Source organism: Sminthopsis crassicaudata, chromosome 1, assembly GCF_048593235.1.
Source record: "Sminthopsis crassicaudata isolate SCR6 chromosome 1, ASM4859323v1, whole genome shotgun sequence".
NCBI lineage: Eukaryota > Metazoa > Chordata > Mammalia > Dasyuromorphia > Dasyuridae > Sminthopsis > Sminthopsis crassicaudata.
In genome coordinates this window covers 83,840,302-83,912,390 of record NC_133617.1, presented here as the reverse complement: position 1 = coordinate 83,912,390, position 72,089 = coordinate 83,840,302, and the positions used below count along the sequence as shown (strand labels likewise).

General features: G+C 39.9%; 1 protein-coding gene across 2 annotated transcripts; it reads right to left on the bottom strand.

Moving 5' to 3' along the window:
* Positions 1 to 19,641: 19,641 nt before the first annotated feature.
* Positions 19,642 to 59,098, bottom strand: GPR20 (G protein-coupled receptor 20). 2 transcript variants are annotated; one of them, XM_074264661.1, is made up of 2 exons: positions 58,518 to 59,098; positions 19,642 to 21,599 (listed from the first exon to the last, which is right to left on the bottom strand). In XM_074264661.1, exon 2 carries the CDS (start codon positions 21,582 to 21,584, stop codon positions 20,532 to 20,534), a length of 1,053 nt encoding a protein of 350 aa, XP_074120762.1. In that variant the 5' UTR covers positions 21,585 to 21,599; positions 58,518 to 59,098; the 3' UTR covers positions 19,642 to 20,531. The 2 variants fall into 2 exon arrangements, with proteins under 2 accessions (XP_074120762.1, XP_074120760.1); XM_074264659.1 differs by having other exon boundaries at positions 58,514 to 58,691.
* Positions 59,099 to 72,089: the final 12,991 nt, after the last annotated feature.

Genomic DNA, 72,089 nt, shown 5'->3' with positions numbered 1-72,089 from the left:
AAACATTCAAACTCTGTGGCAGAGAGTGCAACTCTAACGTCTTGGTCATGTTGTTCGAATGTCCAAAACTATTTACTGAGAACTCATACGGTAGTCAGAAGAAGCAATACAATGGCACTCCCAAGATCCCTCTGAAAAACTTTGTAATGAGTTGTGAGACATGGGAGACATGGCACACCTGTGTCAAAGAAGATGCTGTGCTCTGTGAACAAACTAGAATTTTAGTAGATCAAAACAAACATGAGATATATAAATTTAGACATCTCCATCCCAAATGTTCATATGGATTATTTGTACTCGACCTATGGTCGAGTGTTCCAAGATCATATTTATCTGATCAGCCACAGTTGGATACAGTATACTGACAATGACACAGTGATGTAATTTTGGTCCTCTTGAGTAAGAAGGACAACAAGGGACTACTGGCCCACTTTGCCTTAACACCCTGAAGGCTTGGGTTACTCCTTGCTCTGTTCTCCACTGATTCTATATCTCTGTGCTCCCTATCTTTTTTCTTTCTGCTTATGTTCTTCCTTCTCACGTTAATAGGAATCAACAGGATGACATGGCAACCAATGGACTTGAATGGAGGTAGCAAAGAAAATGGAAAATGAGCAGTTGGATGAGGAGGAGAATGAGGAGAGATTAGCATCATGAAAGCCTAAAGAAGAAGAGGATAATGACAGTGTCCAATTCTATAGAGAAATAAAAAAATGAGAGGATGGCTAAAATTCCATTGGATTTGACAATTAAGAGATTGCTAGTAATTTCATAAAGAGCAATTTCAGTTGAATGATAAGGTCAGAAGTCAGACTACAAAAAGAACTGGGGAAAAAACACATGAAAAATAACCTCTGACATCAAGGAACACACACACACACACACACACACACACACACATATATATATATATATATATATATATATATATATGACTTAGAAAAGGGAGGAATTTTCATAGAAGTTGTAGTCAATACATAAAGAGATAAACAGACAAAAATAATCTATGTGGTAATAATTAAGGGAGAGCCCCTTCAAAAAGGTTTTATGGAAAAGATAATATCTGATCTGAGCTTTGAAGAGAAAAAAGGATTCTAAGTGATTAGAAGTAAGAAGAGAGAACATTCCAAGCATATGAGATAGAGAAAGGTGAATTTGGGTAATAGCAAGTAAACCAGTTTCACTGGGAGATGTAACATGCAAAGGGAAGTAATGTAAATTATCTGGAAAGGTAGATTGGTATCAGATTGTGAAAATTTTTACATGCCAATGTTGAAGAAAAATAGTCAGTACCAATAAGGTAGTCTGTGATTCAGGCTCAGATCTCTAGGAAATATTTTCATTTAATATATCATTAATCTATATTCAAGTCATTTTGAATTTGGAGAGTGATGTCCAAACTGGGATAGTCCATGTCCTCTGACACAAATAGCTGCTCCAAGAGAACTTGAGGTAATAATGTTGAATGAGAAAAAGAAAAAGTAATAGCTTAGTTGTTTGTTTTTTTCCCCTGAACCACCTGATTGCTTATACTTGAATTACATAAAAGGTTACCATTCTTCAGTGGGTTATGAACAATCACTTCTAGTGAGGAAGACAATGATTTTATTTAGACAAGCACTTTTAAGTTTGGTAATTATCCTTGCTTTATTTCAAAGGAATTTTATTGTTTTTGTTCTTTCCAGTCTTCTAAAGGGAAGAATCTTTAAAGGATTTTAGGCTGGAGAAATATTATTTATTAATGTTTTCAGAGAAAGCAGAAAGTTTTTTTTAAATGTGCTTCAATAGTAAGGAAAGGGATTTGCATTTTATTTAGTGGTAATAGAGAACCATTGGATATTCTTTTTTTTCCCTTTTTTAAAATAGTATTTTATTTTTCCAAATACATGCAAAGATAATTTTCAGCATTCACCTTTGCAAAATTTTGTGTTCCAATTTTTTCTCCCTCCTTCCCAAGACAGCAAACAATTCAATATAGGTTAAACATGTGCAATTCTTTTAAATAAACTTCCCTATTTGTCATGCTGCACAAGAAAAATCACATCAAAAGGGAAAGAAAACGAGAAAGAAAAAACCCAAGGTAAACAAACAAACAACAAAAAGGTGAAAATACCATTTTTTGATCCACATTCTGTCTCCATAGTTCTCTTTCTGAATCCCAAATCTATTGGAATTGCCTTGAATCACTTCTTTGTTGAAAAGAGCCAAGTTCATCACAGTTGATCATCACATAATCTTCTTGCTACTGTGTACAATGTAGTCTTTGTTCTGCTCACTTCACTCAGCATCAGTTTATGTCTATCTTTCCAGGTTTTTTAAAATCAAGCTGTTCATCATTTCTTATAGAACAATAATATTCCATTACAGTCATATACTATAACTTATTTAGCCATTCCCTAGCTAATGGGCATCCACTCAGTTTCTAGTTCCTTGCCACTACAAATAGGAATGCTATTTCTGCACGTGGAGGTTCTTTTCCCTCTTATGTGATCTCTTACAGATACAGATGTAATAAAGTCACTGCTGGGTTAAAGGGAATGCATATGTCTTTGAGCATAGTTCGAAATTGCTCTCCAGGATGGTTGGATCATTTCACAACTGCATCAACAATGCATTAGCATCCCAGTTTTAATACATCCCCTCCAACATTTATCATTATCTTTTCCTGTCATCTTAGTCAATCTAAGAGATGTGAAGTGGTACCTCAGCATTTTCTTAATTTGTATTTCTTTAATCAATAGTGACTTTTTTATATGACTAGAAATGGCTTTAATTTCTTCATCTGAAAATTGTCTGTTTATATCCTTTGATTATTCATCAGTTGGAAAATGGCTTGTATTCTTAAAAATTTGAGTCAATTTTCTATTTTAGAAATGAGGCCTTTATCATAAATATTGACTATAAAATATCCCCTCCCCCCCCCCCCCGTTTTCTGCTTCTCTTCTAATTTTGGCTGTATTGGTTTTGTGTGTTTGTTAATGTAATCAAAAATCCATTTTACATTTCATATTGTTCTCTAGTTCTTTGGCCATAAATGCCTCCTTTCTCCACAAATTAGATTATCCCTTGTTTTCCTAATTTGCTAATAGTATCTCCTTTTATGTCTAAATCATGAACACATTTTGACCTTATCTTTTCATAGAATAAGCAACTCTATGAAGCAACTTAATCTGTTTGCCTTAATTTCTCATTTATAAAATGGGCAGACAAAGAAAATGGCAAACTACTGTAGTATATGTGCCAAAAAATCCCCAACAAATAAACCCCAAAGGAGTCATGAAATGTCAGACACAACTGAAATTACTTAACAGCAACAAATTTCTTTTTTCCCCTTCAATAGTATTTTATTTTCCCAATTACATTTAAGTAAGATTTTGAGTTCCAAATTTTTTCTTCCTCCTTTTTTTATCTCCCTCTCCCCATAACAACAAGCAATCTGACATAGGTTATACATGTACAATTATTTTAAACATATTAGTCATGAGCAACAACAAATTTCTGTCTTCTTTCTCTCTCTTCTCCTCTCCTCTTCTCTTTTTTCCTCTCCTCTTCTCTTTTCTCCTTTCTTTCTTCTTCTTCTTCTTCTTCTTCTTCTTCTTCTTCTTCTTCTTCTTCTTCTTCTTCTTCTTCTTCTTCTTCTTCTTCTTCTTCTTCTTCTTTCTTCTTCTTCTTCTTCTTCTTCTTCTTCTTCTTCTTCTTCTTCTTCTTCTTCTTCTTCTTCTTCTTCTTCTTCTTCTTCTTCTTCTTCTTCTTCTTCTTCTTCTTCTTCTTCTTCTTCTTCTTCTTCTTCTTCTTCTTCTTCTTCTTCTTCTTCTTCTTCTTCTTCTTCTTCTTCTTCTTCTTCTTCTTCTTCTTCTTCTTCTTCTTCTTCTTCTTCTTCCTCTTCCTCTTCCCTTTCTCTCTCTCTCTCTCTCTTCTCTCTCTCTCTCTCTCTCTCTCTCTCTCTCTTCTCTCTCTCTCTCTCTCTCTCTCTCTCTCTCTCTGTCTCTCCCCCCTTCTCTCCCTTTCTCTCTCAAGTTGTTACATCAATCCCAATAAAAGGGCTCCTTTACTCTGTGTTGTCTGATATATTTTGTCATATATCCTCTGATTTCTGTTTTGCTATCAACTAGAATAAGTGAATTTCTTTGCTAGTTGCTCTATGTGTTCATTGTGGAAATGGTATTTGATAAATTGCTTCTCTTCTTGGGACCTCAGTTTCCTCTTCTGCAAAATGATGGATAAAGTCCCTTTTATTTCTGACATTCTATGATTCTAGGAGTAAGATGATTCTTTATTTCCTGAGGTTTAGCTAGAAGGGCTGGGATGTCCCAGGGAAATCATCCAGCTCCCCGTACAAAATCCCTCCCGTCTTCTCCCATTCCCTATAACAGAACAGGGTTAGTTTACTTTCTCACTAAATTGTTTCTCACTTGTAGGGGATTGTTTAGAGGATTCTGATTGATGTTTGGATTTTCTTCTCCTATGAAACCCAAGTTGTCTGCCAAGTCCCTAGAAAAGTAGGAGGTGGTAAGCTCCAGTCAGAATTGAGGATTTTAGTCTTTGGAGCCCTTCTCTCTTTTTTTACTCCCTGTCCTCCCTATTCTTTTGACCTTTCTTGACAACCCCAAAGAGAAAAGAACTTCAATTGGGAGGACCTGCTTTTGAAACCAGGCTGTAACTATGTGATCTCATCTCTTAATATCTTCATCTAGAAAATGTAAGGATTGGACTAGATAACCTTTATAACTCTTTCCTGGAGGAAAAAAATTGGTTTTCTTCCCTTTAAAATAGGGAACTCAGGAGGGACCTGAGTTCAAATTTGGTCCCGACTTCCTAGCTGTGTGACCCTGGGCAAGTCACTTAATCCCAATTGCCTCAGGAAAAAAAAATAGGGATAATAATCCTTGCACAACTTTGAGTATCAGTTGGCTCATCTCTGGAGATGCTTACCCGTAAAACTCTCTTCTCTCTTTATGTATTACACACATTTGAGTTATAAGAATAATAACAGTCTGTGTCAAATTTATAAGAATATATCTCATCCTCCAACTGATAAATGGTCAAAGGATATGGACAACTTACAGATGAAGAAATTAAAGCCATTTATAGTTATATGAAAATATGCTCTAAATAACTATTGATTAGAGCAATGAAAATTTAAACAACTTTGAAGCAGCAGCTCACACCTCTTAGAATAGCTAAGATGACAGAAAAAGATAATGACAAATGTTGGAGGGGATGCCCAGAAACTGGGACACTAATGCATTGTTGGTGAAGTTGTAAAATGATCCAAACATTCTGGAAAGCAATTTGGAAATATGCCCAAAGGGCAATAAAGCTGTGCATACCCTTTGATTCAGCAGAGCCATTACTGGGTCTGTATCCCAAGGAAATCTTAAAGGAGGGAAAAGGATCCACATGTGCAAAAATATTTGTAGTGGCTCTTTTTGTAGTGGCAAAGAATTGAAAAATGACTGTGGTATTTGAAGATAATGGAATATTATTATTCTATAAAAAATGAACAAGCTGATTTTAGAAAGGCCTGGAGAGATTTACATGAACTGATGCAAAGAAGCAGAACCAGGAATACATTGTACTCAATAGTAGCAAGAATGACTGATGATCAACTATGAAAGACCTGGTTCTTCTTAGTGATTCAGTGATCCAAAGCAATCCCAATAGAGTTTGGACAGAAAATTCCATCTACATCCAGAAAAAACTGAAAAGACTGAATATAAATAAACACATGCTATGTTTACTTCTTTTTTCTGTTTTCTTATCTCTCCCATGGTTTTTCCCTTTTGTTTTTATTTTTCTATCCCAATATGATTCAAAAAGTAATGTGTATTCAAAATAAATAAATTTACTAGAAAAAAGAATAACAGTCTCCTCTCTTTCACATCCATATCCTTTTCTCTGCCCTCTCCAAATCCTGCCCCTCCTTTGACAAAAACAAACAAGCAAAAACAAAAACAAAACCCAGCAGAAAGAACTGATACCATTTTGTTCATATGGATCTTTTGCCCCTTTCTTCTATTTCTTTGGGATATAGACATAAGACCCATATGAACAAAATATTTGTAGCAGTTCTTTCTGTGATGTTAAAGAATTGGAAATTTAGAAAGTGCTAGTCAATTGAGGACTGGTTAGACCAATCATGGTATTTGAATGTAACGGAATATGATTATGCTTTAAGAAATGAAAAAAATGTACAGTATTGGAGAAACCTTGGAAGACTTTTATGAATTGCTACAGAGTGAACAGTGTGATCAATACAAATAACTTTGATAAATTTAAGATCTCTGACCAATGCAATGACTGAATGATTCCAGAGGATTGTGAGATATTCTATGTCATCTATCTCCTGACAGAGAAGGGATGGATTCAAGATTCAGAAACAGACAACACATTTTTTAGATATGACCAATGTAAGAATTTATTCTGCTTGATTGGGAATTTTTGTTACAGGATTTTTTTTTAAATTAGGGGTGGGAATGATATAAAATAAATGTTTATTAGTTGAAAAATAAAATAGAGTGATGATACCAGAAGCCAGATAACAAAGGATTGATTTAGTAAATGAGATGTGAGAAAAGAGAGACAATAAGAGTAGACAGCCCTTTCTAAGAGTCTGAATATGAAATGGAAAAGAGATATATAATAAGGGCTTGCAGGAATCGTAGAGGCAAGAGAAGGTTGTGTCATTTTGTTTTTAAAGAATAGGGAGGCTTGAGAACATTTGTAGGCAACTAGGAAGGGAAGAGTGGATAAAAAAATGAGAGATAAGGGAAAAGGCAGGAGTTAATCAAAGGGGGCAGCTCCTATGGAGAAAGGAGGGCAATGGATTTAAGATGCCATTGTAGACAAATATTTTTTGGTTATAAACAATGTGGGAATTTGGTTTGCTTGACTATACTTAGCAGTTACAAAGTTTTGTTTTATTTTTTCCTTTTAAGCAGTTGGGGAGATGAATGGGAGAAAAATTTTGATTATTTGTTAGTTGAAAAAAAAAGTAAAAAAAAAAAAAATCCTATGTTGATACTCAGGGTCTATAGTCTGGACCATTTTTTCCCCCCCGAGTCTTTATTTCCCACAGATGGCCAGCAGATGGTGCTTTGATAACACAACATTCTAGACCCCCCCCTCCCTTTTTATTTTTATTATTTTTTTTAATGGTGGAAGGCTGAGATAGTGAAAAGTTGTGAGTGGATGTTTTGCCTAAATTGAATGTATATCCATCTATTTAACCAATTTTTCTTGAGCAAGATCCAGGTCTGGTGTCCGGAGAGAGTCAAATGAATAAGAGATGGTACCTGGTTTGATGGGGTTTGTTGTGGCATTTCAAGTTATAAGTGCCCTGGGTTTATATTTAGAGAACATCAAAACTGGTGGAGACCACAGGTAATGGAACCCAGGAGACTACAGCTGGAGGCCTTAGAACAGCAGGCAGAAGACCCACGGAGGGGGAGGTAAACGAACGCAGAGATTTAAGTGGACATAATATTATATTTGGGTTCCATATTAAAAAAGGATCCTCACAAGTACAAAATGAGGGAGGCAATAGTTTGTTTTCCTTCCTCTCTCCCTCCCTCCTTCCCTCTCATCCTCCTTCCCTCTCCCTTCCTCCTATCTTCCCTCCCTCCCTTTTTCTTTCTTTCTCTTCCTCCCTCCCTCCCTCTCTTTTCTTTCTTTCTTTCTTTCTTTCTTTCTTTCTTTCTTTCTTTCTTTCTTTCTTTCTTTCTTTCTTTCTTTCTTTCTTTCTTTCTTTCTTTCTTTCTTTCTTTCTTTCTTTCTTTCTTTCTTTCTTTCTTTCTTTCTTTCTTTCTTTCTTTCTTTCTTTCTTTCTTTCTTTCTTTCTTTCTTTCTTTCTTTCTTTCTTTCTTTCCTTTCTTTCCTTTCTTTCTTTTGGATTTTGGTGCATTGCAAGTTCAGTGTGAGTCAGCCAATGATGTGATGGCCAAAAAATCTAATGTGATCTTACACTGCAGTGAGAGGCATAGCTTCCAGAAATAAGGTCTCTATAATTCCTCTCTACTTTGTCCTGGCCAAACCATTTTTGGATTATTATCTTCAGTTACAAGCATCACAAAGGATTGTAGATTCAGAGCTGGGAGGAACGCTAGAAGCCATTTTGTTGTTATTCAGTCATTCAGTCATGCTGACTCCTTCCTTCCTTCATTCATTCAGACTCTTTGTGATCCCGCGGCACATCAATCCTGCCCATGAGGTTTTCTTGGTAAAGATAGTGACGTGATTTGTCATTTCCTTCTCCAGTGGATTAAGGCCAACAGGGTTAAATGACTTGTTCAGGATCACACAGACAGTAAGGGTCTGAAGCAACATTTGTTTTCTTGGTCTTCCTGACTCCAGGCCCAGAGCTCTAACTACTGAGCCCCTTTGTAACCTGCAGAACCCATTATCTAGTCTGATTGTGTTTTACAGATGAGGAAACTGAGGCACACAGAGATTAAGTAAAGTGATTATTGCCCTATCAAAGATAGGATTTGAACCCAGATATTTTAGGAAGAATATTAATAAGCTAAAGAGCATTTATAATTAAGATGGTGAAGATCTTCACATTACATCATATGAAAACTCGTTGAAGAAACTGGGGATGTTTAATTTAGAGAAGAGAAGACTGGGGTGGGGGGATATATTTAATTATTTGAAGAGTTGTCCTGTGGAAGAGGGATGCTATTCTGCTTTGACCCTGAGGGCAGAAGTAGAAGGGGTAGGGACGAAAGTTGCAGATTTAGATTTAATATAAGGAAAAACTTCCAAATAATTGGAGCTATAGGAAAATAAACAAATATAGATTGGCCTGACTCATTGAAGGAGATCTGGATGACTACTTTTGGTTTTGACTTGGGAGGGGGGAATATGGTTTGGACTATATGAGAAATAAACCTCTTGGACTCAGAAAGCTGTGAAGTTAAAAATCTGTTTTATTACATGCAGTTGCAGAAGGATATGTCCTATTATAGGACAGGCAAACACTAGGAGAGAGAAAGATCAAGCATTGTATGGGGAGAGTCTGTATCAGGGTGGCAGTTATGTAAGGGGAAAGAAAAAGCACATATTTAAGATTCTTGTAAAGGGAAATTTGACAAGACTGGACAACAGATTGAATATATGGAGTGAGGAAGAAGCTGAGGATGACTTTGAGGCCGCAGCTCTATGTAGTTAGAAGGATGTTGGTGCCCTCTGAGAAGAGGATTGGAGTAGGGAATAGTTAACGAATTCTGTTTTGATCCACTGTATCACCTAGCTGCCAAATATAGACGCACCCATATTATACACACATTTAAACATACACATATCGATATATCTATACATATATAAATGTATATTTTGTATATATATATCATACAACATATGTATGTGTATACTCTAATTGTATGTCCTTCTTACATATACACTGACCAGATGGATTCCTGGTATGTCATAATAATGGTATCAACAACAATACAAATAGCAGCTGGCATTTCTATAGCACCTACTCTGAGTCAGGCGCTGCAGTAATACATGTACTCTATCCACTGTGTCACCTAGCTGCCAAATACACACACACACATACATATACATACACTTAAACATTATATCTATATCTATATCTATATCTATATCTATATATATATATATGCACACACATTATATATAAGCCTTTTACATTGGTGGGACCTTCCGAGCCCTGGTTTTGAGAGGAATTTAATCCACAGAATGCCTTAAGTCTAAAGTCACTTTTCTTGGAATCTGCATGTGAGAGGTTCCAAGTTCCAGTGCTCTAGTACCCATAGCTTTATTGTAAAAAGCAAATGAGATAATGGTGGTGAGATAATACATCCTTTCTTATTGCTGGGCATTGATCACACCAAAAGATATAGGATGATCAAATTGAAAAAGCAGCAGAAGGATGTAAAGGAGAGAAGTCTATATCCTATTGTTGAGACTGTTGGTTAAGGTGACCAGTCATTTCAGAAATGTCCGACTCTCTGTGAAGCCCATTTGGGGTTTTCTTGGCAAAGAGACCAGAGTAGTTTGCCATTTCTTTCTCCAGGTCACTTTACAGATAAGGAAACTGAGGCAAACAGAGTTAAGTGACCTGTTCAGGATCACCCAGCTTTAAGGGTCTGTGGTAGGATTTGAAGTCAGGAAGATCATGACTCCACACCCAGCCCTCTGTGCACTGTCACACTACCTAGCCACCCCTAAGGTGACCAGTTATCCAATTATCATAGGACAGTTCTAAGCCTCTTTCCATTTGAAGGCTTGGGTAGATCTTGACTGGCTTGATAGAAAGGGGACAAGATCAGGGTTAGGGACCCAGGATGTGAGGAGGGGACAGGGCAGAAAACTTGGGACCATATTCTTCTCTACAGTTTTACCTCCCTCCTCATGCTGTTCCCCATTCTCTTCCTCCTCTCTTTACTTCATTCCCTCCCTCCACTTCACACTTTCTACCATTCCTCCTCTTATTCTCTGCTCCTGCCTTTTTTTCTTCTTGCCAATCTATCTTTTTTTCCCTCCCAAATCTCTGTATCACTTTGCCTGCTCATCCCTCTCTGAAAAGTGCCATGGTGGAAAGGAAGGGGCACGAGCCAGGGAATCCCAAGACCAGGGTCATACTCCTAACTCATTCTGATGCCATGTGAGAATTTGGGGAAATTCCTTTCTGTTTTGGGCCCTCAATTTCCTCACCTGTCAAATGAAGGAATTGGGCTAAGTGATCTTACCAAGAGCCTTTCTGAATCTGGGAGTCTGTGATTAGAAATTTCTGGGAACCAAGGAGTGAGATGAGAACCTGTTTCTCCCTCTCTGTCTCTTCTTCCTCCTCTGGACTTGCTCATGGTCCTTCAGTCTCCAGGCCCCTTGCCAACTCTAGCCTCAGGGTGTCAGAATCCTACAGAAAGCAGGAACTTCCCTCAAGGGGGTTGACCCTGTAATTTCCTGCTCTTAATTTCCTGCTCTCTATCTAAACACCCTCCTGCAAATATTTACCTCTGGCTCTGACAGGTGCTAGTGAATGGCAGACTCTGGGATCACTGCCCTCCCCTGCCCCATCCTGTCCTGACAGGGTGACTAAGACCAAGAGGAAGCATCTTCCTCTCTGACAAACTTCCCAGGGAACCTGGGAACCTTCAGTCTAGAGGAAGGAGAGGGAAGGGAAAGGAATACATGCTTATTAAGGACCCACTATGTGCCAGGCACTGTGTTAAGCACTTTATAAATGTCATCTGCACAATTGTGTGACCCTCAATGAATCACTTAACTCTGTCTCAGTTCCCTCATCTGTAAAATGAGCTAGAAAAAAAATAATGGCAAACTATTCCAGCATCTTTGCCAAGAAAACCCCAAGCAGAATCATAAGGAGCTTTTTAAAAAAAAACAAACAAAAAAAACCCTATCTACATGTATATCTACACAATAACTCTTTGAGGTAGGTATATACTCTGGGAACACTGATGCATTAGCATGCACACTGAACTGCTGGTCAGGAGCCCTGGATCCCAGTTTTCCCAAAGGAGGCATTCAATATATGTTTGCTGACTGAGCTTGGCCTAGAGAGAGTTAGTAATCTTCAGAAGAGGAAAGTGATAGAGAATTTGTCTTGTCTGTGGAGTATTCAATGGGGTGAATTGGAAAGAATAAAGAGTATTGTTATTGTTGTTTGAGCCATTTCAGTTATGTCCTGATTTTCATGACCCCATTTGGGGTTTCCTCCATTAGCAAAGATACTGGAGTGGTCTGTCATGTCCTTCTCCAGCTCATTTTACAGATGAGGAAACTGAGGCAAACATGATCAAGGGACTCTTCCAGGGTCACATAGCAGCAGCTAATAAGTGTCAAACTGAAAATTGAGTGTATGCATGTCTATTCTGGTTTAATTATCTATCTTCTAAAGGCTTTTTTTAACAGGTTCTGATTTGGGATGGGATGAATTTAAGATCAGAAATGTATAGTTCAGGAACTGGAAGAGGCTTCATAAATGACAGGCTGAAGGATGCACTTGAAAGTGCTTTTTCCTGTTCTTCACATTTTCTTTCTATCTCCTAGGCTCTCTTTCCATAGGATCATAGATTCAGGATTGGAAGAAGGGCTTCTGCTTCATCCCACTCACTTCACAGATGAACTAAGTATTGGGAGCAAATCAACCTTGTAAATAGCCTAAAATTCTGAAAATCTTATTTCAGTAATTATGTGCTTTTGAAATTGGAAAATCTTTAAATTAAAATTAATTAAAATTTAGCTTTTTATGTCTACCATTAATAAGCACTGATACTAGTCATAATTCTCAGGGAAATGGTTTCATTTCTTAGAACTTCTTACTCTAGAGTAGATCCATTGCTGACTCAAATTTCTATTATAATCATAATAATATACTATAGAAGGGTGAATCAAATGTATAAGTTACAATTATAAATAAACATGGTCATAATAGTACGTTATTGAAGGGAGAATCAAATGTATAACTTACAATGACAAATGAAATTGTATAATTTAAGTGGGTACCAACTAAAATAATAGCTTTGGATTTGGGTCCATCTTTATTAATCATGAAATAAAAAATATGAATTGAGTCAAAAAAAAACCTCTGTGACTCTGCTTGGGGTTTTCTTGTCAAAGATACTGGAGTGGTTTGTCACTTCCTTTTCCAGCTCATTTTACAGATGAGGAAACTGAGGCAGACAGTGACTCACTGAGGGTCACACAGCTAGTAGTGTCAAGACTGAAAACTGAGAAAGTATGAATCAGCGTATGTATTTGTGGAAGTTCCTTTAGGTGAGGATTTCCAGACAATTTGAGGGTTCGTTTTGGCCAAAGATTCCTAGATGTTTGTGGGTATCTTCAGAGAGGGTTTGGGTTCTTTAATTTAGAACAAGGGGAAAGTAAAGTAGAATTTGGAGATCAAGGTCTTCATCCTGTCTCTCCAGCCAGCAATATTGAATGTGCTCTGGGTCTTGGTGCAAATCTTCATGGAATGGTACTTGTGGTTGGGACAGTGATAACAGAGATCTGGTGGATGGTAGATGCCTAAATGCAGATAGTTCTGAGCTAGAGGAGAAATGGGGTGGAACACAATCAGAGCCAGGAAATGTGTATCTAAGCACTGGGAATACAAAAAGAGGCAAAAGTTAGTTCCTGACATAAAAAGCTTACAAACTGTTGGGGAAAACAGCATGCAGATAAATCTATAAAAAACAAACGATGAGCAGGAAAAATAGGAATAACTTAATAGAAGGAAAGTGCTTCAATGAAGAAGAATTGGGGAAGGCTTCCTGTAGAAGGTGAGATTTGAATGGAGACTTAAAAGAAGGCAGGGAGGTCAGTGGTTGGGCCAGAGGATGGAGAATATTCCAGGTATGACGAGAGAACAGAGCAGAAATGGAGCTTCTGGTTTCTGGAACAGCCAACAGGCCAGATTGGATTGGAGAGTATATGATGGAGAGTAAGGTGTAAGAATCCTAGAAAGGTAGGAAGGAATTAAGTTATGAAGGGCTTTGAATGACAAATAGAGCACTTTGTATTTGCTTTTAGAGGCAATAGGAAGTCAGAGTTTATTGAGTAGGAGTGTAAGATGGGCTGAACTCTGCTTTAAGACCCAGCTTTTTAAACTGTGATTTGTGACCCCATTTGATTTCATGACTGAATGAATGGATTGCAACATTATGATTTATTATCAGTAAATCAATATTATCAGTAACTAAATCAGTAAATTTGATTTATACATCTATTTCATAGATCTATATATCTGGGATCACATAAAAAATTTTCAGGAGAAATGGGGTCAAGAATGGAAAAAGTTTAAGAAGCCTTGCTTTAAAAAAGTCACTTTAATGGCTGAATGGAGGGTAGTTTGGAGCAGGGAGAAACTTGAAGGGAAGCAGGCCCGCCAGCAGTTATTGTACTAATAAAGAATGAAGTGATGAGAGCCTGGACTGAGTGATGGCAGCACAGGGAGGACAGGTAAAATCCACAGGCCTCAGCAACAGCTTGGATATAAGAAATGAGAGAGAGTTAGAAATGCAGAATGACTCCCAGGTTGAGCCTGAGGCACTGGGAGGATGGTGTTGCTTTCTGTAGAACTCTGGAAGGCAGGAAGCAGGGTCCATTTAGGGGGAAAATAATGAACATGTCCCTGATTGTATCCCTAGAGCTACATTGGAGTCCTTATCACTGTGGAAGTATTGATGGAGATGGAGGATAAGGAAGGGTCATTTCAGCAGCTTCAAATACTGTTTGGGGACTTAAGAAGCAGCAGATTTTCTGGAGGAAGAAAGTGTTGAATGCTTCACTGTCCATGATTTGAGAGGGAGATGACGATTGTATGTTTGTGGGACAAATATTCTTATTTAGAACCAAGGTAAGGGTGATACAAATAGACAACCGTTCCACTTCAGGTGCCACAAGATGGTCAATATTTCTTTTATGAAGTGCAGGGGCATCCAGCCAGGAGGTGCTTTGGGGGCTATGTTCTGGATAGGAGATAGGAAGAATAGAGATCTTTAGGGAGTCCCATGGCTCTCAGATCCTCATAGTGAAGCCATTTGAGTCTGTCTACAGTTCCACAGTTCCCCCTCCCCTCTTATTTTGGACCGAAGGAGGAAGTTTTTTACTTTATTAACTCAGGCAGCAGGCTTTTCTCTTCCCTATGCCCTCCATCTCTGTGGAGAAAATTTCTTTTTCTGAGACCAGTCCTGAAGCACTGAGGCCCAAGATGATATTCTTGTACTTTCAAGTCCAAGGTCATGACGGAGTAAAGCAGCTACTATTCCAATAGATGACCAGGGGAGGAGAGGTAAAGTGTTCTGTCTGCCCAAGGAGAGAGATAAGCCTCTGCAGAGGTATAAGTTATAGTCTCTATAAGTTGTGATTATTTATCGGGCTTTAAAAGTCAATAAGTTAAGTCAACAATCACCTACTATGTGCTGGGTATTGTGCTATTGGGGATGTTCTCCTGGAACTACTCACCAGATGAGTCCTTGGTATATAGACACAGAGGTAGCCTTATTTTTGGAGTATTAAGTGATGGGAAGGTGATTGAAAGGCAGAGAAGAAAGTGAGGGAACTTAGCATGAAAGCTAAGAGAGTTTGAATCAGTGCATTAGGGTTTGTGGGGACTGGCTGGGTGTAGACCTCTAGGAACTTGAAGTTGTGTTTCTGATTTGGATGCCCAGATGTTTGTGGGGTCTTCTGTCTTCCAAGAAAGAGGATTTGGGTTGCTCAGTAGAATAAACCTAAATCTAGGAAGATTTGGGAGAGTGAGAACTGATGAAGTCAGGGGAGGTGGGAATCCAGCACATCCTTAGGTTGTCCATCCACCCAGCAAGAATGAGTGCTCACCAGGTCCTAATGTCAGCTCCTACAGAATAACTCCACTTTGGGGGATAGTAACGCCAGAGTCTTGGCAAATGTGAAATATCTATGAGGCACAATTCTGAGATCCCGTGAGACTCCAAATATGGAAAGAGATCACTTATCATACTAGGAAGGGGAGGTGATAGGGAGAAAATCCAGAGCCAAAGCATCCGGTAGGTAGGAGGATGAGTCTGTGAGAGGAACGACTCTCCCATCTCTAGGATTCTATAGTCTAAGGTCCCTTTCAGCTGACATTCATATGACATTCCATATGTTAAAGCATGAGTGCTCTCACTGTGACATTGAAGAAAGGGCATTGGATTGGAGATCAGAGGGCTTGAGTTCTGCTGCTCCTGTGACTTTCGAGTAAATCGTCTCAGATTGACCTTCTATAAACTGAGGGAGCTGGACCTTCCAACTCTAAATTTATAATCTTTTCCAGTTCTGGCATCCTAAATTCTAAAGTCTTTCCAAAGGACATATTCTAGTTTTATATATATATATATACACACACACACACACACATATATATATATAGATGCATATGTCTACATATCTGTATACATATGTCTGTATATAGATACATACCTCTATCTCTATCCCTAGATATCTATATTTATCTATCAATAGATAGATAGACACAGGTATATGCGAGACTATGATTCCCAGGACACGAGCAGATGTGTGGGAATGAGCATGTGCCCAGACCTATTTGGGAGTGTGTCCAAGGTAGGCCGGCCTCCTCCCTCCCCTCTCCCCACCACCTGGGGCCTCCCTGGGTCACAGCGACCTGGTCACACTCCAGAAACAACCTGCTGCTCCCCAGGCCTGCTGAGCCTAGCCCAGTGGATCTGCCCAGAGCTCTAGAAGTGGAGGCCACTCAGTCAGAATAAACAGCTTTAATTCAGGACGTCTCATTACAGGAATTGTTTACATCTGATATAAATACACATGACATTTTCTTCTACTAAAAAAAAATTAGTTTGGGGATTGGGGGAGGGGTTGTGGTTTGCAAATATTTATCACCTTCTGGCCTAGTGGAAAGAGCCCTGGCTGGTCTGGGCCTCTGGAGACTGGGCTTCTGATTCTGGCCATACCAGTGTGCTTTCTGTGTTACCCCCTAAAATCACTTCCCCTCTCTAGGCGTCTCTTTCCCCTTTGGTAAAATGAAGTGTTCAATTCAACTCAACAAACATGACTTACTATGCTAAATATGGTGAGGGACTGTGCTGGGAACTGGGGAATACAAAAACAGGAACAAAATCACCTCTGCCCGAGGATATCATGTCCTCCCAAGGGGTACAACCTGCACACAAATAAGTAAATGCAACATATATACACCAAGAGATCTAAGGCATTTTCAATAAGGAGAGAACACTAGGTCTAGATTGGGAAAGACCTTGCTCAGGACTTGGAACACCAGCCAAGCTGGAACTCTCATCCTATGACTGACTTCCTAGAGAAAGCCTTAGCAGGGGAAAGGCTCTCTCCCAGCCCACACCTAATACCTGTCCATCCTTACCCAGACTTGTATCACCGACCAAGAAGCAGATGCTCCTGGTGATACTGAAGCAGGACAGCCTGGAAGATATAAAGCAGGAGAACTGCTTGGAGGACGAAGTGGAAGGCTACAAGATAGGATTTCCCCTCTCTGTCCCAAAGGGCTCTCATTTCCTCCATCATTGATTTGGATTTTGGGATCATAGAACAGAATATCCAAACTGGAAGGAACTTCAGAGATGATCGCACTTGCAGAAGAGGAACCTAAAACCCCAGAGGGAAATGTGCCTTCCTTGAGATCACATGACAAATCATGAGCAGAGCCAGGGCTGAACGGGAGGAGTTCTCTGGGAAGACTCCTGTGCTTGAGTTCATTTTCCTCCATCTTTATCAATATCATCAATTATTCCTATGGATTTGGGTCTTAGAGCTTCAGGGAGCCAGGGCAACATTCAGCTCAATAGTAGCATCTTTCCAGTTCAGGAGGTCTCCCACCTCTTACTCAGGATTCTCCTGGAGGCTCATTTTAAGGCTTAGGGGTGGACCTAAAAATGCCCCAGAACTCCCTAAAGAAACATATCCAGGAAGGTTCTCTGCTGCAGCGGCTGCTTGGGCAATGCTTCCTTCAATAAGAGGGCAGGGCACTAAACTGCTGGCCAGGATCACTTCCCTAATTCTTCCTCTATCACCTCGACCACTTTTCTCCTGCAAATTGGAGTTGAAGGAATCAGCTCAAGTCCCAGGGAGAAAATGCTCGGGGGTAGAATCAGCTTTACACGTAGGAAGAATAGGTAGTCATCCTTCTGGTGGGGACTGGGTGTTATTGAGAAATCTTCCTGCTTAAATACAGGGAGAACATTCTGATCTGAGCACCTCAGGTCAAATAGGATTCTTAGATACTTAAGCTCCTGGGCTAGCCTTGAAGTCTTTAGATAGTCCATCAGCAAGCATTTGTTAAGTTTTTACTCTGTACCAGGTACTGTGCTCAGTGCCATAGGTACAAACCAAGGCAAGGCAGCCTTCCAAGCCTTCAAGGAACTTCCATTCTCATGGAAGAAAACATATAATTTACATTTACAAGATAGATATAATGCCAACGGAAGGTAATCTCAGAGAGAAAGCACTGCTGGTGGAAGAGGGAGCAACCAAAAGCTGAGAAAGGCCTTTTGCAGAAGCTGGGATTTGAATGGAGTTTTAAAGGAAGCCCGTGCATGAAGGTGAGAAGGAGCATTCAAACATGGAGGTCAGCTATTGGAAAAGCATTGAGTTGGAAGGTGGATTCCCAGCGAAGACAAACAAAGCATCTGAGCATGTTGATGCTGGAGTGGGAGTGGGAAGAAAAATATCAAGACTAGGGAAGCAAGAACTAAAGAGGGGATATGGATATTTCTAAATATGAACTCTACAGTGTCTCCATTTTGTCAAGGGACAACTAGGTTAGAACTCAGAATTATAGGACTTCAGAGCAAGAAGGAATCCTAGACTTTGTCCAATCCAGGGCTTCTTCAATTTTTTCCACTTGCAAACCCTTTTCACTTGAGACCTTGGGTATGTAGGTATATAAAGTAGGTATATAAATCAAACATTTATAAGTCACAATTTTACATTCAGTTACATGACCCCATTTGCAACCCACAGAAGCTTAATCCATTCTCATTCTACAGAGGAAACTGAGGTCCTAATTTATGATATGCTGGTAGTAATTAGGAGAGCCTGGATTTGAATCTACTTCACATCTGGTGCTCTCTCCAATGTGCCACGGCGGGGAATCCCCTTCTGCCCTAGAAGGAACTTCTGAAGAGGTTACTCAGTGAGTAGGATTTCTGGAATGATTTCCTAGGACCTCAGAGAAGGACAAAGTATTCGGATGCTCAAGAATTAGCTCTCAATAAACAGAACCATTGGTTTTTAGCAAGTGGGACTGCGACAAATTTAGGGGGAAGGTCAGCACTTCTTCCCTTCATCAATGAAACATGATTATTTTTGGTGGTGGGGAGACAGAGTTTATAGAATAAAAGTGACTAACATTTAGATAGTACTTTAAGGTTTGCAAAATGCTTTAATATTTTCCTTACTACAACTCTGTGAGGTCAGTGCTATTATTATTTTCATTTTACAGATGAGGAAACAGAGGCAGACAGAGGTTATGTCTCTTGCAAAGAGTCACATGGCAAGTGTCTGAAGCAGGATTTGAATTCAGGTTTTCCTGGCTCCAGGTCCAGGATTCTATCTACTATACTGCTTCCATGCTAGCAGCTAAGGCGTGACCTATCTATACTACCACTCAAAGGCTATATTTGAGGAGGCAGACTGGGAATGGAAATTCAAGCAATATTGCTTGAAGGAGGCAGGGGAAGGTCTTTTTCCTTCCAAAGTACCATCTACCTATCCTGAGCACAAAGAGATGTCTCTGATCCACTTGGGGAAGGCTCTAGGTTAATCTCTGGGCCAAGAGCTTTCCATCAGTACAGGTGGAGGTCCTCAGGTTCAGGAAAATGTCCCTGTTTAGCTCTAAGTTTCTATGTATACCAAACAGGTGCAGGTAAGTCAGAAATTCTAATTGGAGACCCTACTTGGAGCTCCCTCAGAAGTCTACTCTCCTTTTATTCAGGTGGGACACACATAGGAGACTCTGGTGGGGGGCCACCATCAGCAGTGGGAAGCTAATGCTTAAGATGAAAGGAGGTGATGATGTTTAGTGAAAGGATCCCTTGGTTGAGAGCCAGATCCATCATTGAGCAAACCACTTCTCTGCATCTTAGTTTCCTCCTCTAAAAATAATGGGGACAATCGACATCATTGCCAACAATGTGCATTTATTAATCACTTTGTTCCCGGCTCCATGCTAAGATCAGGATGGAGACCTTTTCCTGCCATCCTTCCAGGCTGTTTTAAAGTTCAGATGATGGGAAAGTGTTTCTGAAAGCTCCAGATCCTATACCAATGTGAGACCCAGGGAGCATCGGTATATATTCACCCTGAGGCGATGGTGGATGGTACCTCCTCTATCCCTCTCCATTTGAGACGTCTTTTGTTTGCTCCCTTCTTACTTTGATTCTTCCTCTTTCCTTTCTCTACTCTTCTCCCACCTTTTCCCCCAGTTCTCCCCTTCCTGTGCCCAAGACCTATGGGGGCATAGAGACCGTACCCACATACCAAATTATCCAAAATTAGGGAAATGCCTAGAATTATAGAAATAATTGCTAACTAACCACTCAGTCACCAGAAAACACCATTAAGGGGAGGATCAGGTAACTAAATCTTATGTCCATTTGCCCTGGCAGATGTGTCTCTGAGGACCTTAGTGTCACAGGCTGCTCCCACCCTCTCTACTCCCCTATGAGGTAGGAAGGTCAGACATTATCATCCCCATTTACTGGATGAGAAAATGAAGGCACACACAGTTGAAGGGACTTGTGTGAGTTCACACATGGAGGCAAGAGTGGAATAGAGGTGGAACGTCATCAGAGTCCCGTAGAGTTGGAAAGAATATTTCTGAGCTCTTATGTGAGCTAGAGCTCACGTGGGTCAAGACTTGATTTTATAGATGAGGAAACTTCATCTCCACCTAAGCGGAGACTCGACTAAGGTCACCCGGAGGGTCAGGGGCAGAGCAGTGACTCCAATTCCAGGATTTTTCTATGACACCTTGGCATTGTCTGGTCTCTCCTAGGATGCTCCAAACCTCCCAGCTACAGTTGGGGCCCGTCGGTCAGAGCGCGGGGGCAAGGGACGATGGCGTTGTGGAGGGAGCCCTTGGAGCTCTTGTGCATGCTGATGACCTCCCCGCTGGTCTGCTCCGGCTCGCTTCTGCGGAAGAGGCCCCGGACAGTGGCCTGGAAGCTGTTGGTCACAAAGCAGTAGACAATGGGGTCCATGCAGCTGTTGAGGCTGCTGAGGGTGATGGTGACGTGGTAAGCCACCAGACTCGCTTCTTTGGATACGGCTTGGGGACGGAGAGAGACGGCCAGCTGGCGCGCGTGGAACGGCGTGAAGCACACCAGAAAGATGATGAGCACCGAAAGCAGTAACTGGACGGCGCGCATCCGCCGCTCGCGGCTCTGGTGCATGAGATTGGGCTTGGACAGGGCGCACATGATCCTCCCTGTGAAAAAGGTGATGACCACCAGAGGCAGGAAGTACTCAAAGACCGTCAAGGCGAAGAGGCGGCAGCAGGAGCCCCCCTGCACGGCCGCGGTGAGGACGGAGAAGGTCACCACCACGGCGAAGACCCAGATGAAGACGCAGATGCCTTTGGTACAGCTGGGGTTCCTCCACTTCCTCGAGGCCTCTAGCTGGACGATGGCCAGGTAACGGTCCACACAGATGCAGGTGAGAAAGAGAATGGAGCAGTACATGTTGACAAAGTAGCTGAAGACGTGCACCAGGGAGCAGTTGAGACAGTTCTGAGCCCCGTAGAAGATGATGAACCTCGTGGGCAGCGACAGGCCCACCAGCAGGTCCGTCACCACCAGGTTGATGGTGTAGATGATGGAGGTGGTCTTAGTCTTTGTCCGGAAGCAGAAGACGTAGAGGGCCAGGCTGTTGAGGGCCACGCCAACGAGGAAGATGGTCCCATTGACGGCCATCAGGGCCACCCACAGGCTGGGAAAGCTGTCGTGGAGCTCCTTGTCCAGGAGAGAGAAAGTGTAGAAGAACTGGTTTTCTTCCATGCTGCTGTTGGCTGGAGCTGTGGCATTGGGACTGGCAAGGAGGGAGGCCTCCTGAGGGGAGGAGGATGGCATGATGGCAACCAGCACCTGCAAGGAAAGCAATGAGATAGATAGGAATATGAGCCCCTGGTGCAGATATCCTGGACCTAGGACGTGGCTTTGTCCCAAAGTGCCGACTTTTTTGTGAGGGATGCTACTTCTTTAGTATCCTCTAGCCTATATATTATGGAGCACAACTACTATCTCTCAATTACTGTCCTTTCTCATAAGGTTGCCTTCTCCCTCAACCCATAGGATCCCTTTCCTGGCTTAAACTTTGCTCCCCCACTCCACTGGTTTTGTTACCATTAAAAAGCACTAGTGGCACAGTGGTTACAGCACTGGCCCCGGAGTCAGGAGGTTTGGATGCTCAGAGCATTTTTATGCAAAGGACTGAACAAAGTGGAATAGGATTAATCCCGGGAAAGGTAATAGTAGCACATTATAAATATGCTTACGTATATTGGATTTAACATATATTTTAACATGCATAACATATATTGGATTACTTGCCATCTAGGGGAGGGGATGGAGGAAAGAGGGGAAATTTTGGAACACAAGGTTCTGCAAGGGCCAATGTTGAAAAATTACCCATGCATATGTTTTGAAAATAAAAAGCTTTAATTAAAAAAAAGATAATAGCATATTTATCTGGTATTTTAAGATTTATTCCCAACAAATGAGAGAAATAATTATTACCCCTATTTTATAGAGACGGAAACCGATTTCAAATTTGGCCTCAATCACTTACTCAACCCTGATTGAATCAGATCTTACCCTCTCCCCCAAAACATCATATCCAACTGTTCCTATTTTTTAAAACAGAGGAGGACACTGAGGCTCTAGAAAATGGAAGTTTAAGGTTATCCAGAGAATCATTGGTGGAAGTAGGACTAAAATCCTAGCCTGATGATTCCTAGTTCAATGAAAAAATAGTCCATTATGGACACAGTAGGCAGCCAGCCTCGGTAGGATATACAGGATCCTAGGAGTTCCTTAAAATTTATAGGCAATCCAGTGTAGTGCAAGGAAAGGAGGGCAGGGTTTGACATCAGTAAGACCTATATTCAAATACGACCTCTGAACTTGGCTGCTTCTGGTTTAATTTCTCAAGTCTCAATTTTTACATCTGTGAAATGAGGATAATAGCACCGGCCTTTATGGGATGTTATGAGAATCAAGTAAGATAATGTTTATAATAAACTCTTTGCTGACCTTAAAATCCTATATGAATGCCAGTTGTTTTTATCTAATTAAATGTAATAATTTTACAGGTGAGGAAACTGAGGCACAAGGGATGTGCCCAATGTCATGTGACTAATAAATGGCAGAGTTGGTGTCTGAACCAACTCTAAAACATAGGTTTCTCCCACAATTACACAGCCTAGCTTCCTGCTGCTGGTGGGAAGCAAATGGGACAACCTTTTTTTCCTGCCTCCAAAGCTTTCTAGCCATGTGACCATGAGCATGTACGTCATCCCTCTCAGCATCAGTTTCCCTCTCTATAAAACAGGGATAATAATTACTTCTCTCATTTGTTGGGAATAAATCATAAAATACCAGATGAATGTGTTATTATCTTTCTCCTGATTAACCCCATCCCACTCTGTTCAATCCTTTTCTTTAGAATCATAAAATGCTCTGAGGACACCTCTAGAGCATCTATTACAACCTTCAAAGCAGTCTGCTCCATAGCATCCCAGGAATCCAATCTCTCATAAATCAGCCCATTCCATTGCTGGACAGTTCTGAGGGTTACCTCCTCTTAACTTCCGTTTTGTGGCCAAGTGGCTCAGTGAGGAAAGTAACAGACTGGAATTTAGGAAGATCTGAAATCAAGCTTTCTCCTTGTGTGACCCTGAGCAAATTACACGAGTCTTTGCTTCCCTCACTTTCCTCATCTGCAAAATGGGAATAATAATAATAATAGCATCTTCCTTCCCCTAGGATTGTTGTGAGAATCAAATGAAATCATAGTTGTAAAAAGTCTTTGCAAACCTTAAAAGATTATATAAATATTATTGCTCCTATTGATTCTGCCCTCTGGGGCCAAACAGAATAAGAATATCTCTGATATTAACTGATACAATATCCATACCAAATGATGATACAATTTAAAATTTAAATTCTCTCCATAGCCTTGTCCCAAACTCCCACTACACATATTTCACAAATCAGCAACTGTGACCCAGAGAGACAGTGACTTGTCTGAAGTCAGATAATTTTGGGGGGCTGAAAGGAGACCATTCTGTGGCACTCTGTGGGCCATGTGGAATATGATGCTCATTTCTGGGTGTCATGTTTAAGGAGAGACATTGACAAACTGGAATCAGTCCAGAGAAACAAGTTCAGAGTGGGAAGGGGACTGAAAACCTGCCATATAAGGATAACTTGGAGGAACTAAAAATGTTTATCCTTGATAAGACAAAGAATAAAAAGGAAACAATAAAGCTAGCAATATTCTTGTACCTGGAAGGCAGTGAGGAGGAAGAAGGATTAGGATTATTCTGCTTGGTCTCAGAGGGGCAGTGGGGAGAAGAGTCAGATCAATTTTCAGTTTAATTAAATTCAAGAAATATTTATTAAGTAGCCACTACAGGCATTGGGCTCAGATGCTGGGAACACTTGTGAGGGATACCTCTCAGTGTCTTCAGAGAGGATTCTTGTTCAGGTAAGACTTAAGGTCAGATGCTCTGAGTTCTCTTGGGAGAGATTCTTCTTTCCTTTAGTCAAGGCAGGCCACAATGAGGGAGCCATGCCTAAGGCTGGGGGGTGCACAGAGCAGACCTCTCCCAGATTCCGAGCAGACCTTGTCAGATGGAACGACAGCCTCAGCTGAGAAGAATCCAGGGCCATGCTCCCAGACAGGCTGGGTGTCATTCAAATAAACACCAGGGCTTCCATCTCCCGGCACCCCACCCCCTGGGCCTAAATCCCTGCAGCAGCTGGGCCTGAGGTTGTCCAGTTCCTCCTGGCTTCTCCTGGACCCTCCCACCCTCCCCAGAGTCTGCCTCCTGCCCAGAGAATGGCTTTGAGCTCTGTTTACATTGCTGCCTGATGGTGTTTAAGCCCCCTCCTGTGATCGCTTGTTTTATTTATAAACTAAGGGTTAAATCAGAACCTTCACTGCTGCAGGGACCTGGCTGGCTCAGTTCAGCCAAATAAGGAGATTTTTTTGCTTTTTTCGGGGAGAAATCATAGAGGCTTCTGGGGAAGGAGTGAATTCAGGGTCTCTTCTGCCTTCCTTCAGGGAAGCCTGGCTGAGGAGGGGGAGGAAGGAAGGCTAATTCCCTGAAGAGGCATCCCTGGTGGGCCCTCTGCTTTCCCCAGGTAGGTGGTCTGGGAGAATCCCAGAATCTTCAACCTGGAAAGGACCTCACAGGGGGATCATTTACAAGGATTAATATTGGTTTTTGCTTGAAGACCTCCAATGTTAGGAAACTCAGTCCATCCCATAAAAAAGACTTTTGAAAAGGGAATAAAGAAAGGGAGAAATAAGGGCTGGGGGAGTTTCAACGTTTCTCTCAAAGAGGGTGGGGGGGTCAGCTTTAGTGCCATATTCTTTAGAAAATATTTCTGCAGTTTTGAGTGAAGATCTGGATTAAAATCTTATTCTGCTCATGGAATTTGTAATTAACTGTCTCTTAGTGCAGCCTGGGAGAACAATGGAGCTCATGAATGCGATAGTGTTTCTGAAATAGGGGACATAAAATGGGGACTGTGCTGGAGGGGAACCACTTAACAGCTAAGGGACCTTTCAATGCTCCCAGGACAATTGTTCTCAGTTATGGAGCAGTTGATTGCTGATCTATTTTGGCAGAGAGAGTGTCTTCTTCATTGGAAGTTTCTTGCATCGCAAGTCCATTCCAAAATAAGGAGCAAGATGGTTGGAATTGTCAAACTAAAGTCCTGGGCCCCAATACGAGTTCCACTACTTACTGACTGTGGCCTTGGGCAATTTCTCTTAATTTATGTGGGCCACCGGTTTCTCTCCAGCTCTAAAATTCCGTGAGATGCAATGAAATAATTGTTGTTGCTATTATCATTGTTATTATTTTCATATCATTCCCCTAGTGGCTCCCTACTTCCTAGTCCAGCAGATCCAAGCTCCTCATTTTGGCATAAAATTTCCTTTTCAGTTTGACCCAAACCACTTTAGCTTCCACAATTTCTCTATAAGAATATTCTACTCGAGGCAGACTGGTCTTGTCTCCTGCAACCAATAAGCTCATTTCTAACCTCTGAGCTTCTAATCATTCCGTTCCTCTGGACCTCAATTTCATTTTCTGTAAACTGAAGTTGAGGGTGTGTGTATAATATGTAATCTCTGTGGTCCTTTCCAAATCTTATATAGTTTTCATTGCAGGGGTTAGGGATGTGGTGCTCCCCTGATCTGGAAAATCTGTGTAAGTTTATTTGGCCTTCCCTTCATAGCAGAGAAGTCTGAATTATTATGTTATTAAAAGATAGAATATACATAATGTTATAACGCAATAACTATACATGTTTTATTCATTTCTGAGTTTCTAAACATTTTCTGTGTCACGTGCTGGCCTTTGAATGTTGTCTGCAGCTTCTGCAAATCTCCCCCAAAATTCCCAATCCTGAGATATATCTAAACCTCGATGGGGAAAGTTGTGATGTGGAAGCCGTACTTGCCTTCTTCCTCCAAGCCATCTCTTACCTATTCTTTTTTGGGGGGAGGGGAAGGAAATAGGGGTTAGGTGATTTGCCCAGGGTCACACAGCTAGTAAGTATCAAAGGCTGGATTTGAACTCAGGTCTTTATCCACTGTACCACTGAACTACCACCTAGCTGCCCTCTCTTACCTTTTCCTCAAGGCGCAGTCTACACTCGCTTCCTCCAAGAAATCTTCTCAATTTAATCCTTACCCACAAAGTCATCCTTCCATTCCTTGAAATTACCTAGCCAAGTTGCATATCTTTCACATTTGTTGATATATTGTTTTTAATTTCTCTTTTATTCTCATTTCCATTGACAAGTCCCGAAAGACAGAAACCATATCTTTTCCAACTGTTTTATATCCCCTTAGTGCCAAATATAGTCTAGTACACGATTTGATTTGATTTTGTATCTGGGTCTTATTTCTCCAACATAAGCTTCATGAAGGCAAGGAGCCTAATTTCTCAAAACTTCCTGTCACCTTCAGCACTAAGCCCAGAGTTCTGCTTTCAGTAGGTGATTGAGAAATGGCTCTTGAATGAGAATATCTCCCTCTTCTTTCACAGAGGGGCAACTGAGGACTAAAGAACAAAAATTTGCCCCAAATCACCTGGCTAGTGGGCTTTGACTGAACCAGGCAAGATGATCAAGTAGGAGAGCTCTCTAGTTTCAGCTTCTGAGTTCTCACCATTATACTGTACTGCCAATGAATACAGAGAGGCTTGGAGAGACTTACATCAACTGATGCTGAGTGAAACGAGCAGAACCAGGAGATCATTATACACTTCAACAATGATACTGTACGAGGATGTATTCTGATGGAAGTGGAAATCTTCAACATAGAGAAGAGCTAATCCAATTCCAATTGATTAATGATGGACAGAATCAGCTACATCCAGAAAAGGAACACTGGGAAATGAGTGTAAAGTGTTTGCATTTTTTTTTGTTTTTCTTCCCAGGTTATTTTTAACCTTCCAAATACAATTCTTCCTTTGCAACAACAACAACAAAATTCGGTTCTGCACAAATATATTGTACCTAGGATATACTATAACATATTTAATATGTATGGGAATGTCTGCCATCTAGGGGAGGGGGTGGAGGGAAGGAGGGGAAAAATTTGGAACAGAAGGGAGTACAAGGGATAGTGTTGTAAAAATTACCTATGCATATGTACTGTCAAAAATGTTATAATTATAAAATTAATAATAAAAAATACTGTACTGCCTCTCATGTCACCAAAGAATTTTTAGTTTCCCTAGGGGTATAGAGTGGATGCAGATGTGTCCATATAGAATGTCAGAGAAGAAAGGGGAGACCCAGAGAAAGAAAATCTGAAATCTGAAAATGTAAAGCATTCATCAAGTGTTTGCTGGATTAAAACAAAACAAAACAAAACATGATAAATCTTTCTCAGTCACTCGGCTGAACCTTGACCTTGGTGAGAGATTGATTTCTGATCGTGACATTACTTTGTAATCTTGATGACAGTCAGTCCTAACTATGGTTCCAGACTGAGCCTTTGCCCTGATACAAGACTGAGCCGAGTCCAGACCGAGTTCTGGCTTTGATTAAAGAATAAACCTTAACTGTGACCATAACTCCACAGACTGAGGAGCTCTGACCTTGATATGAAGGGGAAGAGAAAAAAATAGTCCCTAAGCAGCTATAACTGCTTTGGATGCTAGGTGGCACAGTGGATAAAACACCAGGTCTGTAGTTGGGAAAATTCATCTTTCTGAGTTCAAATCTGGACTCAGATTTACTAGTGTGTGATTCTGGGCAATTCACTTCACCCAACCTGTCTCAGTTTCCTTATCTGTAAAATAAACTGGAGAAAAGAATGGCAAACCCCTCTAGTCTCTTTGCCAAGAAAACCTCAAATAGAATCATGAAGAGTCAGACGTGACTGAAAAAATGACAAATCTAAGTTTTACAAAGATTACCCCATTTGATCTTCACAACAACCCTGGAAGGTAGGTACTATTATTATCCCCATTTTACAGCTGAGGAAACTGGAGCAGGCAGGAATTAGGGGTCACAAAACTAGTAAGTATCTGAGGCCATTTTTGAACTCGGTTTTCCTGATTATAAGCTCAGAATTCTATCACTGCACCATCTAACTGCTTCTAAAAGCCCTAAAAATAGACCAAATCAAGCCCAGTTTTTCTGTGTCTTCCTTTATGGGTGTCTCTTTCTGTACATTTGAGTTTCAGCCCCCCCCAACCTTTCTCTCTGTTTCTGTCTCTGTCTCTCTGTCTCTTTTTCCTTCTCTCTCTCTTCTATCCTCCCTTCCCAAGTCTCTAAATATAGCCTTAGTATTGACATTTGGGGAAAGTAAAAAGAGAATTTGCCATCCCCTTGTTCAGAGTCCAGGACTGCTTCCCAGTCACTTGGCCACTTGCCAAAACTTGTCTGAGATTTATGATGTGTTGAAAAATGCTTCTTCTCCATGATCTTTACCAACCCCTTTCCCTTTCTAGGGCAGTTTCTCTCAATTTTAGGGTGTGGTTAGAGAAGAGATTTCTAACTAATCACAGGGATTTTTAAAGAGTTTGAGTAATATGAGAGCAAAGAGAACAGGAGAACAGCCTGAAAAGAAGATCAAGACCTGTTGTGAAGGACCCCTTAATGTTTGCAGAGATGACACAGCTTCTGACACAGCCTTTAGTCTGCAGGATAAGTTCTACCCTAGTTCTCAGGGAGTCCCTCCACTATCTCCAAGTGCAAAAGTCATCTCCATCTGGATGTTCTAGTAACTCAATATATCCAAAACTAAACTCATTACCTTTACTTCCAAACCTAGCCTTTTTTCTTTGTCTTCCTCTAAGGGAAAAGAGACAGAATGACATAGTAGATAGAATGCCGAACTTGGAGTTGGAGGACTCTTGCTCTTAATATTTACCACCTATATGACTCTTTCCAACTTCTGTCATCTGTAATAACTTAGACTAGAGAGACTCCAAGATCCATCACTTGTCAGCCCTAATTCCATCACTCTATGCACCTATAATCCTAGAACCTCCTGATGACCAGAGAATTATCTTTGAATCTTTTCTCTTCCTTCTCCCTACATACACTAAATAGAAGAGTGGTGAGTTGGAAAAACCACTGGTTGTGGAGTTAGAAAATCTTGGTTCAAATCCAGACTACACCACTTTCTCCCCGGGTAAGGTTGAGCAAGTCAGGACCTCTTCTGAGACTGGTCCACGATGCATTTCCTTATCTGTGAAGTGAGGGGGTTGGAGTCCAGGATCTCTAAGGTTCTTTCTAAATCTACGACTCTATGCTCCTTATTACACGATACTATATATCTTTTATTTCTTGAATCTATGATTTTATTGCTATATGGAGCTCCCTAGGGAAGACACTCCCCCATGAATGCAGATCTACAACCATTTGGTCTGCATATTGTGGTCTTAGATGATTGCCTGGGGCATTGGAAGGAAAGGGAACTTGTCCAAGATTATGAAACCAATATGTGTCAGAAGGGGGATTTAAACCCTCTATTCATTAGGCCATGTTTGTCATATGTATCATATTATTCACACACACATATATTACGCACACATTTAAATGTATAAATCTCTGTATAGAAATATCCGAATATATATGTATCTGAATATCCCCTCACTCCATATTAAACTGTTAATTCCTTGAAGGGCAGGGTAATGTCCTTTTTTATCATTGTATCCAATATTGGGGACAGTAATTTATAACTAAAAGTTGTCATTTTTTAGTAATGCCTGATTCTCCATGACTCCATTTGAGGTTTTCTTGGCAGAGATGATGGACTGGTTTGCCATTTCCTTCTCCAGCCCATTTTTACTGAGACAAAAAGTGTTATGTGATTTGCCTAGTGTTATACCGCTAGTAAGTGCCTGAAATCAGATTTGAATTCATCACGTTGAGCCTTTTTAGTTCCAAGTCCAGTGTTCTATTCATTGTGCTATCTAACTGTCTTAATTTGTACCTAATAGACACTTAATAAATAGTTTTAGTAGACTAGATGATAATGGGATGGAATGGGATGGGAAGAGAGCCCAAAGGGATCCATATAAATGGCAGCTATTGTCCTTTCTCTTAGATACCCAAGTCTGATTGGAGAAAACACAGCCACTGTCTTTTGGTCTTCTTATTACTCAGATGAGACCTAAGTCCCTTCCTAGTTTCCCAAAGTGCCCACAAAGCCTTGTTGAAAGAAAGAAGGCAGAGCCTGTGACTCGGAGCCAATTGGCCAAGGGCCCAGCCAAGAAGTAGGCTGATTCCATGGTTCCTAAAACGCCCAACATATTGTTGGTGCTCCCTGATGCAAATATAGCCTAGAGAAAACAAATTTCAAGCAGGGGCTCTGGCTGGACCCCACCCAAGACTTCCCAGTAAAAGCATTAGGAGGGATTTGGAGACCACATGGCCTGAGCGATGGGGTGCCAAGAAGGTCTTTCTGGCCCTAAATATTTATCCTCTAAAGGAAAGAGCTCTAGTCCTGCCTATATCACTAACTTGTGTGACCTTCAGCAAATGACCTCTGTGAGCCTCAGTTTCCACATCTAATATTGTAGCAGTCCATGAGAAACTCTTTCCTGCAGAGATGTTGCTCCCTTCTCCAGGGAGATTAGTATTTTGTTATAGGGGTAGAGGAAGGATCATGTTTAACCCAAAGTGATAAATCATGAATGATAAAATCTTGAGAAGAATAATTGACTCTACCAAGCAAATATTCTCATGGACTAGAAGCCCCTAAATTTGTGGCCAATAGCCCAATAGCCAGGGGCTGAACTGGGATTTTTGAGAAGTGCTCTTGCAGGATCCAAGGAAATTTATGTCCTTGTTTTCTCTCTAGTTCCTGACCTCAGTGCCTTCCAATAAACACCAACAATATGCTGGGCACTTCACAAATTGGCCCATTCTCTGACTGTGCCATAGGATAACTCTCTCATGCTACAAATTGTCTTCTCTCCTCTGGAAAAGGGTTTGGGGAGAGGGGCCCTTTGGGAAATTAGAAGGAGGGGGATGATCAGGTCCTAGTCGGGTTGTGAGATGCCTGAGGAATAAGGATGTGTTTTATCCTTTCCCTTTCCTTAAGTCTTAATCCCTCTCAAACTCTCATACCCTCCTCCTTTGGTATAAATCCTAGAACTACAAGATGTTGGGAGCTGGAAGGGCTTTTGGGACAAAAAACATAAAATGTGAGAGATGGAAGATTCATCTTAATATACTTTAGAGATCAAAGAAGGCTTAGAACCTAAAATCTAGAATGTTAGTGTGAGAAAGGATTTAGAACAAAATTTTAGAGTGTGGAGGAATCTTACTTCATAGATCTAGAATGTCAGTATGGGAAAGGACTTAAAACAAAATTTTAAAGAGTGAAGGAATCTTAGAACTTGGAATCTAAAATGCTAGCGTGGGAAGGGACTTAGAACAAAATTTTAGAGAGTGAGAGAATCTTGAAACAAAATGTCAGAAATGGAAGTAACTGGAGAATGTCAGGACTGAATGGAATCTCAATGGTCATTTAATGTAATGTCCTCATTTTACAGTTGAGAATACTAAATTTTAAAAAATGATATGCATAGTTAGCTAGTTAGTGACCGAGCCAGAGCCAAGCACTTTCAGAACTGTATTCTAGTCCAGTCTCTCCACCTCTTCCTAAGAAGTGAGACACTGAGCAAATCACCCCACTTACTTTTCTCATTTGTGAAATGGGATAATGAGAAGAAAATGATAAATGCTGGAGGAGCAATGAGAAAACAGGTTCACTAATGCCCTGTTAGTGAAGCTATGATCTTAGTCCTATTACTCTGGAATTCTACCCACAGCTATTAAAGTGTGTGTACCCTTCAGCCCAGGAATAGCTAGAGTTATACCCTAACGAGATCAAAAAAAAAAAAAAAAGAAAGAAAAACAGCTATAAGTTTTGGACATATTTATAACAACTTTTTTTGTGGTGGTAGTGATGGTAAAGAATTGGAAACTAAGGGGAACCCCATCAATTGGTACATGACTAAATAAGTTTGAATATGATGGTAAACTATTATGCTATAAGAAAGGATGAAGGAGATGGTTTCAGAAAAACCTGGGAAGACTTATGAGGCACTGAGACTTCACTGAGGCAAAGTGAAGTGACTAGAATCAAGAAAACAATTGATAAAATAACAACAATATTGTAAAAATAAACAACTTTGAAAAACTTAGGAACTCTAATCAACCCAATGACCAACCACAATTCCAAAGGACTTATGATGAAATATTATATCTACCCCTCAAAAGAGAGCTGATAGACTCTGAAATAGAAATTCAAGCATATTTTCTTCTCTTTCTTTCTTTTTTCTTTTTTTAAAAATATAGTTAATATAGGGATTTTGCATGACTATACATATTGGCAATAAGTTTTATTTTCCTTTTTATTTTGTTTTTCTTGCCTTCTCAATTAATGGGAAGGGGAGAGAGAGTTCGGTGCAAAAATTAATTAAAGTTGAATTTTCAAAGAAGGAAGGACATTTGGGGGAGTACTTGGACACTCAAAGGGTCTCAAGTCCTTTCCCACATCATCACCCATGGTCCATGTTCTGAAAAAAAAAAGCCAAGACCAGAGTGATGAAGCTTCACAGCAAAGCAGGTCAGACTTAACTAGTATAAGTCCATTGTAAAAGCACTGGACTTTAAATCAGAAGAAATCTGTTTTTGATATTTATTAATTCTGGCCAGGCTGTGGGCAGGTTGTAGAACCTCTCTGATCCTCAGTTCTTCTCATCTACAAAATGGGGCAACAAAATTTGATATATATATATATAGATATAGATATATACATGTGGATATATTTATATCTATGCACACATGCATATATACACAGAGAGATGCATAAAAATGTGAGTTATCATTATTACCTTATCAGAGAATCTCAGAACCAGAAGGGACCTTAGAAGCATGTGATCCAAGGTCCTCTCTACAATGTCACTAACAAGTCACCCAGTCTTTCCCCTCCCTCTTACTTTTTCCCCTCTCCCTTTTCCAACCCCAATTTTTATTATCTTTCTCTGTCCAGTGCGCCAATGTCCTCTTGGATGTGAAATCAAAGATCTGGTTTGCAGATCTAATTCTGCTGCTAGATTTGATTCATGACTTTGAATCTGTATTAAATTGGAAGGAATAGTCCCTGTTCCAGCCAACTTCCAGAGTTGCTATGTGTAAAGAATTGTGTAGATAATGGATGAGAAAAGGTCTTAAAAAGACAAATCCTATTACAAACATGAAGGATTATTGTTGCAATGATGTGAAGTGTTTATTTGTCAACAGGAGTTCATCCAAGAAGAAAATACACATAGACACAGAATCACCAGGATTGATACTATGATTAGAGGGTTATGGTCATCTCCTTATTTCTTAAAAAAAAAAAAAGAAACCTTAGAACATAGTATCAAATATAAGGCTTCCATGGCACTCCCAAGTGTCATGAACCAGATTAAAAAGTTTATGGGAAATATTTAACATCAAGAAAAAGAAAAATCATGATTCATAAAGAAATGTATATTTAACAATAAGCAGAAAAAATAAGGAAGTTAAAAAAATAAAAGCACTGTAAAGCATAAATAATTTTGATATATGATTTTCTAATATGGAGGCAGTTAGGTGATGCATTTGGTAGCGTGCTGAGCTTGGAGTGGGGAAGAACTGAATTCAAATCCAATCTCAGACATTAATTAGCTGCATGATTCTGGACAAATCATTTAATTTTGTTTACCTCAATTTCCTCATCTTTAAAGTGAGGGGGAGAAGAAAGTGGCAAACCACTCTGGCCAAAAAAACCCAAGTGGGTCACCAAGAGTTGGACATAATTGAAATATTAGCAATTATTCTTTTTTTTTTTGAGGCTGAAATTAAGTGACTTGCCCAGGGTCACACAGCTAGGAAGTGTTAAGTGTCTGAGACCAGATTTGAACTCGGGTCCTCCTGAATTCAAGGCTGGTGCTCTATCCACTGTGCCACCCAGCTGCCCCAGCAATTATTCTTAACAGACCATGCTCTACTCCCTCCCCCAGAATTAACAGGACTTTAAGATATTCCAGGGTCTCTCCCCAGAGGGTCAAAGACCTTTTCCCATTTGGGGACTTATATTCCATTCTTCCACATTGGTCTTAAAAAGTTTTTTTGAGGGTTTCTTATGTCCAGAATGGCTAATTAGAGAGCTAACTTAAAACTGCCAGTAAGGTTCTAAAAGACATTGTGACAGAGTGGTAAACATGGTGGACTAGAAATCAGAGGATATGGCTTTGAAAATCCCAGTATTGCTGCTTATGTGTCCCTACCTAGGCCAGATTGCAGAGATTGGAATCCAAGGCTTTCTGCTCCAAATGCTCAGTTCAACTCAGGGAGGGTAAATAATGAGACAATCTTATTTATTTGGATGGGGTTGCCATGGAGACACTGGGGCCCTGGCCCACTAAGTTATGAGCAGAGATGATGCTGACATACTGTGCCGAAGAGTATTTATTTCCTTGGCCTGTTGAACCAGCTACTGAGAAAGAGACCATCATCTTTCATCTCTGGGCTACTGGGGCAGGGCTCTGTATATTGATTTGACTGCCTTGTGGTGTGTGAGGGGATATATTTTAAACCTGGCGTAGGGTCAAGGTGTCCAGCTGGGAGCATCTGGACGATATGTTTCCTATTGGCTATTCCTGCCAGCTTACCTGGAGCTCAGCTGCTTTCTTCTCCCAGAAAGGCTTCACAACCAGAGGGTTAGGAATGTGTATGAGTTGGGACAGGGGAGGAAAAAGAAAGAAGTGATGGATCGTAGCACTTAGAGCCAGAAGGAGCTTTACAGATGGTCTAAACCAATCCCTTCATTTTTCAGGGGAAGAAATTGCTGACAAGTGATTTGCACAAGGTCATAAAAATAAGTAGCATTGATGGTCTGGGACCTCAGGCTTGTTGGGGAAGTGATTCTACAAGTTGCCATGTGTGGAGCATCTAAGGGTCCTGATCTTTGTCACAAGAGACGTGAAAAAGCCAAGAAAACAAGCTTCCTAGAGTCAATAGAATCTCAATATTGTCTCAGGCTTTGCAGCTTTGGAAAGGGATATGTAATATGCCTGGTGAGAAGACATTAAGGACTGAATCACTGTCCTGCAGGAGACTAGAATTTTAGTTGGATAATAATACTCCTAGCTATGAACCCTGAAGTTTTTGTTCTTGCCTCCTGCACAATATCACAAACCTCTGTCCCTAGGTCTTTAGGCACTCATCTACTAAATCTTATCTTTTAAAACTATTGATCACTTCCATTTCATGTTAATAAGGGATGTTATTTAGACAATACTTATATGATCTAATGGTTTTCCCTATTTTCTTCAACTTAAATCTGAATTTTGCAAAAAGAAGTTCATGATCAAAGTCGCAGTTGGTTCCAGGTCTTGTTTTAACTGACTTTATAAAGCTTTTTCATCTCTGATTGAAAAATACATAATTAGTCTGATTTCAATATGGACCATCTGGTGATGTCCATGTGTACAATTGACTTTTTGGACTATTGAAAAAGAGGTCTCTTTAATGCAAATTAAGACAACTCTGAAGAACCATTTAATACCTCTCACATTGGCTAAGATAATGATAGATATTGGAGAAAATATGGGAAACCTGAGACACCATTACATAGCTGGTAGAGTTGTGAGTTGATTTAACCATTCTAGAGAGCAATTTGGAACTATGTCCAAAGGACAGCTAAACTATGCATATTCTTTGATCCAGCAGTGTCTCTACTAGATCTGTATTCTAAAGAGATCCTAAAAGAGGGAAAAAGCCTATATATGCAAAAATGTTTGTGGCAGCCCTTTTTGTAGTGGCAAGGAACTGGAAATTGAGTAAATGTCCTTCAGTTGGGGAATGGTTAATAAGTTATGGTATATAAATGTAATGGAATATTACTGTTCTATATAAAATGATGAGCAGCCTGATTTCAGAAAAGCCTGCAAAGGCTTATATGAACGGATGCTAAATAAAGTGAGCCAAGTAGAACCAAGAGAACATTATACACAACAACAAAAAAATTATGTGATGATCAGCTGTGATGGACTTGATTCTTTTCAGTAATGAAATGATTCAAGGCAAATCCAATAGACTTGTGAAGGAAAGAGCTATCTGCATCTAGAGAGAGAGGATTATGGAAACTGATTGTGGATCACAACACAGTATTTTCACCTTTGTTTTTGTTATTTGTTTGTTTTTCTTTTTCCTCCTTTTGATCTGATTTTTCTTGAGCAGCATGATATATGTGGAAATATATTTAGAACTGCACATGTGTAACCTATATTGGATTACTTGCTATCTAGGGAAGAGGGGAGAAAAATTCGGAACACAAGATTTTGCAAGGATGAATGTTAAAAATTATCTTTGCATGTATTTTGAAAAACAAAAAGACATTATTATTTTAAAAGAAAAAGATGTCTTATTGTATTTAATTTATACTTTAACATATTTAACATGTATTGGTCAACCTGCCATCAGGGGGAGGGGGTGGGGGGGAAGGAGGGGAAAATTTTTTTTTTTACCCTTTTCTGCTTAAGAAGTTTCTTTCTTTTTTTTTTTTTATTCATTTTTCCAAATTATCCCCTCCCTCCCTCCACTCCCTCCCCCCAATGACAGGTAATCCCATACATTTTACATGTGTTACAATATAACCTAGATACATTATATGTGTGTAAATACCATTTTCTTGTTGCACATTAATTATTAGCTTCCGAAGGTATAAGTAACCTGGGTAGATAGACAGTAGTGCTAACAATTTACATTCGCTTCCCAGTGTTGAAGGAGGGGAAAAATTGTAACAAAAGGTTTGGCAATTGTCGATGCTGTAAAATTACCCATGCATATATCCAGTAAATAAAAAGCTATAAAAAAAGAAAAAGATGTCTTTAAGAAATTAGAGATATTCTACTGATCACCTCCTAAAAGAGATCCCAAAATAAAAACTCCTAGAAATATTATACCCAAATTCCAGGTCAAGGAAAAAATACTGAGAGCACCCTAAAAGAAACAATTCAAATATAGTGGGACCACAGTCAGGATAACACAAGATTTAGCAGCTTCTACATTAAAGGACTGGAGGGCTTGGAATATGATATTCTGGAGAGCAAGGGAGCTAGGATTGCAACCAAGAATCACCTACTCAGTAAAACAGGATAATCCTTTAGAGAAAAAGGTGGTCATTCAATGAAAGAAGATTTTTAAGTGTTTGCGATGAAAAGAGCAGAGTTGAATGAAAAAGGTTCAAATTCAGGATCCTGGAGAAGAAAAAGGAGGTAATCAGTGATATCATAAAGGACTTAATAAGATTTATCTATTTACATTCCTACATGGGAGATTGGTACTTGTAATTCATTGGAACGTTCTCATTATTATGACAGTTAGAAGGAGTATGTATAAATAGAGGATATGGGTAAACAGTTGAATATGAAGGGGTAATATCTTTTTGTAAAAAATGATGAAATTAAGGGGTGAGAGAGGAATATACTGAGAAAAAGGGAAGGGGGAAGTGTAATGGTGCAAATTATCTGCCATACAGTGGAAGGGAGGAGAGTATAGAATGAATAAGTGAACCTGACTCTTATCAGAATTGGCTCAAATAGGAAATAATATACATTCTCAATAAGGGTATAGAAATCTATTTTACACTGCAGGAAAATAGGAGGGGGATGGGATATATAGGAAGGGGAAGAGAGAATGATAAAAGAGGGCATATTGGGGTAGAGAGTGGTCAGTAGCAAAACACTTTTGAGGAAGGACAGGGTGAAAGAAGAAAAAGATTAAATAGGGGGGAATACAATTAGCAATAATAATTGTAAACATTTTTTTTGAAGCATGTTTTTCTGATGGAATATTATTGTTTTCTGGAAAATGATGAGCAGCATACTCTCAGGAAATAAAAAACCTGGAAAGTTTTTTATGAACAAAGGGAAATGCCCTGTATACAAAGTAATAGCAATGTTCTGGGATGACCAGCTGTAAATGACTTTGTTATTTTCAGTTGTGCAATCATTCACATCTACTCTGAAGGACTTGATTGAAGATGATCAAGATCGAAGCATTCTTTAACCCTCTCTTTCTTTTATTTTTAACTTAATTTTTCTTGAGGTTTTTATTTTCATTAGAGTAGGAGATCTATATTTTCTTTCACAACCTGTTATGGAAATGTTTTGTATCACATGTAGTTTCATAATTGTGGTGGGGCTAAGGGAGAGAACTTAGAACTCAAATCTTAAAAACAAATGTAAAAAATTGTTTTGAATGTAACTGGGGGAAATATTAAGTAAATAAATTAATTGAAAAAGAAATCAGAGATATTAAGGAGACATTTCATGCAAAAATGGGCATGATAAAAAGACAAAACTTAACATAAGTAGACGAGATTAAGAAAAGGCAGTGAGAATACACAAAAGAATTATACAAACAAGATCTTAACATCATGGAAAACCATGATGGTGTGATTATTGATCTAGAGTCTTAAGTCCTAGAGAATAAAGTGAAGCAGGCCTTAGGAAGCATTGTTAGCAATAAGGCCAATAGAGGTGATGGATTTCATTTGAACTATTTAAAATTTAATAGCATCATCTTTTAGAAGGACTGCATTCCATATCAGCAAATATGGGAAATCCAACAGTGGTCACTGGTTTGAAAAAGATCAGTTTATGTTCCAGTCACTGAGAAGGGCAATGTTAAGGACTGTTCGAATTACTAACAATTGCAATCACTTCACATACCAGTAAGGTTATGATTAAGATTCTGCAAGCTAGGCTTTATCAATATGTGAACTAAGAATTACAGGAAGAGTAGGATGGTTTTTGAAGAGTCAGGGGAACTAGAGATCAAATTGCTGACATTTGTTGCATTAGGGAGAAAGCAAGGGAGTTTCAGAAAAACATCTACTTTTGCTTCATTGACTACATTAAAGCCTTTGGGCAGCTAGATAGGGCAGTGGATAGGATGCAGGCTCAGGACTCATCATTCTAAGTTCAAATCTAGCCTCAGACATTTACTAGCTGTATGAAACTGGGCAAGTCACTTAACCCGTTTTCTTCAGTTTCCTGCTCTGTAAAATAGCTGGAAAAGAAAATGGCAAATTATTTTTGCATCTTTGCCAAGAAAACCCCAAATTGCATCATGGAGGCACCCATAATTGGAAATGACTGAACAATAAAAGCAACCTTTGTGTGCATTACAACAAGGGAGATGAGAGTATCAGATCATCTTACTTGTCTCCTAAGGAACATATATATATATATATATATATATATATATATATATATATATATATATATATTGGACAAGAAGTAACAGCCATAACAAAAAATTGAACTGATTGATTTAAGATTGCAAAAGGAGTATGATAAGGCTGTATATTGTTATCATATGAAATGCCAGGATGAATGAATAAAAAGCCAGAATGAAGTGCTGGGAGAAATATACTACTCTGATGGTAGAAAGTGAGGAAAAATTTAGAAGCTTCTTGATGAGGGTGAAAGAGGAGAGTGTAAAAACTGGCTTAAAGTTTAATATTAAACAACAATCACAAAATTACAGTCTTGGCAACTGGTCTCATCATGTCCTGGCAAACAGAGGAAGAAGAAATGGAAGCAGTGTCAGATTTTATATTCTTGAGCTCAAAGATCACTGTAGATAGTAACTACAGCCATGAAGTTAGAGGATGCTTGGTCTTTGGAAAGAAAACTGGCAAATCTGGTCAGCGTAGGAAAAAGCAGAGATATCACTTTGCTGCAAAGGTCTACATAGTCAAAGTTATAATTTTACCTGCAGTGATGTATGGCTGTGAGAGTTGGTCTATAAGGAAAGCTGAATGCCACAGAATTGATGCTTTATAACTGTGATGCTGGAAATGACTTTTTAGTGTCTCTTGGGCACCAAGAAGAACAAATCAGTCAATATTTAAAAGAAATCAAGTCAGGCTATTAACTGGAAGATCAAATACTGAAGCTCAAGCTTAAACACTTTGGTTATATAATGAGAAGATGGAGGTCATTGGAAAAAACCTTGATGTTGGGAAAGATTGAAGGCAAAAGGAAAGAGGGATGGCAGAGGATGAGATGGACAGTGTCAAGGAAACAATGAACATGAATTTCAAGAGATAGTGAAGGTCCCGGAATACTATGGTCCATGGATCAGGAAGAGTTGGACGTGAGTGAACAACAGAAGAACAACAAAATGGGCTTTGATGGGCTTCTGGACACTTTTCTTCCCTTTTCCTTTTTACTTCTCTTACTGTCGCCACCCATTCTATGGTGTCCAGGAACCTTGGATAAGCTGGCAAATCCCCACCCCTTTTTAAAAACTTTTACATAACATTTTCATGTATATGATCTCATAGCAACCCTGTAAAATAGTTAAAAGAAGTATTATTATTCCCATTTTACAGATGAACAAACAAAAGCCCGGATGGATAAACTAACTTTCCCAGGACCACGTGACTATAATTGGAAGAATCTATCCTCAAATCTAGATCTCCTGACAGAGCAACTTAGGAAAGATGATCACTCTGTAGAGTATGTGCATGCACATGTGCAATACACACAACACACACACATACACACACAAACACACACTCCACTAGTTTTCTGTATACTTCATTGCATTAACTTCTTGGATTGCCATATCATACTAACAACTAATACTGACTTCAAAATCCAAGATGAGTGCAGGATTGAGTGGCAAACACGTTGTAAAACATTTTGTAAACTATAAAGTGCTATGTAAATGTTAGCTAGAAATATTTCTTCCAATATTAATTAATGATAACGAAAAGAAGGAAACCAACATTTATTAAATACCTCCTATGTGCCAGGTACTGTGCCAAGCTAAAATATTCTCTTATTTGATCCTCCTAATTGTGGGAGGTAGGTGCTATTATTATCCCTATTCTATGATTAAGGAAACTGAGGAAGAGTTTAAGTGACTGATCCTAGCAGGAATCTGAGGATGGATTTGAATTCAGGTCTTCCTGCCTCCAAGCCCTCCCAGCTCTGTCCATGGGAGGTGATAGAAATTAGTCTGTTCAAATACTACATCCTTTAGGAAATCTTTCCCAGTCTCCTAAGTCAGTATTAATAATGATAACAACTACAATAACAATTATTCATAATAATTCATATTGGGGCAGTGTAGTGGATAAAGCACCAGCCCTGAAGTCAGGAGGACCTGAGTTCAAATCCGACCTCAGACACTTAACACTTTCTAGCTGTGTGACCCTGGGCAAGTCACTTAACCCCAGCCTCAAAAAAATAATAATAATTCATATTTCTATAGCATATTAAAGATTACAAAGCATTTTCCTCAGAAAGCTTAAGAGGATTGCCTACAGGGCCATACAGATGACATGTGCAAAAGGCAAATCCCACACTTTCTCTAAAGCCAGGAAATTGTATTGTAGTTGTCTGTGTTTATTTTATTATTTCACTAGAATGTACAAGGCAGAACTATGTTTTAGCTAAATGTTGTGTTTCTGTGGGATCTCGGAGGGAAAGAAAACAAGAGCTTGTCGATTAAAAAATGAAAAGGAAATTAAAGTTACAAGAAAAAGATTGTGTCTCCCTCTTGCACTTAACAGGGAATTCTGCAAACAGTACAAACAAACAGTAGGCATTTCATAAATGTGTACTGTATTATATTAGGGACTGGGACCAGGGAGCAGGGACTTCAGATAATTCATAGTGTGTGTGTGTGTGTGTGTGTGTGTGTGTGTGTGTGGTGTAGGGGAATGAAGTGTATACTTCTGGCTTGGGGATAAAATAATTTTCTCCTGACATCGTGTTATTGTTGAATTGTTTCAGTCATGTCCAACTCTCTATGACCCCATTTTTTTTTTTGGCAAAGATAGCAGAGTGGTTTGCCATTTCCTTATCCAGCTCCTTTTACAGATAAGGAAATAGAGGCAAACAGAGTTGTTAAAGTGACTTGCCCAAGGTCACATGGCTAGTAAGTATCAGAGTCCAGATCTGATCTCAGGGAGATGCGCTCTGTGCATCATAAAAGACATCTAGCTGCCCTTTAATGGTAGTCTAGGGAAGTTGAAGGAGCTGGGCAGTTTCCTTGTATCTGAACTGATCATCTTTTCTTGGTATATTTCTGAGTTTTTAAGTTCTCTTACCCATTGTGAATAGCCCTTAGAAAATGTGCTCTCGATGGACCTCAGTTTCATTGTCTGTGAAATGGGGGTAAGGGCACTGTATGATCGAACTCTAAAGGTTATCACGCTGAGTAGCCAGTCTGGGGGCAGACATATTCCCCAAAACCCAGTCAGGACACCTGAGAGGACAGAGAAAGAGGAAGCGTTCCTCTCCCTGTCCCTGGGGACAAAGCTACGCTGAAGGGCTTTCTCGCTCCTCACAATATCTTGGTGCCTGAAATGCCACCATTAGAAAGAACCATGGATTTTAATACTTTAGCACAGATTTTAGAGGTCAGGTAATGTAAAATTGTCCTCTTTTACAGATGAGAAAACTGAGGTCCGGAAGAGAAAAAGTGATTTGCCCAAGGTTCATAGTAGCAGGTGAAGAATACATCCCACACCAGAACGTGGAGCATGTGGCTTCCAGCAGAGGTCTACTTTTTCATAATATATGTGAATGTATGGGGTTGGGGAGAGCAAGTCACAATGGGAAAAGGTCATCGAGTCATAGAACTGCAACAAATCTCCTCTTCTTCTTCCTCTTCTTCCTCTCCCTCTCCGTCTCCTTTTTTGCTACTTTTTTGGTTATATTATAAAACCTCCCCTTTTATTGGCAGTGAGAGTTCTCTCTAATCCCATTTTCCTCCCTATTTCTGCCTCTCATCAGCTGCCCTGCCAGCAACTCCAGAAGGACAAAGATAGAATCTCCCTGGTATTTCTCTGTGACGCATCTTCCCATGTGCTTTTTCCCTCCCCTATTTCAACTTCAGCAAATAGCTCTCATCCTGCCTCTCATTCGGCCTCTATAACCTCAGATTGCTGAGCCGCTCCCCGACATGCTTATTAACCTCTCTGTGCTCTGTTTCCAAAGTGGAGGGCAAGTTTTTGACCTGTAGCATTATGAATCACCCTGGGGAGGTCCCAGGGAGTCAGAGACAGTGCCCACACTGTGCTATACTGAAGATATACGAGCATTATATCTCTTTAATCTGAGCTATTAGACTATCTCTGTCATATAGGTCTTCCTTCCTTCCTTCCTTCCTCCCTCCCTCCCTCCCTCCATTCTTTCTTTCTTTCTTTCTTTCTTTCTTTCTTTCTTTCTTTCTTTCTTTCTTTCTTTCTTTCTTTCTTTCTTTCTTTCTTTCTTTCTTTCTTTCTTTCTTTCTTTCTTTCTTTCTTTCTTTCTTTCTTTCTTTCTTTCTTTCTTTCTTTCTTTCTTTCTTTCTTCCTTCCTTCCTTCCTTCCTTCCTTCCTTCCTTCCTTCCTTCCTATCTCCGTGTCTCTGTATGTCTGTCTCTGTCTCTGACTGAGGATATACAAAAAAATCAAGACAGTACCTGACCTCAAGAAGCTCATAATCTAATAAGGTAGACAACAGATATGAAGATCATTTGCCCAGAAAAATAGTAAGTTCAAGGCAGAATGAAATTAGAATCTAGGTGGATATAGAGAGAAAGGGAATGATGGATGTGTGTGTGAGACAGAGAGAGAGAGAGAGAGAGAGAGAGAGAGAGAGAGAGAGAGAGAGAGAGAGAGAGAGAGAGAGAGAGAGATTTTTTTCCCTTTTTTTGGAGGCAAGATTAATTGACTTGTCCATCACACAGCAAGTGTCTGAGATTGAATTTGAATACAGGTTCTCCTGACTTCTGAGCAGGTACACTAGCCACCTAGCTGCCTCCCTTGATGGGGTTGGGTAACTTTCCAATGGAAAGGAATGGGATGAATATTACTTGTAACATGATTGGTCTTGGCAAGAATGGGCCATTTCTTCATCAGAGACAGAAGTGAATGAGTTAATGGAGGTGTCATCTAGGCAGGAGATGAGGATGAGGAGGAGGAAAAAGAGGGAGATCTCAGTGAATTGCCTCTTACTTTCTTATGTGAAGATGAGGGATTGGAGGCAGTTAGGTCATACAGTGAAGAGAGCACCAGAAAAACTCATCTTCCTGACTTCAAATCTGGCCTCAGATACTAGCTGTGTGACCTTGGGCAAGTCACTTAACCCTGTTTGTCTTAGTTTCCTCATTTGTAAAATAAACTGCAGAAGGAAATAGACTGCTCCCATAATTTTGCCAATAATGTCCTAAATTGGATCATGGAAGAGTCGTACATGATTTTAAAAAATGACTGAATAAGAACAAGGGAGCGAAGAGCATGGTAGAACGAGAAGAGAAGAGATTAGGAAGCAGTAGGATTGCTTTGCTAAAAAAGAGGTCCGAGCTGGGATTAGATAGCTTGAGTGGGCAGTAGCCAAGCTAGCATGGTTTTGTGGTTTCCTTAAATTCTATTGAATAGCGTGTGAGTAAGAGCAAAGGAGGCAGACGGTCAGAGTAGTACAGCATTGGAGCTGGGCAAGGGGTCACTTAGGATAGGACAAGGGGACAAAAGAAGAATAAGAGATATTGTAGATTTGAACTGACTGAGAGTGAGAAGAGGAACCAGAGCAGGGGTAATGGCTGGGAAAAATACTGAGGGGACTGAGATTATTAGAGGTACTGAGGAGTACAAAGAGTAGAAAAATAAAGTGGAGGGAGAGATAATAAATAATACATAATAACAATAATAATGATAATGATAAAAGAGGCGATCTGAAAAAGAAAAAGAGTTTGGGACTCTTAAACATAGAGTGGTTCCATGTGTGGGCAATGGCAAGATTAAGGAAAAGACCATTCCTGTATGTAACTTAAATGGAATGGAAATGGGTCATAAGAGTTGAGTAAATCAAGAATCTGGAAAGTTGGATGTTTGAGGGAACATCAGTATGATTGCTGAAATACCCTAGAACAAGGTCACGAGTTAGAATGAAGAGAGACATGTGAATTAGACAGTGAACTCATTGAAAAAGAAGGAGAATGTCCTGGAATTAGTAGATAACAGTTACCAGGAATTGAATTGGGTGACGATGGTATGTTTTTATTGTTTGCTGTTATTTGTCCTCCATTCTCAAGGAGAACCATGACATCAAGGAGGTGACTCCATGCCATGAAAAGTGAATTTGATTTAAGTGAGGGAGACCTGTGCAAGGTCACCTACCTCCCTTTCCCTTCGAGACAATCTGGACCTAGTGGCCACATTTAGATTAGGAGCACTGGAATTTAAAAGTGGGAGAAGCTTCTGAATCATGACAGTAGAAAGAGAGTTTAGGAGTGGCCATGGGAAGCAAGGGGTATGCTGATTCCCTCATTTTAACCAGTGAGTCAGAGAGTATAAAGTGCAAATGGTACTGGACAGGGTGGCCAAGATATAGTGAGCATAGAGTACAAAAGGAACAAGAGAAATAAGATGAAAGAAAGTTTGGAATGGGTATTTCAGAGGGCATGGGGTTAGGAAGTTCTAGAGTGAGACACTGGGTAGTGTCCGAGGTAAGTGGGATCAAGAAACCAGACAGAGTTGGAGTGATGGGGATGCTCTTCAGTAACAGGAATTTCAATGTGAACTAAAATACTAAATGCTAAATCAAGTATCTCTTGGTGATCGCAGAATGGAACAGGACTGGAAAAAGCCCAGGGCAGTAAGACTGGCCTGGCTCCAAGTCTCCACTGGCACTTAACAACTTTCCTCAAGAGCAAAGCTGATCACTTACAGGCCAGGGAGGGATCATTGGCCAAAGGCTTGCCTACTACCAAATAATGTTCCCATCCATCTCTCTTCAGGGCTAAAATCCCACCATGAGATTCTACCATCCATCCATCCATCCATCCAAAGATCCGCTTTGGATGAAGTCATGCTGCCTCTGCCATCATTGTTTCCTTGACTACTATCTCTCTAACGTTCAAAGCTAACCTCATTTTTTTCTTTTTGACAAGGTTAATAAGCTAATAAAGATCAAAGGAAAGCAATGGCAACAGTTTATGTAGAATCTGGCAAGGAATTTGAAGGCGTCTAGAAGGGCAAACTATGCAGAAAGATCTCAAATTCATGCCATAATGAGGAGCACTATGAGGTACTCTGGGTGGTTAACCTGGGCAAGAGAAGATTCCACAAGGAACATAACAAATATAAAAGGAATGGGCAATTAGGTGGCTGCCTAAAGTTAGAAAGAAATCACTTCAAATCTGACCTCAGACACTAGTTGTGTGACCCTAGACAAGTCACTAACCTTGTTTGCCTCAGTTTTCTCATCTGTAAAATGAACTAGAGAAGGAAATGGCAAACAACTCTGATATCTTTTATCAAGAAAACCCCACATGGAGTCATGACAAGTCAGATATGAATAAAACAACTGAACAACAACAATGTAAAATGTTATTATGTAGAAAAAGATTAGATTTAATTCTCTTTGACTCAGAGAAGATAGAGAACTAGGAATATTGGGTACAAATTACAGAGGCTAGAAAAAAATCCTTCCTAATAATTATTGCCACCTTGAAGAAGAATGGGATGTTTTGGGAATCAGAGGGATCCCCCTTATTGGAGATATTTAAGCAGAGATGGGAAGATCACTTGTGGGAATTCTTGTAGGAGGAATTTTCTTTCAGATATGGAATGGAGCAGTTGGCCCCCAGGATCTTTTCCCAACTTTCAAATTCTAAGATCCCATGATTCTATGACTTCCTGGAAAAAGCATCAGCTCAATAAATCAAAATTCTTTGAATCATAAAGTTAGATCCTCAAAAAGCATCTAGTCCTTCATAATCTAGCCCTTTACTTCCTTTCCAATCACTTCTATATACTCTAAAATCCAGTGACCGATGGCCCCCTTGCCCTTCCAAGAACAATTCCCAACTCAAGGCATTTTCTCTGGCTGTTCCCCATGTCTGGAATACTCTTCCTTCTCTCTTGTCTTCTTATTTTCTTGGTTTCTTTCAAATGTCCAACAAAACCACACATTCTTTTCCCTTTTCCCCCAATTCTGTCTACCCTTTGTTGTTTATCTCTAATTAATCCAAAAGACAACTTTGGGACATATTTGTTGGCTTGTGGTTTCCCCCATTAGATTAGCATGAATCAGATTAGATTAGCTCCTTGAAGTCAAGAGGTTGTTTTTCCTCTCTCTATATCTCTAGCACTTGCCTAAGAACATATAGGCACTTAAAAATAGTCAATGACTGACTGACTAATCCATCCCTTAACGTCAGCTAGAATGCCTTTCCATTATTACTGACAAGTCACCAAACACTTCTACTGACTCATTATTTCCTGAGGGACCCATCTCTCCCTCTTTTTCAGATAGATTTGGCAGTTAAACAATTCTTCCTTCTAGTCAACCATAATCCTTCTGAAATACGTTAGGATCATCAATCCAGTGTACTTAGCTCATCACTTGTGCTCAGTCCTGTGCTAGCAATATGCAAGGATCCAAGAGAGAGAAGACATCAGTAGGGTTGAGGAGGGAGACTCTTGAGCCTGAACCACATCAGAAGATCTAGGCTTTTCTCATCGTTGGGCCACTAATGTGCTTTGTGTAATGGGACTCAATACTCTTATTTGTAAAAAGAAGATAAAAATTCTAATAATCCTAACTCACTGGATTATTATTTGTAAAGTGGAGACATTAATTCTAAATTCCATTTGGATTCTTAAGACAGAATCATGTAACCTAGAGTTGCCAGGGAAGGCTGCCTTATTTGAAGTCCTCTAGGACATTTATTGACCAGCCAACTAAAAGCAAAGTTTAGTGGAAATTAGATCTAGGTAGCATAAGAGAGAAGGGCTATTAGGTAAGTGGAAAGAGAAGGGAGTATATGAAATCATCTAAAAATGAAACACTTCCCAGAAAGCCAAGCATTTTGAATCGCTCCATCTAAGGTAAAACACCTTCTCAGACTTAGAAATGGGGTGTGCTGGAGCCAACATGAGCTGAAAGCCAAATGTTAAAATTTCATTGTGAGCATTTACACCTCAGGGGTCAGCAAAGGCTACAAATTAGGGATTTATTTATTATTTTGTTGATTGTCTAGATAGACTTAAGAAAATAATAGAGAAAACATTAATAATGAAAATTCAAGTTAAGAATATCTCTGATATCTAGTACAATTTTCCCCATAGAGTCCATTGCTAAACATTTACCTGCACATCGATGCTTAGAACCCTAGATTCAGAGATTATCGGGAGTGGAAGGAACCATAAATATAGAAAGTGAGAGCAGAAGGAACTAACTTATAACCCTTATTGTTAGAAAATAGAAGATTAACTCTGAAAGGAGATTCAGGATTGTCTAGTCCTGTCCACAGGTTGTGTAAGACCTACGAAATCATTTGATCTTGCTCTGCCAGAGCAGCCACAGGTGATGATGAGCTGAAAGTCAAGAACAACAGTTTTCCATTGGTTGAAGTTTGTTTTTTTTATTTTTGGGGAGGAAGTTTTGGTTGAGGCAATAGAGGTTAAGCCCAGGGTCACAGAGCTAGGAAGTGTTAAGTGTCTGAGGTTGGATTTGGACTCTGATCCTTCCAACTCCTGGGTCGGTGCTGCTGGACCATCTAACTTCCCCTTGTTTTTAAGTTAATAGTTTTGCATGAGCTCCTTTTGTGGTAGTAAAGAATTGGAAAATGAGTAGATATTCATCAATTGGGGAATGGCTGAACAAGTTGTGGTACATGAAGATAACTGAATATTATTTTTTATAAAAATGATGAACAAGCTGATTTTAGAAAGGCATGAAAAGATTTACATGAACTGATGCTGAGTGAAACAAACAGCACAAGAAATACATTGTACAGTAAGAATGTGTGATAATCAACCATGAAAGGCTTGGTTCTTCTCAGTGATTCAGTGATCCAAAACAATCCCAATAGACTTTGGATAGAAAATACCACCTGCATCCAGAAAAGGAACTAAGGAGACTGAATATAAATCAACATATACTATGTTCCCTTCTTTTTTCTATCTTTTTAAATCTCTCCCATGGTTTTTCCCTTTTGCTCTGATTTTTCTTTCCCAATAAGATTCATAAATCAAAATATCAAAAATAAATAAATCTTTAACAAAAATAAATTTAAAAATTAATTTTGCATGGTCTAAGAATGAAGTTATAAATATCCAAATGGCTCTTAGCAGAAAAAAAAGGTTCCCTATTCTTGTTTAGTTTACTCACCTCATAATCAATCAAGAAGCATTTGTTGTTTATGTTGTTCAGTCATTTCTGACTTTTCACAGCCCCATTTGAGATTTTCTTGGCAAAGATGCTATAGTGGTTTACCATTTCCTCCTCCAGCTCATTTTACAGATGAGGAAACTCAGTGAAACAAGGCTAAGTGACATGCCCATGGTCACACAACTAGTGAATGTTTGAGGTCCTGTTCGAACTCAGGAAAAAGAGTCTTTCTGACTCCAGGCCCAGTATTATATTCACTAGGCTGCTTAGGTGCCCCAGCAAGCATTTATTAAATGCCTATTTCATGTTAGGCATGGGAGGATAGCAGTTAGTGAGTCAGTCAATAAATATTTACTAAGTACCTACTATGTGCTAGACACTGTGCTAAGTGCTAGGGGTACCCAAAAAGGCTTTGGTGGAGGCAATACTCATTCAGTAATTAAAGTTAGGTAAGAACTGAGGCAAAGAATGACCTCTTTTACCTCATTAAAAAATTATTAATTTGAGAGGGGAAGGATGCTCAGGATTTCTGACCAAAACAGAATCAATTGCTATTTGGATTTACTCTGAGTCAGTCAGGGCCCAAACAATGACCAACTGGGGCTTAGCCTGGGACCTATGTTGTCAATTAATGAGAGCCAGAGTTAATCGAGTTTGAAGAACTTTAACAAACTCTTTAAGAGAGGCAGTTAGGTGGTCAGTGGATAGAGCACTAACCCTTGAAGTCAGGAGGACCTGAGTTCAAATGTGATCTCAGACACTTAACATTTCCTAGCTGTGTGACAAGTCACTTAACCTCAATTGCCTCAGCAAAATAAAACAAAATTTAAAAAAACCAAACAAGAAAGGAAAGTCTTTAAGAAAGAAATCTAACTGATAAATCCCAAGATATTTTAGAAGGGTTCTGTGTTAAAAATGTATATATAATTTTTTTTGGGCAGAGCATCTGTAGATAATTATATGTGGACAGACAGAAAGAAAAGGAAAAAAGGGAAAGAAGAAAGACAGAAAGACAGAAAAGAAGGAAGGAAGAAGGAAGTAAATAAAGAAAAAAAGAAATAAAAGAGTTGGGTCCCCACTAGGGCTGCAGTCACAAAGGTTTTTGATTACCCTTTGGTTCTCAAAAGAGAACCATGACATTAGGGAGTGATGCCATGACAGGCAAGTGAATTGGATTCAAATGAGGGAGGGCTGCAAGGTAACCTGCCTCACTTTCTCTTCCAGAGCATCTAGGTCCAGTGGCAAGATATAGATCAGAACAACTGGAAACGACCTGCCAAAGGGACTAAAGTATAAGGCATCTGGAAAGGTAAGAGGGGGCTCTGAATGCCAAGCCAAAAGACGAAATGAAGAAGTTCTTGTCTTCATGGACATTATATTCTACTGGGGGAAACAATAGGTACACATTTAAATATATATCATATATGCAAGGAAAAGGAAAATGCAAGGTAATTTTTAGTGGGGAAATTCCCCCAGTAGCTGGGAAAATCAGGAAAAGTAACCTGATGTGCATGATGTTTGAGCTGAATTTCTGAGGAAGCTAGGAATGGTGATGAGGAGGGATTTGATTTTTAGCATAGGAGACAGCTTGATCAAAAGTATGGAGAGAGGAAAAAGAATCCTGTGTGAGGAAGAACAAGTAAAGCAGTTTGCCTAGCTATCAAGTACATGAAAATTTTGAGGTGTAATTAGTTAAGAAATAAAGGTGGATTTTAGGCTGTTAGAGCTTTAAAGTCAGAAGAGCTTATCCTTGAAGTAATCCTTGGAGTAATAAGGAGTCACTGGAGCTTATTAAGCAGAGGAAAATCCCTTCAGAATTTGAGTAAAAAATAGAAAAAATTTGAGATTGTTGTTGATTAGTTGTCTTTCAGTTATGTCCGATTTTTTGTGACCACATTTGGAGTTTTCTTAGAAACCTATTGGAGAAACCAGATGAGGAAACTGAAGCAAATTGAGTTAGTGACTTGCTTGGGCTCATATAGCTAATAGGTGTCTTAGGTTGAATTTGAACTCAGGAAGATGAGTCTTCCTGATTTCAGGCCCCCTATTCCATCCATTTGACACCCACCTGAGATTTAAGATAGGCAGAACAATTAAGAGGGTTTTTTTAAACAGTCCAAAAAAAATGAAGAGGGCCTGAAACCAGCTGGGGCTACATAAGTGGAGAGAAGGGGATAGATGTCAGAGATGTTGCAGAGGAAGAAATGGCAAGATCTTGTGAGTGTATATGTGGGATGGGGGAGATGAAGAATTCAAAGGCTGTGAAGGCGAGTGACTGGAAGGAGGGCCAGAAATAGGAACAAACAAAAGCATAATGATCTCCAGGGATAAGCCACCCACTACTTCTCAAGACAGACTTTTGGACACCTCTCATTAGAAGTTAGTCTTACACTGAGCTGAAATCTGCCTCTCTGCAATTTCCCCTTGGGTGTCTAAGGCCAAGGTGACCAGTGATTCCTTTGGCTTCCCTTTAACATTGGTGGAAAATCATTGTCCAGAGGCAGCGGCCTGGACCCAGTGACCTTCTGAGACCACTTTGACAAGGGAACCTTTCATTTTCGGTTAACTTAGTACCTTAAATAATCTTGGCCTTTTCCATTTCTATCTCTCCACAGAAAGGGTCATGGTCACCTCTAAGAAGACCTCCAACAACTTCATTGAGCAATAATACCAGCAATAAAATACACAAACAACAGAGACATGGAAGGGTCAGAATTCATCAGGAAAGATTTCTTGGAGGAGGCCTAGAAATTTACAGGATAATTTCAAAGGAAAGGGGGAGGAACAATAAATGGCAAAGAGACAATCAGGAGGATCAAAATAAAAAAGGAATAGAAATTACTAAGTTTAACTCATACTTCCCTTCCTTTTCTCCTTTCACAAAAGATGGAACTAAGGCCCAGAAAGAAGTGGTAAGTCTAAGATCACATAGTCAAAAAAGGTTCCCTACCTCTATCTGGGATGTACAATGTCTAAATGACGATATTGCCAATGTCTCCTATCCACCCTTCTTTTCTTTGCCCACTTATGGTTTATAAAGAGCTCTTCTTGTATCCTTATTAGTGAAATATTATATGCCTATTTTATAGAGGCATAAGAGGAGTCAGCCTATTAGTCAACTAGCATTTGTTAAGCACCTCTTATATGTTAGGTATTGTGCTAAGTATTGAGGATATAAAGGAAGGTGAAACCAGCAGTGTAATACATGAAGGGGTTAGCTTTGCAGTCATGAAAACCTAAATATAAATCCTGCCTTTGATACATATAATACATGAAGAGTGCTAGCCTTGTAATCATGACGACCTGAATATAAATCCTGGTTTGGACACATGTAATACTTGAAGGGGCTAGCCTTGCAATCAAGAAGAACCAAGTTTAAATTCTGCCTTTGACATATAATGTCTGTGTGACTGGACAATATCCTAGGCAGCCCTTAATATCCAATCCTCTTCCCACTCTTTTAGTCTTTTTATATCTTCCTCCCCACCCCAAGTCTATGAACCAGTGACACTGGCCTCCTTGATTCCCCAAGTAAGATATTCCCTCTCCATCCAGACTCCCAAGTATTTTCATTCATTGTCCCTAATGCCTGAAATATTCCTCTTCATCTCCATTTTCTGTTAGCTAAAACCTCACCTTATGTAAGAAGTCTTTCTCTGTCTTCCTTAATCTTACTACCTTCCCTCTCTCTGGTGAGTGCCTTCAACTCATCCTGTACTCCATCTTGTTTGTATACATGATTGTTTGCTTGTTGTTTCCCATTAGACTTGTGAGCTCCTTGACAGCAGAGACTATCTTGTTGCCTTTTTTCCCCCCATATTGAGAGCTTCCTACAATGCCCAGAACATAGCAGGGGCTTAATAAATGCTTGATGGTTAATACACTGCCAAATCCACAACCGGCATCAGTGGAGTTCCCTAGAATCATGAAATCATGGGTCCTCACTTCTCCCCAACACCCATTAAACAAAAGGAAATAGATGTAGAAAAATGACTTACTCAAACTGACACATGGGAACACCCCAAAATCAGGGGGTGATAGAAAGAGCAGTAGGTTTAGATGAAAGCTCCCTGGATACCCAATCTGTTTCTGCTATTTACTCCATGTGTGACTTGGATCAAGTTACACTCTCTCTGGGCCACAGATTTCTTCTCCTCTGTAAAATTAAGGGGTCAGCCTAGGTTATCTGTAAGACGCAAATCCTAGGGTTTTTATGAAGATTTTGTCTATCATTTTCTTTCTCTAAAAACCTCAGGGGTATCTTTCAGTCTTGTTGAACTTCTGTTTGGCCAAATGAATGAAGTTGGGGGTCCTGAGAGAGGTTTTTCCACGAGGTTATCTTGGAATAGAGAATGACACTTGCATTCATATTCCAGGTAAACAACTGACAGGTAATCTTGAGGAAGTCAATTTGTTACTCTGTTTTTTCCTTTATAAAATAGGACTAATACCTTTCCTCCAAGACTCACAAGGCTGTTGTGAGAATTAAAGTCTGTACATTATCTCTACTTAAATTGCCACATACCTTATGGACATATAGTCCAGTTATTTCTTTTGTCAATCCCATATTTATTTTTTCATGATCTTAGGTGAAGATGTATGAGCTCAGTGAGCTTCAAAAGGTCAGAAAAATCACTAAATGTCCAGGGAAAGGACGCCGTGGCAGAGACGCTGTAGCTAGTCAAGCCCAGCAAAGAACCAGCAAGATTTCAAGGTGAAACTTATACGACCCAACCCATTGGTGAACCAAAGAGGAATGAGTCCAAGTACTGCATGAAAGGGAACAATCCCCCCCATTGGCTAAGCTAGTAGCCACTTTTAAATCTGAGTCTACTCTCCCCCAACCAAGATAGTAGAAAGTAGCTTTCCTGTTACCTATGTCTCTGTGCTTCTGTTCTTGCTATGTCTTCTCAGTAAATATCCCTTTGTAAAAACAAATTGTTGTTGTTTATTTATTTATAATTTTTTTCACAGTATATATGCATGAGTAATTTTTTTATAATATTATCCCTTGTATTCATTTTTCCAAATTATCCCCTCCGTCCCTCTACTCCCTCCCATACATTTTACATAAGTTACAATATAACCTAGATATAATACATGTGTGTAAATACCATTTTCTTGTTGCACATTAAGTATTAGCTTCCGAAGATATAAGTAATCTGGGTAGATAGATAGTAGTGCTAACAATTTACATTCGCTTCCCAGTGTTCCTTCTCTGGGTGAAGTTAATTGTTGTTGTTTATTAATAATATCAAGGATAGGTTGGCTGATAAAATGATAGAGTAATTGGCAAATGATAATGAAGCAGTAATCCCTGATGATGCTTGTTTGGAGAAACATAATGAATGGGGGGGGCCCCTCAAGCACAGAGTATTTTAAAAAATACCCACTCCACCCCACGCACCCTCAGGGATACCTCAGAACCTGAGGGAAGAGGTAGTCAAGCTCTGGAGACCTTTTGAGTTGGGATAGAGGCCCTAAAGATAATAAGGGCTACTTTGTGGCCAGCACATGACTTGGTACAAGGTAAGACCTTTATAAATAATTATTGACTGCAATTGTATAGAATACTGAATGTTATAGTTAAAGAGATCTTCGAGGCCAGGCCGTTGGTCCCCAAAAACCAGAATTGGAAGGATCTCAGAAGTCATGAGTCCATCATGTACCTGAAGTGAACATGTAACTCAAAGACGGGAAACTCACTAATAATAATAGCTAACATTTATATGGGACTTACTATGTGTCTGATACCGTGATAAATGCTTTACAATGATGAGGAAATGGAGGAAAACATTACTCAGTTGCAAAGGATCTATACTCTTCCTGATGTCCTGTCTAAGGCTCTAACCATTTGCATTACCTACTCTATAGGGTTGCTGAGAGATAAAGTGCTTTGTCAACCTTAAAGGCACCAGAGAAATGGGAATTATGATTATGATTGTCCTTTCATGAGGGTGGGGGTCATTTGGTTCAGCTTTCTGTCTCCTTGTCAGAATAAAACTAGGGGTTTTGGATGTTGAAAGGATTTGGAAATGCCTGGAGAATCTCAGTTCACTGGGGCTGCACTGGCTCCTTCCGTTCCCAATCCCATCCCCAGTGAGACTGCAGCTGGTCTTTGTCAATAGGACCTCCTCCTCCTCCAAGTCCAGCCTTGTCTGAGGCCCGTGCCTTGGACTGATGCCACATCTCCACCCTTTCCCTGGCTGAAGGTCAAGTTTGCTCAGTCCCTTGTGGCTGGATACCACCCTGTCTCATCCCTTTCCCTTCTATCAGTTGCCCATGGGCCCCTTGGGGAAGGGTGCATGTCCCTGGTCTCCAGCCCCCACCAGACTGGGATCTCTCTTTCCCCTGCATTCTCACAGGGCCAACTGGGGATTATGTTCCTGGCAATCTGCCCTGGGCAGTTGAGGCTGCTCCTGCTGTTGGCCAAGGAACAGGTCAAAGGGAGCCTGTGCAGATCCGGGACTGTTCTGGGAGGGTCCAGTGATTTTCTGTGCAGCCTCTAACAGGTTACTCCCCTCTGAGCCTCAATTTTCCTAGATATAATGGCACAGAGGAAGAGAGAAGTAGATGATCTCAAGAAAAGAGTGCAGTAGAGTAAAAAAAAAAAATTCAGTCCCTTTTCTGCTAGCTACAATCAGCATTTTGCTCAACTGCCTGGGTTTCCAGTTTCTTCTCTGGAAAATGAGGGGGTTGGGCTAGATTATCTCTAAAATTCCTTCCAGTTTCATTCAATGTCCTAGAATTTGTCAGTGTCTTATGTTCCCCAAGGAAGGGGCAGAGAAGCTTCTTCTTGGGGATATATGCCTCCTATGCCTCCACTATCCCTGAGAATTAAGCGAATCCCTTAATCTAGACCCTTGACTCCACCTAGGCAAGATATAAGAAAGGAGTTGATTCCATGATCCCAAGGGAGAATGCTGTGCCCATACTTTTGTTATCCTTAACATGGTATAGTGGAAAAACTGCTAAGCCTGGGGACAAAGGACTTGAGTTCAAATGCTCTATTTATTCCCCGAGTAATCTAAGGCAATTCACCTCAGCTCTCTCAGCCTCAGTTTCTTTATCTGTAACATGAGATGGTTGTACTGGTGATCATTTTTGACCCTTTTATCCTTCCATTCTTTGATTCTAATGTCTATTTCTGTAGCAAAAGAAACTGAGGACTGATACAAAGAGACTTTCTGAGGCATGAATATATTTTTGGCTGTTGGACAGATACCTTCCTCCATCCCCCACCATCCTCTCTGATTCAGTCCTGCTATACCTTCCTTTTCATGGAGAAACTTAAAGAATCCAGGGAACAAATGGAGAATCATAGGCCTGTGCAGTTGAAGGGGATTTTAAAATATAGATCAAGGAATGTCAAGAGGTTGAAGGAACCTGAGACCATATCTTACTTCTGCCATTTATCTTGGGCAAAACACTTAAATTCTCTTGGACTAGATAGCTAGAAGCCGGTCTCTGATGCTATGTCAGAACTAAAGGGACCTTGGAAGATGGAATGTTAGAGCTGGAAGCAAGCTTAGAGATTATCTTACAGAGAAGGAAACTGAGGCTCAATTGAAATGATTTGTCCAAGTTTCAATACATTTTCTCACTTGAAAGTCACAATAGCTCTAGGAGGAAAGAAAATCATGCATAATTTTCATTTTACAAAAAAAAAAAAAAAAAAAAAGGAAATGGAGACTGGAGATGATTTGTCAGCGAGTGACAAAATCAGGACCAGGTCTCCTAAATCCCAGTCCTGGGAACGGAAAGATCTATGTAGTTCATCTTCTAGTTAGAATCCTTATCTAAATGCTCCTTCTTCCTCAACTGTAAGTCAATCCACTTTTTTTCCTCTAACTATATGCCAGGGATTGTGTTAAGAGGAGAAAGACATTCTGTCTTTAAGGAACTCACAATCTAACGGGGGAGACAAGCAAATATACACAAACAAGCTATATAAAAGATAAGTAGAAAATAATTAGCATAGGGGAAAGTACTAAAATTAAGAAGGTTTGAGAAAGGTTTCCTATAGAAATTGAAGACCCCTAGAACTAGTCTAGATTGTAGAAAGAGCCTTGCTTTAGAAGTGGATTCTAACTTATCCCTGCTGCTGATGTGATAGATGAGCTTTAGGCGAGCCTAGCTCTCAGTTTCTCCCTTTGTAGAATATAGGGAGTTGGGGTCAAATGCAAGAGAAAGAGCTTTGTTTCCAGAGCTCGGACGCCGTGTGATTTAGGTAAGTTATTGTACCTTCATGGACTTCAACTTCCTTCACTGTAAATGTGTGTGCTGGTTGGAGGGGGAATATGGGAGGTCCTTTGCAGCCCTAGCTCTAAAATCCTATCTATATATAGTTTCCGAGGAGCTTTTCCCTCTCTAGCATTCCAAATTCTATGTTCCAAACTTCCTGCCAGTAACACCGTTCAATGTTCTAGCTTCTTAAGGTTCTCTTTGTAGCTCTTGATTCCAACTTCCCATTTCCATTGGGCAAGAAAGATATTCCTACTTTTTCATCAGACCTAAGATTTCCTTCTTGTGAAGAAGTGTGGACAGACGCTTCCTCTACCAAGCCCCTTCTTTGAGATTTATGGCTTCAGGGAGTTGTCTGGGGCACTGGGAGGTTAAGTGTCCGGAGTCACACAGCTCGCGGGTGCCAGAGGTGGGACTCGTCTCTCCCAGGCTCTGAGATCAGTACTTGATCTACTTAAGTTAGGCTGATTTTCAAAACGAATAAAAGGTTGACAAATAGCTCTTTAAGGGTTAGCAAAGCGCTTTCTGGACATCAGTTCTTTTGAACCTCACCAACCCTGTCCCTCTCGCGAATTGCTTCGGGTCTAACCCGGCCCCGCCCTTATTTCAGTTTGGCTCCTGGGTCCGTACCCTCCCTAGCTCACTGGGGATGGGCACGGGACCCTTCCTCCACCCTCTTCTCAGAGCCGGCGTCCAGATCGCCAAGGCCGGGCAGGAGCCCCCCGCCTGCACCGCCTCCCGCGCCGGGGGACGGAGGAAAGCGGCCAAAGCTCCTGGGAGATAACGGGACGGAAGGATGCTAGCTATCTCGCTCGCGCGCTCACTCACTCACTCCCCGGTTCGCTGGAGGAGCTGCAAGGAAACCCAGCTCCACTTGGGTCCCTCTCTCCGTCGGTCCGGTGTGCTTCAGTCGCCGCCGGTCGGATGTCCGTCCCGTCCGTCCTGAAGTCACTCGGGGAGTGGGAACGGAGCCCGAGCAGCACGTCAGGAGTTTGCTGAGTCTCCCCGGCCCCTTTTGGGCAAAGGCGGCTCCAGCTGGGGGCAAGGAGGCGGGGCGGGGGATGGGTGGGTGGGGGGAGAGGGGGAGGCGCCGCAGTAGGGGCTGTCCTGCAGGAGTGCTCGGGACTGGGGGCTGGGACAGGTCGCTTTGCTCCGTCTGGTATGAGGAGACTCTAGAGACGGGGACTCGGTGGACCGGGGTGGGGGGTGGGGGGATCCCTCCCGAGCTTTGGGGGTCAGGCCGAAGCGTCTCGAGCCCATCTCCAATGAGCTAGAGAACGAGCATCGGTAAGGCAAGGTGTGCACCCTCTGGGCTTGGGACAGGGCAGGAGAGAAGGTGGGGCGCATGACCACCAGAATGCCCCGTATTGCGTGCCAGCCTGTGCTCCTTCCGATAGCGAAGAAACATTTATTAAGCACCTACTGTGTGCCAGGCACCGTCCTTTGTGATAAAAAAAAAAAAGTCCTGCTGTGATGGAGCTTACAATCTAATGGGACCACAACCTGCAAACAAATAAGAACAATTAACATAGAAGATTTAGTTCTTGCAAAAACTAGGACTTTAGCTGAGACTTTAAGGAAGTTAGGGAGGACAAGAGCGAAAGCATTCTATGCAAGCCAGGACAGTGAAGTTGCCTGGGAACTGAGGGAGTTACTCTTTCAGGGAACAGCAAGGAAGTTAGTGCCATTGGCGAAATGATTTGGAGTCTTTAATGTGTTAGAAGCCTGGAAGGGGGGAGGGGAGGAGGTGCAGTTTGTGAAGGGCTTTGAACTCAAAGAGGAGTTCATGTTTAAGCTGATAAAGAATTTTAGGAATTGATTGAATGAAAGGTGTGTGGTCAGATCATCTACTTAAGAAGATCAATTTGAAAATGGAGTTGAGAATTCAGAGCAAGAGGGAAAGGGCCTGCAAGGAGACCACCCACCAGGCTATTGAAATGGTCCAAGTGTGAGGTGAAGAATGAAGACCTGAGCATTGGTTGGTGCCGGGGTCAGAAAGAGGAAGGAAAATTTCTTAGTGAATTTAGGAAAGTAATTTTTTTAAAAATTAAAGCTTTTTATTTTCAAAACATATACATGGACCTTTCAAAATCTTGTGTTCCAAATTTCCTCCCTCTCCCCCCCATCTCCTCCCCCAGATGGCAAGTAATCCAATATATATTAAACATGTAATTCTTCTATACATTTTCCCACAATTATCTTGCTGCACAAGAAAAATCAGATCAAAAAGGGAAAAAATGAGAAAAAGCAAAATGCGAGCAAACACCCACAGAGTGAAAATGCTAAGTTGTGATCCGTACTCAGTTCCCACAGTCCTCTCTCTCTGGGTGTAGATGTCTCTCTCACAAGACCAATGGAACTGGCTTGAATTGTTGAATTCAATTCATTGTTGAAGAGAACCGCATCCATCAGAATTGATCTTTGTCTAATCTTGCTGTTGCCCTGAATAATGATCTCCTGGTTCTGCTCATTTCACTCAGCATCAGTTCATGTAAGTCTCTCCAGGCCTCTCTGAAATCATTTTGCTAATTATTTCTTATAGAACAATAATAAGGAAGATAAAATTGATTAAACTTGGCAACATAATGTATATGGAGGAAGTGAAAGTGCAATGGAAAGGATAATACCTATGTTGTGAACCTGGGTGATGAGGATGATACCCTTGCCAGTAATAGGGAAATCAGGAAGGGGAAAGGTTTGAAGGGAAATCTGCGTTTTGTTTTGGACATGTTGAGTTTAAAACATTTATGGGACATCTAGTTGTTCAATAGGCAGATGAAGATAGGAACTGAAAGTTAGGAGAGAAATTAGGATTAGATAAAAGGATCTGAGAATCTTTAGAAAGATGGTGATTGGATCCAGAGAACTGATGAGATTACCAAATGGAATAATAGAGGTAAAAGAAAAGAGAGCTCAGGACATTTAGTGAGTGTAACATGGAAAGGAAACAGGAAAGAAGAGGTTAGATAATCAGTAAGGAGAACAAGGAGAGAGAAACCCAGAGAGAAAGGAGTATCTACAAGAAGAGTTGACTGATAAGGTCAGAGATGGCAGAGAGGTCAAAAATACTGAAAATTTTAAGAAAAAGGAAAAAAAAATTGGCCATTTAACAAATTATTGGTAACTTTGGAAAGAGAAGTTTGGGTGGAATGATGAGGAAAGAAGCTAGATGGTAGAAAGTTAAAAGAGTGAAAGGGGAGTAGAAGCTCCTATTATGGATGACCTTTAGAAAGAGCCATAAAATGGAGGGGAGATATGGAATGAAAGATAGCTAGAGGGGAATGTAGGGAGCAAATGAGGGTAAAGATGGGGGAGACATAGGCATGTCTATAGGGAATAGGGGAAGCAGCAAGAAGACAGGAAGAGACTGAAGATAAATGTGCGAGTAGTTTTCTGTATTGGTATCCCATGAGTTTCTGGATGGGTACAGTAGATAGGGTCTCGATTTGAGTTTTGCCTACTACTCTCTCTTTGCTTTGGCCCTGCAAACAGTTGTTCCTTAATCAATGTTTGTTGAATGGAATTGTTGAACTAGGGTCTCTGCCACCTTATCTGGGTTATCTTTCTGTAATATCCTATTGCTTTCTCCACTCTAGCTCTTGTCAGACAATGTCAAAAAGAGCTGTTTGGTTTTTCTTTGGGCCAGAGGAAATCAGCCTGGAAGTTGGGGGTTTTCTTACTTTTTTAGGGGAAGCTCTCAGGACAGAACGAACCTGGAATACAATGTTCCCCTGGCAAGGAAAACATGAGGCTCATCTTATACGAGTGGCAAAGGTTGATGAGTAATAGCTGATGGTTTATGGGGCTCTCTGGGTGGGGAATCTTCTCGTTTCCAGGTCGGATGTTGGAGTTGAACTCTGTTTTACCTCCTCCATGATCAGAATCTAACATTAACACAATGGCCTGAGATTTAATTAGGAGGAAGTATTCCATGTAGAGCTTTATTCATGATCATGAGTCCTTGGTCCTGAAAAGGTAATAGTAGATTCTGAGCTATGCAACATGGGGAATGGGCCACATGAAGCTATCCATAATCTTGGGCAATACATAGTTCAAGAAACTATTAATGGTTTTAATGTTTAGTTTTGGACAGGCTAGTTCTTTGCTGGAAGAAAGTTTAGATAAGATCAGTGACATATTTGGAAAGTGATCATTCATCCTTTCTTTAAAGACCTCCACTGAGAGTTCCTCCAAAGGTAGTCCCTGAAGAACTCTTAATTGTTAGCAAAATTTTTCCTGATATTAAGCCTTTCTCTCTTTGCAAATTGAAAATGGGATTCCTATTTAAATGTTCTGTTCTCCAGTAGAACAGGACTAATTTTGCCTTTCAAAGTGTTTGAAGTCTTCTCTTCTTCAGGCAAAACTCCTACTACATTCTTTCAATCAATCCACACATTGGATCTCAAGCTACTGACTTCCTTCATGTTCCTTGAACACATTGTCCCCTATATCTAAGATGCTTTTCTGTGTCATCTGTCTCCTAGTTTTCCTAGCTTTCTTCAAGTCTTAACCAAACTCTTACCTTTTATAAGAAGCCTTTCCCAGTCCTCCTTACTCTCAGTGCCTTCCCTTTGAGACTACCCCTCAATGTATCCTATCTACATATAGTTTGCACATAGTCATTTATATGTTGCTCTCATTAGACTGGGCATTCTGTGAAGGCAGGGGCTATTCCCTTTCTTTGAATCCCCATTTTTAAACACAGTGTCTGGAACATAGTAACTGCTTAACAAATTTTAAAATTTAATTTAATCATCAAAAAAGAAATTGTTGATTTGGTATAATTTATTTCTTTTTTTTTTTATTCATTTTTCCAAATTATCCCCTCCCTCCCTCCACTCCCTCCCCTAGATGACAGGCAATCCCATACATTTTACACGTGTTACAATATAACCTAGATACAATATATGTGTGTAAATACCATTTTCTTGTTGCACATTAATTATTAGCTTCCGAAGGTATAAGTAACCTGGGTAGATAGACAGTAGTGCTAACAATTTACATTCGCTTCCCAGTGTTCCTTCTCTGGGTGTAGTTATTTCTGTCCATCGGTATAATTTACTTCTAAAAAAAGTTTTTAAAAGTCACAAAACATGTATATCTATGACTTCCTACCTCCGCAAAGGAACAGGTTAAAATGGGTACCCCAAGATATAGTTCATTTAGTCCAAGTGATTTTAACTCATCAAGGGCAACTAGATACTCTCTAATTATTTCTTTACTTACCTTGGGTATCAATTTTCTAATAGCCATGTTTGTTCTATACTGTCCATTCCAAAGGTAGTTCACTTTACCAGAGAATAGAAATAGAATAAATCCACTTATTTATTGACTTTCTATTATGTTAGCTAAGTGGCTCACTGAATAAAATGCTAAACTTGGAACAGGAAGACCTGGATTCAAATAGACTCTGACATTCACTAGCTGTGTGATCCTGGGCATATTATTTAATCTTTGTCTGTCTCAGTTTCCTCATTTGTAAAGTAGAATAATAATAGTAGTACCTACCTACCAGGGTGATTGTGAGGATCAAATGAGATAATATTTGTAAAGTGTTTTTCAAAAGTTAAATTGCTATATAAAGGTTAGCTATTAAATGTCTACTATGTGCAGGATACTGTTTATTTTTAAAAAGTTATAATCCTTTTCCTGGAGAAGATAACTTCTATTTGTGGTTATAAAATGGAGATAATTTTAAGTATACTACAAAGAGTGATCTAGATAAAGTGCTTTAGGAAAATCTAAGAAGAGAGAAGAATATACTTTCAGGAAAATGGAGATTGAGGAAGGCTTCAAGGAGGCAACATCTGAGCTTAGATGAGCCTTGATTTTGGGGGCATGAAAAAAGATATTCTAAATTCTATATGAATGCTCAGGGGAGGTAGATAGCTTGGAGATGTCAGAGAAAAGCAAACAGTCCAGTTTGGTTAAAATGTGGAATGGGTAAGAAGATGTGACATGAAATAATACTGTTGTAAAGTAGGTGGGAGCTTACTTAGTCTGGCAGACTAAGGAGCTTTAGGTGATAGTGAGCTATGGAAAACTTTTGAGCAGAAAAGATAGAAGAGAGATAGAGACAGAGACAGAGAGACACAGACACAGAGAAACAGATAAAGATAGGCAATAGGTAGTGCAGTAGATAGAGTGTCGGGCCTAGAGTCAGAAAGACTCATCTTCAAGAGTTCAAATTTGGCCTCAGACTCTTACTGTATGATTCTGGGTAAATCACTTACTCCTGTCAGTTTCTTCATCTGTAAAATGAGCAAGAAAAGAAAATGGCAAATCAGTCCTATATCTTTGCCAAGAAAATCCTAAATGGGATTATGAAGAATTGGATCTGACTGAAACAACCCAATAATCACAAACTGGTACAATTCTGTTGTGGCTATTTGAGAGATATATTGACAAAGGGAAAAGCAAGAGACTGGAAAACTACTATATTAATACTCAAACAAGAGATGTTGAAACCCTAACCTAGGGTAATGGTCATATCCCTGGAGTGAAGGGGAAAGGTAAAAGCAGGGACATGCTGGAGGCTTATAGGAGCCAGCTGTTAAATTTTCAGTGTTAGCATTTTCATCTCAAAAACTGGCAAATGCCAAAAAATGGCAAATCATGATTTGATTTATTATTTTATTGAGTGTTTAAAATGAAAATGATGAAGAAAATGTTAATAATTCAGATTAAATTTTAAATATGTTAAGCATATTCTCCTCCCCCAAACTTCATTCATATAAACCCCCTAAAGCTGGTTGTAAAATATTTACCACCATATTTTTAGATAAAAGAGATGTTGTTGAGCTAGAATCCTTGGCAATTGAATGCATGTGGATTTAGGGACTGAGAAGTGTCAAAGTTGATTTAGAGGTTACTAACTTGTATGACTGGGAAAATTTTGGTTTCTTTCACAGAAATAAGGAAGTCAATAATTTTCATTTGAGAGATATTGAATTTGAGAAGCACATTCAAGTAAAGATAACTAACAGGCAGCATAGGGGAAAGATGAGGGCTGGATATGTAGAATTGGGAATCTTTTGTTTAGAAATGATTAGATGATAGGACCCATACAAGCAGATGAGAGAGACAGATACACACACGATACACACATACACACACACATACAGATACATAAAGATACAGAGATGGAAAGACAGAGAAAAAAAGAGAGATAGAAACAGAGACAAAGAGACAGACACAGAGAAACAGATAAAGACATAAAGGGGAAGAAAGAAGAGGAGGAGAGGAGAGGAGAGAAAAGGAGAGACAGAGAAAAAGAAAAACAGAAAGAAACACAAGAGACATATAGAAATTCAAAGAGACTTATAAGAAAATCATACTTAGATGGCAGGAAAAAGAATATGTATCAGTGAAGGAGACTGAGAAGGAGGCAGATCGGTGGAAGAATCAAGTAGCAGAGGAACAGAATAAAGGAGAAAGTGATTACCAGGGTTAAATGCAGCAGAAAAATCAAGAAGGATCAGGGGTGAGTAATTGGGTGATTGCTGGCAACAATTTCAATAGAGTTGTGTTGGAAGTCAGACTTGCAAGGGCCAGAAAAGAAAATGGGTTGTGAGGAAGAAAAGGCAGTGAGCAGACAACTCTTTCCTAGAGTTTAACAGTGAAAGGGAACAGACATCTAGAATGAGGAGTTAGCAGGGTCAAGCAAGATCTTTGAAGGACAGGGCTGAAGGTCTGATCATATTTTTAGGCATGAAATAGGGAAAATTAAAAGATAAGAGAAAAACAATGGGAGAAAGACAAGGACAGAAACAGAAAAAGACAAAGAAAGAAAAGTAGAAACAGAAAGATAAGAGAAGAGAAAGAAAAGTGAGAGGAGAGAGAAATAGACAGAAACAGACACACAAAGAGGCAGAGAATGATCAATGGGAAAAGCTTCCAGGGACAGAAGGGGATGATATTCAGATGACAAGTAAAGGAATTCACCTTTAGAAGAAAAAGACCACCTTATCTTTTAAGCTTCAAGCAGAAAGCCAATGAATGAAGATGTAAAGGGTTTTTGACTTCTGGGGTAGAGGAGAAGAAGGAGCTTAATAGGGTTTTAGTCCTAGTAAAGTAGGAGTCAGTCTATGTAGAGATGGAAGGTACTGGGGCTAGAGCTGAGGCCTTGAGCTGAGGGAAGAAGGTTTGGAACAGCGGATGTGGGAGTGGGAGAAGGAGAAAGATTTCATCAGGGACCAATACAGGGAATGTAGTATAGCAGTTAAAGGATGTCAAGACTTTGTAATGGATCTAATGAATGGTTTGTGACTTCAGTCAGTGGTATTCACTGAGATAATAGCAGGATATGAATAGTGGAAGAAAAGAGAGCACGGATTCAGGCATGCAGGACAGTAGCATTGTGACCTACTTAAGGATAGGGTACAGATCATGAAGAGGAGTTTGATGAACTAGAAAGCTAAGGTGTGAAGTGGGCCATAAGTTTAAATTTGAATCAACCCAGAATAAGGGCACAGGTTGGGGTAAAAAATGGCTGCAAGGAATTGGAACGCCTTAGAGGTCAGTAAATTGTATAACCCTGGCTAAATCACTAAAACACTCCGTTTAACTCAGTTTACTCATCTGTAAAATGAGCTGGAGAAAGAAAAGGCAAACCACTCCAGAAAACCCCAAATGGGGCCACAAAGAGTCATTCACAGTTGAAATGACTGAACAATAACAATTGACTCAATGAAGAGTAGATAGAAAGATATCAAATTATTGTTTTTTGAAGCACAAGGAAAGCTAAGGAATTTGGATTTGGGACCTAAAGAAAATGATGGATAGAAAAGAAAAAAATTGTATACAATTCAGTGAAAATCAGCTAATCACTAAACACTGGTTAAATGCTTACTGTTTGCCAGGAGCTGTGATGAACGAGGGGAATACAAAGAAAGACAAAAAGAAAATTTCTTGAGGAACTCCCAGTCTAATAAGGAAACCCCTCCCCTCCAAAAAAGGTAAGCCCAATGATTGATGACATCTCCAAGTCTTTATTTCACCCATTATAGCTAATGTCCCACCCTTATTCCAATTTTTCTTGTGATTCCTTTTCAGTTGGTTCAACCTGTCTCAGAAGGGAAAGGAGTGAGTGGTGGTGAGGTGTCGGGGTATGTGTGTGTCCTGTGGAGCCAGAGTAGTTGGAATGACAAATTTAAAAAGAAGCAAAGTATTTTTAAACAGGAAATGTGACTGGGAGATGGTATTAACTCCTCTCTGTCAAACATCTACCCTCTTAGGCCCAAGCTGGCAGAGACACCAAGATCAGGGGGCCCGGCCAAGGGAAGAAAAATGGAAGGAGGTGTGAGGGAGAAGTACTTTGGGCTATGGGGAGGGGGTGAGGTTCATTTGGCTCCTTGAGCTCTATGCATTCTTGGTTACTCTCCTTCCCCTGACTCTTCCCTCCTACTCCATCCACACCCCACCTCTTGAGGAATCTGTACTTCCAGTCAGAAATCCAAGGCCATAATGAGAAATAGGCTGAATAAAACTAATGGCTGTAACACCCTGAGATTTATGGTCCCAGATCAAGGGTGGGGAGGGGAAGATCAAACCCTCCTAGAGTCTTTCCCTGAGGAGCCAAAGTTACTGTCCCTCAGAACATAGACCAGCATCTCTCTGGACATTAGTTTCTCGAGATGTAGGATTATCTTTTATGAGTTTTTTTGACATCATGTACCGCTCCCAAAGCCTGATGAAGCGGATGGACCCATCATATTTTTTAAACATCAGTATCCTGTTTTTTAAATTCATAAAACGATACATATAAAGAAAACCAATTCTCTTGAAATAAAGATATTTTTTTCTCTGTTCAATTTCACAGACAGGCTGAAATCCATTGAGAGAGACAAAGATAGATACAGACAGAGAGATGCAGAGAGAAACAGAGACAGGGAGAATGATTATTGGAAAAAGCTTCCAAAGGAGACAAGAGGGAATGATGTCCAGATAAGAAGTAGAGGAGTTAACCTTGGCTAGGAAGGCAAAAACTACCTCATCTTCTAAGATTCATGTGACGACCGTGTTAGCACCCTGGATACCTTAGAATCAGCTGGAGTCAGAATAAGCAAAAGTCCTTATTCTTGGTCTTTAGCGGTAGAAGTGAAGGGAATGGATGTGGAGGATCTCCGAGACCTCACCTCACCCGCCCAGAAGTGACTCTGGCTAGTCTTACTCTATCCCCTAGTCCCTCCCACAAATTCTCTGTATACATCAAACAATTGGGCCGGCAGAGAATAGTGGAAGGGCCATTTCCCAAGTATTCTTATGGAATATTGTCCAATCATTAATTAATTGTCCAACCTCAGTGCATTAACTCAAGAGTTTCAGCCCTTTACAGCTTCAGGCAAAAAGGAGCTAATGAATGAAGTTGTAAAGAGTTTTTGACTTCTGGGGCTGAGAAGGCCTTAGTCCTAATAAAATAGGAGTCAGGGTCTTTTATGTGGAGATAGAAGGTATTTCAGTTTAACAACATCTATTCTAAACTCCCATTTTAAAATACCTATTGATTTTCAGTTATCTGAAGTCTCCTCTGGCTCAGAATCAATAATCCTGAGGTCAAGGATGAGGATTGACAAACCTGGAGTTTAACTGTGGGTTCAGGCTCGTTCAATCCCCTGAATAGGGACTAGGGGAAAAGGGGAAATTTTGATGCATTTTGTTCCCCTTGAATGAGTCCCCCAAACTGGGTGTGTATGTATGTGTATGTATATATCTATATCTATATGTCAAGGTAATCGGAGACACCTTGTTTCTCAAAGGGGCTGCCTTGAGCTTGGTATAACAACAATCCTTTGCACTCTTGATGATCTCACTCTCTGGCAAAGTGTATTTCTTTGACCAGCACCAGGTCCTCACTAAGGGATTTATGATTTTCATATTAATCAACAACTGTTTAGATTTGTTGGAACTCTCCCTATTTTCCAGGGATCTGAGAGTCATCTATCACATCTCTTGATATTCTCACAATCCTTTTAAAAAATTTTTATTAAATTAATCAAAAATTTTAAATTCTGAGTGAATCAAACCAGGCACTACAATTCTGTTCCTGCCATGCTAATTCTGGTTCTTAATTTGGAGACCATTCCCACAGAACCCAGGAAATGCCAGCATTGTGCACGCATGAATTTGTGACGGGAACTGCTATTCAAGACCGAAGAATGTGTTGTGGTCCAACCAACTTGTGTTTTTTTATTTATATAGCCTTCCCTTTGCCCCAACATGGTAAGACCTCCTTCTCAAAGCAAGGGGAGGGGTTTGCTTCTGCTTGCAAGTATTTTCTTCACTCAAATTAATTAAACTTATGTTAATCTCTGACTCTCCTGTCTCTTGTTTGCTGTTTGGTTGGCCATTCACAGATTCGAGGCCTGTTTTGATTGAGTTGACTATCATCTTTCTTTCTTTCTTTCTTTCTTTCTTTCTTTCTTTCTTTCTTTCTTTCTTTCTTTCTTTCTTTCTTTCTTTCTTTCTTTCTTTCTTTCTTTCTTTCTTTCTTTCTTTCTTTCTTTCTTTCTTTCTTTCTTTCTTTCTTTCTTTCTTTCTTTCTTTCTTTCTTTCTTTCTTTCTTTCTTTCTTTCTTTCTTTCTTTCTTTCTTTCTTTCTTTCTTTTCTTTCTATCTATCTATCCATCCATCCATAGCCAAAGAGAGAATTTGTTTTGCTTGGCTATGCATATTTATTTTTCTCCCTATAGTATTTTATTTTTCCAAATATGTGTTATTATAAGATTATTTTCAACATTCATTTTTGTAAGACTGTGTTCTAAATTTTTCTCCCTCCATCTCTTACCTCCTCCCCACCCCAATAAGAAAACAATCTGATATAGGTTATCACGTATCAAAGTACAATCTTTTAAAACATTTCTGTATTTGTTATTTTGTGCAAGAAAAATCAGGGGAAAAACCACGAGAAAGAGAAACAAACAAAAAGTAAAATACTATGTTTCAATCTGCATTCAGTCTCCATAGTTCTCCCCTTAGATGAGATTGGCATTTTCCATTTCGAGTCCATTGGAATTTCCTTGAATTAACACATTGTTAAGAAAATCCAAGTCCATCATAGCTGACTTTATCACATAATCTTGTTGTTAATGTATATGTTTTCCTGGGTCTGCTTACTTCACTGAGCATCAGTACAAGTAAGTCTTTCCAGGCTTTTCTGAAAACAGCCTGCTCATCATTTCTTATAGACTAATAATACTCCATTACATTCATAAACCATAACTTAAACAGCCATTCCCCAACTGATGGCCATCCACTCAGTTTCCAGTTCCTTGCTACCACAAAAAAAGCTGCTACAAACATTTTTTGCACATATGGGTCCTTTTTCCTTTTTTATGATCTCTTTGGGATATGAACCCAGTTGGGACACTGCTGGATCAAAGGATATGTCAGTTTTATATAGCCCTTTGATTATTGTTCCAAATTTATGCATATTTATTTCAAAGGCTTTCTTTTTCAGTAGGGGAGGGGAGGGAAGCAGAAGGGAGAAAAGGTAGATTTTTTTGTTAATTGGAAAAAAAATTAAAAGAAGAAAAGCCTCCATGGAAGGTTGTGAGCCTTATTCCCTATACCCCCCAGACCAGGCCAGATGATACCCTTCCAGTTGGCAGAGACCAAGGTAAATTAGAACCATTAGGTGAAAAAAAAATAAAAATGTTTCCCATGTCAGACTCTGGGCTTCCTTTCTATTCAGATTTCTTCGTCTCGACTGTCCCCTAATAGCTGGCTCTCTGTGTGTCACAAAAACAAAAATAGATGTATCTGCCTTGTAAGGCTGTGGGGGTCAGAGGATTTACAGGCTTAGAGACTCTGGGACTTCAACAAGTTTCCTTGGAGGCTGCATGCTCTTCCTGGCAGCCTCCCAGAAGGCCCCATTGGATTATCAAGGCTGAAAGATTCAGAGTTAGAAGGAATTTTGCAGATTACCTAATCCAATCTCCTGGTGTTTAAAATTAAGAAACTGAATGGGGGGTTAAGATAAGAAATTGTCTCAACAGCCACCCTTGGGCCTCTCATCGAGTCTCTCACTTGGTCCCTTATTTTAGGCAAGCCCTAACCATTTTCCTACCAGCTGCTTTGTCTTAATCTATATAACCTTCCCTTTGCCCTACCTCTACCCTCCAGGTCCTGAACCATGATGAAATCAATTATGGCATTACACCTGAAAAGAGTCTGTCAATCCACATTCCTGTGGCCCAGCTCCATCTCCCTGTAACTTTGCAGACTAAAGAGAAAAAAAAAAGACTTTTATCACTGCTGTTTAATTTTATATCTCCTTGAATAAGCGTGGAAGTGCTTTCAAGGCAGGGACTGGCTTAGTATTTAACACAGTGCTTTGCCATAGTTGTTCAATCACTGTGTCTAACTCTTCATGACCCCATTTGGGATTTTCTTGGCAAAGACACTGGCGTTGCCATTTCTTTCTCCAGCTCATTTTATAGATGAAACTGAGATGAACAGGGTTAAGGGAATTGTTCAGTGAACTTCCCCTTGGCATAAAGTAGGTCAATACTGAGGCAGCTGATGACTCAATACTGAGCCTGATGTCAGGACGACCTGAATTTAAATACAGCCTCAGTTTCTTGTCTGGCCCTGATACACTGTCTGGATTTCACAAGTATACAATAATGAAGTAGACAGTCCAATACCTCTTCTCTCTCACACTTCCCTTAGGAGCCACCCAAACACTGATGTGGCTCTGACAATGCATTCATCAACTTTATCTATATCTAAATCTATATCTATATCTATATCTATCTATCTATCTATCTATCTATCTATCTATCTATCTATCTATCTATCTATCCAGACAGCCCTAACATGAACTTATCCATAGCATTCACAATTTCCCCACTTGCTGTGACCGATGGATGGTCTGCAATGCTGATTGCTGGAGACCATCTATTTTCTGGGTGCTAATCATCAGACCAAAATTAATACAAGTGACAAAGAGTCAATCCATACTCTATTGCATCTCATCCTTAGAGGTTACTTTGAGTTGAACTATTATCTGCAAACAAAAAATCAGCCACCAGCTAACTGTCCTTCCACTTTTAGTCTTGGCTTGGAGCCTTTTCAAGTTACACGGATTACCAGCTGTGTGGTAGTTAATTTTGACATGTTCATCCTCACTGAAAGCATCTAATAACATGGCTAAAAACATGCTAAAAAGCATGGAAGCAAGTATGTAGCCCTGCTTCATTCTATTGGTGACTGGGAAAATGCAAGGGTATCATTCATTATCTAGTACTCATGCAAGCATGCTGTCACAAAACTATTGTACAAAACTAATGAACTTCCTCAGGCAACCAAATTTGCCATGATCTTCCACAAGCTCTCATGACTGACAGTAGCAAAGGCTGTCAAATTGACCCAGGGGCATGCAAGGAAACAATCACTTCCATTTG

What these genes read in the sequence shown, in the direction of transcription:
- GPR20 (XM_074264661.1), bottom strand. Translation starts at nt 21,584, where the DNA reads ATGCCATCCTCCTCCCCTCAGGAGGCCTCCCTCCTTGCCAGTCCCAAT.